The sequence below is a fragment of the Stenella coeruleoalba genome, assembly GCF_951394435.1.
Source record: "Stenella coeruleoalba genome assembly, chromosome: 21".
In the NCBI taxonomy this organism is placed as follows: domain Eukaryota; kingdom Metazoa; phylum Chordata; class Mammalia; order Artiodactyla; family Delphinidae; genus Stenella; species Stenella coeruleoalba.
Genome location: NC_137167.1, coordinates 9,828,618 through 9,900,706, shown reverse-complemented (window position 1 = coordinate 9,900,706; position 72,089 = coordinate 9,828,618).

Below are 72,089 nucleotides of genomic sequence, written 5' to 3'. Positions count from 1 at the left end.
TTGGACAGCCCTCCTCCCATTCATATCCTTCTGTTCACTGAAACTGAACCATGATGGGTTCCTGTTCTTGCTTTTTGGCCCAGGGAAGTAGCAGCCACACCGTTGCTCCAAGACAGCTGCTACCTCTTGAATTTACTTGGTAAGTGGCTGCCAACACAAGGTGCTGGGATGGATTTCAGAGCACCAGCCACCACTTTATTCAATGCACAGCAGGCAGAGCTGAAGCATGTGGAGTCTCTTTAAAATGAGCCTTGTCAAATAATCCCCATGTGTCTTTGGTTCTTGGAAGAGAGCTGATTTTAGGACTGTCTGCTTTTTCCCTTTTGGTCCCTTGCTCTGGGATACTCCCCATGGAGCTGCCTGCAGTGAAAATTCCTAGAACTATTGAAACGACATGCCTCATGTTTGGTAGAATCTGGGGAGTCAATAATGACTCTTTTATTCCCCAGGCATTGATCATTGATCAATCCATTATTGATAAACCCTATCCTCCCTCACACACACACACACTCCCTCAGGAACAGTTATGATGTTCTCTTTCATAAACAGTCACACTCATTGAGCTTTTGCTTAAAGATACTTATTCAGATACCAGTATGAAGCTCCAGGGAGAAGAGATTTTGAAAAAGATTCCATCCTAAAGAATAGTCTGGGGCTTCCCTGGTGGCACAGTGGTTGAGAGTCCGCCTGCCGATGCAGGGGACGCGGGTTCGTGCCCCGGTCCGGGAATATCCCACATGCCGCGGAGCGGCTGGGCCCGTGAGCCATGGCCACTGAGCCTGCGCGTCCGGAGCCTGTGCTCCGCAACGGGAGAGGCCACAACAGTGAGAGGCCCGCGTACCGCAAAAAAACAACAACAAAGAAAAAAAAAAAAGAATAGCCTGGAAGGTAAAATTGGGGTATTAAAATAATTAAAAGATATTTCCAAAAGATTATCACTTCAGATCTCAATTATGTTTGTGTGTATGTGTGTGTGTATACAGATTTTTAAATAACATTTTACAATGGCAATACATATTCAGTACTGTAGAAATTAAGACACTCAAAATGAAGGAAAAAAATTCCTCACTATCTAGAAATAACGACTGGTCATGTATGCGTGAATATGACACACATGAGACTAGACTATTCACAATGTTTTGTCTATATAATTTTGTTTTAACTTCTTTTTCCAATTAAAATACATCATAACATTTTCCCTATCACATGTAATAATCTTGTATAGTATTTGTAATTGCTGCAGAGTTTTTGATAATATATCATAAACCATTGAACTTTTACTGTGAAATATTTAGTAACTTCCAAACTTCCACCATCATAATTTGTACCATGATATATATATGTGTATGTGTGTGTGTGTGCGCACGCACGTGTGTATTTATGTAAGTGATAATTTACACAGAACTAATTTCTGGAAGCAGAATTTCTAAGTAATAGAACTTGCCCATTTTTACAGCTTTTGTTACATTAATTTACAACCTTAACTGCAATATATAACAATACTCACTTCTCAGCACTCTTGGAAACACAGAATATTATGGTATATCATCTTTTTCAAGTTCATAAGGGAAAAGCATAAGTTAATTTTTTGCATCAATGTGCATTTTTTTATTACAAGTGAGATTGTATATATATTTTTTATATTCTTGATGTATGTATTTATGTGTTTATGAAGTTCCATTTTTGCTTGTATCGCATTTCTCTATTTCTGGTTTTATCTTTTTAAAATTATATCTAAAACTTAATACATATTAAGAATTTATGTTTTTCTTTTGCATATGTTGCAAATAATTTTTCCACCTTACCATTTGTCATTCAACATTTTCTTCTATACTTAACAACAGATCCTTTTTAATTAGAAAATTAGATGGTGAAATATATTCACCTTTATCTTTATAGCTTCACCTTTGATGTTATGCTTAGAAAACTCTTCAAAACCATACATTCTACAATCATGTCCCTATATTTTCTGATATATTAATGTGTTTTAAATTTGAGAAGTTAATAAGTGGCTGATGATCTAGTGCGTTAGAATCAGAGAAATGAATGGATTCAGTGCTCAGCCTCGTTATTTGTTAGTTGACATGTATTACAATATAATGTAGAATTATTCTGCTTTTCACCTTTAAAAACTGAGGATAATCACTATTCCACCAGAGCAGAGCAAACATTTTGGCAATATTTTATCATTATGCATCTCATCATGAAACATTTCTTAATAAGGCAAAGTGGCACTCAACCAACCCTAGTCATTGTTCTTAACTCCACATTAAAAACAATATTCCACTATTTGTCTCCTACTTAATATACATGTAATTATATGGGGAAAACATTACTCACCAAAATTTATCTTAGGAGAGCCTAGCCATAGACTAAAGAAATGCCTTCCACCATAAACAAATATAAAACTGGACGAAGTATACGGGGCAACAGTTTTCACGCACTGGATGACAGACAGTGCAGAACTGTGGTCTGCACCCAGGGGAGAGGACGGACTTGTGTCCAAAGGCTGACTCTCCCACTGACAATCAGTGGGCAAGAGCTTTTAAATGGGAGTTTTCAGGGGGTGTATAGCCAGAGGGAGGGGGCTATATGCAGAAACAGCACAGACAGCTCTGGCAATCATCTTGAAATTGGTTATGCAGTGGTCTAATCAGTGTCATCTGGATTGTTTTAAATACAGTTAATCTTCAGTTCCAGGGTCGGTTTGTTCCCATTTTCTTTGAGGCCAATTCTTGGAATTGTGACAGCCTATGTCATGGCTACAGTCTGGCCATGATGTAGTTAACTTCTTCTACCTGGTGAGGGTTTCAGTATCTACAAGACAGCTCACAGGATACAGCTCAGAATACTATCTATAGCCCTTGAGGAGGAACTGAAAGTCCTTGACTTTGCTTAATGACTAAACTTTATTATTTTGTCCTGTTTGACTGCTTTTCTTTGCTTCTGCCTTTTCTCACCTCTCTGATTAAACTTATTCTTTGCCTAAAGTTTTTCTAAAGACCAAAGGCAGGTGGAGGACATGGGGGAAAAGACCATAGGGTCCTGCTCTGTTTCAGTTGGACCTCTCATCAGACAGATCCAAGAAATAATGCATGTAAACACACACACTCATATCCAACTGTCCATCTGAATTCACATTAAAAATCACAGATTCAGTTCCAGATCTCTTAATGATATTAGAGACTTCTTTTTTTAAGTTTTAATTGCTTTCAGTTCCACCAATTATTGGACAGATGGGTGGATCTAGTTCAGATTCTGGCTTTGAGAAGGAAGCCCTGACTCTTTAATTTTGCCCAGTATCCCCTTATTTAGATGCTCATTTGAAATACTGGTCCACTTAGCTAGCTATTCAGGTCTTTACAAGTATTAATAGAATCTTGAACTACACACTACATTAAGGTCAGTAAATTAGTGATGAAAGGGACAATCTTTTTCCATATTTAAGCCATCATCCTATTTGACACCCTAAGGTGTCTGATTTTTATTTCTAATATCTTTCTACTTCTTCTCTCAAGAAAACAGACGGTCTTTTACCTGGCCACCTATTTACGGAAATCTTTGCTCCAAAGTAGGGAGAATTAGACGCTCATCACTTGTCATTTTTCCTTGTTGTCACTTTCTTCCCTTGTCACTGTCTTCATTTCCTCACCTCACATTCTCTCCTCATACAAATGCAATCTGTCTTCCGCTCACAAGCTTTAGCAACATTAGCCAACATCCACCTAGTTGCTCTCAAGAGACTATTTCAATCTTCATCCTTTTTCACTTTGCTGCAGCATCGCTGTTCTTTATCATGCTCTCCTTCAAGACAGTTGCAAATGTAGATCTTGTGCAAAGCTGGTGTTATCTAAGGCAATCCTACCCTCCTTACTGAAATCCTCTTACCCCACACCTCAACTCCATAATATCAAAACAATTCTTTCTTTCAGATTTCCCATCTTTTCAAATTGAAACCAGTTGTGATATAAACTTGAGAAGCCCCCTGAATTGCTGAAGCTCCCTTATTGTTCACATCTACCCCTTTTCTAAGTCTTGCTAATTCTATTTCTGGTTTCACATTCATCTTCTCTTCTGCATCTGCATGGCTACCACCCTGAAGCAGACCTTCATCACCTCTAAACTGGACCACAGGCTTCTCAAAGATCTCACTATCTTTCATTTCCCTCTAAACTCTATCCTTCACCCTGCCATTGTAGGGGTTCAGGACAGACCTCCCCCAAATATGTCACTTTTGCATGAGGATTACTTTGAGCTAAAGGCAATGGAGACCCTGCAGGATTAAGAGAAATTACTGTCCTCCCTTAACTACCTAGAAGAACTTAAATTGGGAATTTGTCCCAGGGAAGAGTTATCACTGGAGATATATTTTGTCTAAGTGGCCTCATCTATATGGCAGAGCAAACAGCTAATTTCTAAACATCTGTTCCCTTTCTCATGGTCCTGTGAATGAACTCCTTGTCCTTAGAAGTGCCAGGCTCCGTCCCATTCCTTAGCTCAGGTGGGCATACAGACCTCGTTTTACCTTTCTGTCTTTGAACCTCTCATCTGTGTGGGGTTCTAAACTTCTCAGGTATGTGGGTTTCCCGTTCATAGAAAATTAAATTTGATTTCCTACTGTCAGTCTGTCTCATGTCATTTTAATTATTTGACCAGCCAAAAAGAACCAAAGAAGAAAAGAGGGAAAGGAAATTTTCCCCTTCCAAACACCATCAGTGTGACTTTTATACCACATGCATCTAATCATTTCATTCTTCTACTCAAAAAATTTCCTTGGCATCTTTGCCTATCAGTTCATACCTATACTATCCTGCAAGCTCTGCAGTATCTTTCAGACTTGGCTATTTCCTGCCAACTCGCTGCAATTGTCTTAGAATCTTCTGCTGTTTCTGATCTTCACTCTGTAAGTTAGTTTTCTCAATACTTTCATCTTTTTCTTGTATAACTCAATCGTTTACCCTTTGGGGCATTTTCCTCTCAGACACATTTGTGCCAATCACTTACCCACGATGAACCTACATTTACAGACATACACCATGTAATTTCCTTACCTGCATATGGTGATCTTTGTATATTATAAAAGGGATAAAAGTAAACAGATAATTAGAGAGGAGGTTCCTTCTGTGAATAAGAAAAACCCTTTCAACAAACAAGGGAATTAAATAGGCAAATGGTTCTCAGTGGCTTGATATGGGTGCCAAAAGAGATTGGGGAGGATATTAAAGACCAAGGGGAAATTCAGGTTGAATTTCAAAAAGCTGATAACATTTCTCTGTTGTGATGTTGTCACATGGAATTCAATTTAAGTTCTAAATAACCTTAAACGAAGTCATAAGAATCCTGAAAGACATTGATCTCAATCAGCACTGGCTCTGTCTTAGGCTTTGCAGCAAATTTCTTCAACATCTTTCCTTCATATCATGGTGAGATCTATGGTTTTGTACAATGCTACCCATTATCAGCTAATAGAAACTTCTTACTTCATGGGCATAGTATCACTGAGCCAGTGGTCATTTATACATCCTTAGGCCACCTCTGCTGATTTAGCACATCTCTTGGTTCTGCAGTCTTCCCCTTGAATATATTTCCTTAGAGTAAGTCTGGTTAAAATAAAACTTAAGGCATCTATCATTTGCAGCAACATGGGTGGACCTGGAGATTATCATACTAAGTGAAATTAGTCAGACAGAGAAAGATAAATACCATATACTATGACTGATATGTGGAATCTAAAAAAAAAAGGATACAAATGACCTTACGTACAAAGCAGAAACAGACTCACAGACTTTAGAGAACGAACTTATGGTTACCGTGGGGGAAGGGTTGGGGGGGATAAATTGGGAGTTTGGGATTGACATGTACACACTGCTATATTTGAAATGGATAACCAACAAGGACCTACTGTATAGCACAGGGATCTCTGCTCAATATTCTGTAATAACCTAAATGGGAAAAGAATTTGAAAAAGAATAGGTACATGTATGTGTATAACTGAATCACTTTGCTGTACACCTGAAACTAACATAACATTGTCAATCAATTATACTCTGATATAAAATTTAAAAAATTTTAAATAAAATAAAATTATACAGCACAAAGTATAACAAAAGAAAAAAAAACTTAAGGCATCTAAATCAAGACTAAAGCAAACAACTGAGATGACGATTGAAAAGGCGAGAGGGAGAAGGAAGGGTTCTATGCCACGTGGCCAGTCTTGGTATGCTCTTAAAGTATGTATAAAAACATTTTAGGAGCTTCCCTGGTGGCGCAGTGGGACACGGGTTCGTGCCCCGGTCCGGGAAGATCCCACATGCCGCGGAGAGGCTGGGCCCGTGAGCCATGGCCGCTGAGCCTGCGCGTCCGGAGCCTGTGCTCCACAACGGGAGAGGCCACAACAGTGAGAGGCCCGCGTACCGCAAAACAAAAACAAAAACAAAAACATTTTAGAATAGTGTCCGTGGCCTATAAACAGGCTTCATCATGACTCCAGCTGCCTGTTTTCCAAAGAGTTCCAGAGCGCATCCCTGAGAGACTGTTTTACAAGTGAGGTGTTTGCACTGGCTGAAAGGAAGTACCCCCACACCTGAGTCAACATCCCACAGTTGTCCAGGCTGTAAAAGGAAAGTAAGAAGTCTTGAGAACTGCAGTTGGGACAGAAGCTGTAACTTGGGGGTTTAAGACTCCCCCAAATTCTTCAGCACACACATCACTGGGCCTGATCCAAGGGAACAGCTGTGCTGTTAGGGTAAGTGCGTGCTGCTGTGATGCTCTTCATTGAAGAAGGCATAATATTAGGCCAGATGAAGCTCTCACCATAATTAGAAGACAGACGATAATGACCAAGGGCCATGGCCAGGAATGGAGAGTGGGAATTCAGCTACTTGGCATTTCTCTCACTATAGTTCATAATGGATTAATTAAAATTGTATAAGGTTAAAAAGATGCCCAAGGTAAACATAAAGCCACATGGAATTGTGCTGAACAGCACTGCAGCTCAGGGCTTGCTACACTCCAAACTGAAAAAGCTGGAATGAAGGCTGTAGGGGGCTCTCTGGGTTCTGCTCTGGCCTTTTACTCAGCCTCTGTCTGGAAGGGGTGCCGCCTCACAGGCTGATCGCTTTGGGCTCCTGCAGAAAGAGGTTGCAGAATGAATTTTTTCTCTTCAAGGCTCACTTCAAACATGGGCTTTTTCTCTCCCCCACTTCCTGTCATTTCATTTCCTGAGTTAGTCCTACCTCCTGAAATAGCTGAATTTTCCACATTGCCACCCCCAAAAGCAAACTGAAGTTTTGCTGAGACTTTTGCACTTTACAGAAGAAAACACAGCCTTTGTCTGCAAGCGTCTCATTTGGCCTCAGCCACAGCAAAACTCATGTGATAGAAAGAGTGTGGATTTGGAGTTAAAGAGCCCTGGGTTCACATTTGAATGCCACCACTTAGCAGTATATGTCACTGATGATTTATCATCTGTTAAAATGAGGCTAAGATCACCCGCTGTGCAGTGTGGTTATGAGTAATAAAGGAAACAACATGATCTAAAATATTCAACACAGAAACACTTAACTCTTGGCCTCATAGCTAACACAAACTCACTTTCCCTTCCTCCTCAGTTTTTGGTATAAGGCGTTAAAAGTGATGATTATGTGTCCACAACTGAAGTCAAAATATAATGTAAATACCTTCTCTTAGCATATCCCCAACTGTGTCTTTCATCACATTTGCCCTCCATGAGCTCAAGAGATAGATTTTAGCAGCTTCTCCTTACTGTTGCCACTGTACTAGGAGAACGAAGAGGGTAAGGGACGCAGAGTGTCTGAAAAGCAAGGAGAGTGAATCGATGGGCAATCGCTAATTATTAACTTCTCAGTGGATGGTGGATGAGCAACAGGCTTGCTTCCACCCTGCACAGATGTGAATGGCTGCCCCCAGAAGCCGTGGATGTTTGCCCCTCTGGCAGTGCTTAAGCAGAAGCCAAATGGGTTCTTGGAGAATGTTGTAAAAAAGGTGTGTCTGTAGGTGGAATGTGATCCAAAATGTGGACCTATAACGTTTCTCGCGACCTGGAAATTTGGTGCTTTTGTAAGTTGAGTTAAGCAATCAGTAGAAGCACATTGGAGGAAATGGAGAATCAGGAGAATTCTCTTTGTTTAGTTGGAGTGTTTTGTATATGAGGCAGAGGGTGGAAGATACAGCACAAGTTGACTTTAAATGGCTATTACCAGGTGTCTAAGTTAAGTTCCTCTTTCTACAGTGGAAAGAAGCCAAGTCAGCAACAGCTCTAAGTTCAAGGCTTCCACCAAGTAGGGAAGGATCCCTTATGGCTTCCTATTGCCTTAGAAAAACGCAAGTCAGCAGTAAGGACTATGACCATAAAGGTAAGTGTAGTTCCCATGCAGCAGAGGTTGTTCTTTACTTATGTTCTTGGTGGTGCTGCCTCTGTCTCTTTACTTAAGCAGAGGAGGTATTGCCTCATGTGGAAATTTGATGAAATATGAAAGAACAAAATTTGGAGCAAGAAATTTGTACCACGTGACTCTTCCGTTTGGATTACTGTGATTTATCTTCAGAAGACCCTAGTTAAATTCAAATATGATAATTGGTAAGAAGAGAAATTAATATCTAGACATCTATTTTCTGATACAGACGTTTTTAAATAAGAGGACACATACTGATGCCAGAAGGATTGTATTGATATTTAATCCACTTAGAGCAGGCTAGAAGAATATAAATTCAAATGCACTGAGATTTAGGTGCATTTCCTTGGAAAAAGTGTAAGTCTAATCATATCACTGATATTTCTTTGGAGGATTTATATTAGATTGGTTTACTCTTATGACTAGTAGGTACTATTTTATTGTTTACTTGTTTATTTGAGGCCTGGGCAGATGGACAAAACAAACAAAATGGAAGGTGAAGGATTTCACCAATTGCTATTTGAAAAGAAGCTAGAAGGGCTAATACAACTCAGATGTGTATCAGGTATCAGTACTTGCTCACAGAAGCAATTTGATGAGGTACCAGGAAACTCTTCTATATCTTCTGGATATGTATCTGTATTCAGTAATAAAATCTTGGATAAAAATTGAAATAAACATCGAAGAGTGTAAGTGTTGAGTCAGCATTCAGTTCTGCTAATTTTGTGTGTGCTAATTTAAAAAATTATCCTAAACCAATAGATAATATGAGTTGCAATGAGGAAATGGGAGTGGAATATATACAGAGAGACTAAATAATTTTAGAATCCAAGAACTTCCAGGATCTGGTATTCAGAGTACGATTTGCTAAATCAGGGTGGGGTTTTAAGAAACCAGAGGCACCATGAGTATTCTAGTCTAGAATATTCCGAGGGTGAAGGAGGAAAGATGAGACATCTAGGTACAGAAGGAGAGACAGCAAAAAAGGTGACCGGAAGGCATAGAAAACACATTTAACTATTTCTAATTTTCCACCTTGACTATAGAAACTGCAGTGAAGATCTCCCCTTCTCGTGGCCTCTGGGTTTTAGGCAGTGGCTCTTTTAATTAGAGATTTTGGAAGGAGCAGGCTGTCCCACAGAGGCATCTGAAGATTCTGTGTCTAGGGAGTCATGCATGGCCCACTGCCCGCCCAGCTCCTACTCCGTACTCATAATGCGCCATCTGAGGCTCGCAGACACAGTTCTTAACATGCAGAGATGCACAACAATTCTTTTTAAAGCTGCTCGACATGCTGTGTTTATACAGGTGGAAAGAGCAGTTAACTCAAATATGCAAGCTTCATAATCCTTAAATTTCCTCCCTCTCCCTCCTTCCCGATGTGCTCCGTGTGTCGTACAGTGACTGCTTTCCATAGAAAATACCTAGGCTGTCCTTTTCAGTGTTTTTATTCCATAATACCCCTAGGCACTAGTCCACCTTCTGGAAGAATAACCTAATAAAACCTCAGGAAGTTATTTAACTGCAGCAGAGGGAAAGAGTGAGATGGGGCCAAGGCTGAAATAGCAGTGAGTCGGGGATGACAAAAAGCTACAGCGAAAGACAAGTAAACTGGCTCATTTAGAAGATGGAATGGGGCAGGAAAACCTCTAGGCTGTAAGGGGAGCAAAGATGATGCAAGAAAGTGAAGAGGAACACTTGTATCAACACTTGGTACAGAAGGTTTCCCAAATGGCGTTGTACCTCTGATTCAAGGCATCTGTTCTTTCTTCTTAAAGAACCCCACCATAATTTATCATGTGTGATTTTCCTTATACCAGGAAAAGAGACATTAGTAATCACTCTCAGATGTATGCTAGAGGGTATTTTTTAAAAGAAAGGCATAAACCCAGTCTAATGAAACCAGAATCTCAGTAATTGCAACCATTGTGTTCCGCGCACGTGCTGCTTCCTGGATTACTCCGCCCAGTTTGTGATACAGCAACGGATAATGTTTATTTAAGCATCACTCATGTGACAGAAATTAATGAGCACCTACTGTGAGTATAAGACATGATTCCTGCCTTTAAGAAACTCACAATCTGTTGTGAGAAGTAAAAATGTGATTCTAATAAGATGGCAGTTGCTACACTGACTATAAGCACAAAGGGTTATGGACAGACAGGAGGGACCACATCCATTAGTTCTGCCTGAAAGCCCGGAGAAGTTTACAAAATCCATACCAGAAGACATGACTCATGAGCTGGGTTTCAAAGGACACAAATGATTTTTCTAGGTAGAAAAAAGTCATCCCAGAGAACAGATATAGCATGAACAGTGACATGGGTGTTTTAGAAGAAATGAGTAGACTGGTGTGACTAAGCATACGATATGATATAAAAAGCAGTAGGGGGCTTCCCTGGTGGCGCAGTGGTTGAGAGTCCGCCTGCCGATGCAGGGGACACGGGGTCGTGCCCCGGTCCGGGAGGATCCCACATGCCGCGGAGCGTCTGGGCCCGTGAGCCATGGCCGCTGAGCCTGCGCGTCTGGAGCCTGTGCTCCGCAACGGGAGAGGCCACAACAGTGAGAGGCCCGCGTACTGCAAAACAAAACAAAACAAAAACAAAACAACAAAAAAAAGCAGTAGGAGTTGTCGGAAATTGTGCTTGAATGGTAGAGCCAAGATTGTAAATAAACCCAAAACCCACGCTAGATGTGGATAGATGTGAACTCTATCCTTCAGAGTTAAACGGGCTGTCAACGAAGGGGTAGAAGTAGGAGAATCACCATCAGAACTGTGTGTTAGAAACTTCACTGGCAGCTGGTCGAAGGTAGTGAGGGATAGTTGTTGAAAGCAGAAAGAACAGTTTAGGCAGTTGTGATGTCTCAGAAAAGAGACTGAACACTGAAACAGGGAAGATGGCAGGAATAAGGTTTGAAAATATGTCTAATTCAATTTACAAGTTTCTAGTCCTGTTGGAATGCTTATATATTTCAAGGTGAAGAAAAATATGGCAAAGAAGTGTCTTATAAAAGAGAAGAGAAACATACGTTTGCTTCAGGTAAAAAAAGAAATCTCATCCCGTGAAAAAGATGATCCTCTTCCTTGAGAATATGCAGCTTTAAGGCCCTGGGGTCTTGACTCAGAATACATGGATTTAAATCCATTTCCACCATTTAATAACTAAGCACTTTGGGCAAGTTACTTAATATTTCTATGCTTTAATCTGTAAAGTGAGAATCACCATAATACCTCTCATAAGAAGTGAGACTGTTGTGAGGATTAAATGAGATGATGCATGTAAAATGCTGAAAAGAGTGTCTGGCGCATCTTAAAGCAAAAAGAATCAGCCATTAGAAGCAGCAGTAGACATTATCAACCTCAAAAGACACACTGATAGCCAGTTCATCCTCTTTACCCTAAAACATTCAGTTTATCTGCTTTGCTCGTTTTTTTTTGTTTTTTTTTAATGCACATGGAATCCCAAGAGGGTCAATTAAACATAGAAGGAGGCCATTTTAAAAAGAAAGTCATTTTTTGTTGTTATATTTGAAAAGTTTATTCAATGAAAGAAACAGAGATCAATGCCTTGATAAAGTTGAGCAGTGGGCATCATCTTGATTTCCAGACCTCAACACTCCCATGACACCCAGGCAAAAACATATCGCATCAGCAAAAAAGCAGTGCCTATTATAGCCAGTAGCATGGTCTCTAATTATAGAGAAGCAAGGAGGGAGACAAAGATAAAGAAGGGAAGGTAGAAGGATAAAGTCTTTGTCAAAATACTCTTATCAGCAAGAAGACCTTGGGAGAAACTAAAAAGAAATTAACATGAGAGCAGAATCTTGATATACAGCCTCAAAAATAGGATACAATCAAGTGCTTCTAACAAGGTTCCAGTAGTCTGATGGTAAGTGTAGAAAGACCAGCTTAATGAAATGTCATGGGGACACTGCTTATAACCATCACATGCCCTGGCTGCCAAATGGAGCTGTACCTGCTGGAGAAACAGTTACAGAGGAAAAGAACAAAAGCCTGCCAGCTCTTAGGAAGTAGAACAGGATGAGGCTCAGGGCCCTAGGGGAAGGTGGAAAATTAACACAGCCTCCGTGTCTTGCTATGTTTTCCTTACCACTGTGCTTTTCTTTTCTGGATTTCAAATTGTGCATTGCCCACTAGGTGGGAGCTCTCTTAGAAAAGTAGCACTGGACCTGGTCTAGACATTGCACATTTGGAGACCAGGTTGGGAAAAAGATTGTATAGTGTCAGGGATGGTGTACCTTGCAAGGTTTTATAACTATTCTTACCATTTGCTTCATTATTTCCCTTGAATTCACAAATTTTATTCCTCTGTGGCCAGTTAACTTCCCTTAGGCTCCGCACATTCAGATCTCAAAGGAAAAGCATGTTTGAGACACTTTCTCTAAACACGTTATCTAAAGTTATTCTCAAGCAAATCTCCCAGGGACTCTCTCCCATTACCCTGCTTCATTTTCTTCACAGCATTTATCAGTTTATAAAATGTTATTTATTCGTTTGTTGATGGTTCACTGCTATATTATTTGTCCTGCCCTCTATGATACAAATTCCATGAGAACAAAACAACATGTGTCTCTGTTCTGTGTACCACTGTATTCTCCATCACCAGGGCAATACCTAGAATGGACTCAATGCTTGAGATATGTGGAGAATGAATTTCTTGACCTATAAATATAAATTATATTTAATGCTGCCCAGCACACCTACTTTATGTCCTACTCTGAGATTATTTATTGCATACCTTCTCCACTCTCCTCATCAAAATTTCTACCTGCCTTCATGTTTTGTTTTCTTAAACTTAACTTTCTCTCCTTTTATGATGACCTTTTTTAAATCTAAACTTTCTACCTCTATCAGTTCAAAGTCTTTCTACAATCCCTTCATTCTCTTGCTCTACCTAGCAAAATTTGTTATAGACTATTCTCACCCCATTGAATTTTCTTTGCACTTTCGTCAAAAATCAACTGGCTGTTTACATGCGAGCTGTTTACATCTATTTTTAGACTCTCTATTTTGATCTCTACATCTATACGTCTGTCCCGTAGCCTAACACCCCAACATCTTGGCAATGCAGCTTTTTGGTAATTCTTTATTTTTTTTAATTTTTATTTTATATTGGAGTATAGTTGATTAACAATGTTGTGTTAGCTTCAGGTGTACAGCAAAGTGTTTCAGTTATACATATACACATATCTATTCGTCTTCAAATCTTTTCACATTAAGTTGTTACATAATATTGAGCAGAGTTCCCTGTGCTATATAGTAGGTCCTTGCTGGATATCTATTTTAAATATAGCAGTGTGTACATGACAATCCCAAACTCCCAGTCTATTCCTCTTCCCCACCCTTCCCCTCTGGTAATCATAAGTTCATTCTCTAAGTCTGTGAGTCTGTTTCTGTTTTGTAAATAAGTTCATTTGTATCATTTTTTTATTCTATGTATAAGCAATATAGTATGATATTTGTCTTTCTCTGTATGACTTACTTCACTTAGTATGATAATCTCCAGGTCCATCCATGTTGCTGCAAATGGCATTATTTCATTCTTTTTAATAGCTGAGTAATATTCCATTGTATATATGCACCACATCTTCTATTCTTTAAATCAAGAAATTTAAGTCTGCTACATTCTTCTTTTCAAAATTTTATTGGTATTCTACATCTTTTGCACTTCAATATAAACATTAATATTGTTAACTGAAATTTCAGAAGCAGAGACTGATTGAAATAAAGGGGTGTTTATCTGGAGTTTGTTAGGACTGCAGCCCAGGAGACACAGATTCAAGAAGCACTTGAATTGTATTCCTCCAGACTACAAAATGGAGGAAACATATAAAGGCCAAAACTTCAAGGTTATACATAAATTGTTTGTCAAGAAGTAGGATTGGAGATGGAAAGAAGTAAGGATGCTCTGAAGTGAGTCTCTTGTAAGCAGCATATAAATGGGTCTTGTTTTTTTAAATCCAATCAGCCACCTTATATCTTTTGATTGGAGCATTTAGACCATTGACATTTAAAGTAATTCTTGATAGGTGTGTACTTATTGCCATTTTATTACTTGGTTTATGGCTGTTTTTATAGTTTTTCTCTGTTCATTTCTTCTTTTTTTCCTCCTCTTGTGGTTTGTTAATTTTCTTTAGTGGTACGCTTATGTTCCTTTTTCTCTAGTTTTTGTGTATCTACTGTAGGTTTTTGATTTGTCATTACCATGAGGGTTATATATGTTGACCTATAACTATACCTACTTCTTTAAACTGGTAGTTGTTTAAGTTCAAACACATATGTTCTAAAATAGCTATATTTTTTACCCCTCTCCCCCATATTTTGTGTTTTTGACGTTATGTTTTACATCGTCATGTTTATCCCTTCAATGTTTATTTTAGTTATAGTTGCTTTCACAATTTTTTGTCTTTTCACCTTTGTACTTTTTTAATTTTTTTTTTTTTTTTTTTTGCCTCTTTGAGCATTACAAACACACTGCTAATTTCATTATATTCCTCATTTCTGAGTCTGTGTCTATAGACGGCTTTTTCTGTTGATTATTGCATGCCTTTTTTACAGACTGGATTTTGCGATTTTGAATGTTTTTTTTTCAGTCAAGTAGTTAAAGACTTGAAGATTTCTTTGATTTTTCTGAGGTTTGATTTTAAATTTTTTAGGGAAGTTCTCTAGCACCTTTATTGAAGGACTAATTTAATCCCATTTTTACATCTTGGCCTTCTGGGTCATATACTGATTGCTTATTCAAGATATATCCATTGTATCTGGAGGAAAGTTAAATATTTCCCAGTTCTGTGTGAGCTCTGGACATTTTTCTTCTTATTGCTCTTTGGTTACTATTCTTTCTTCAGTAGTTTTTTTAATTTTTTTTTTCCTTGCCCAGAATAGTGATGCTTTACTTGTGAGCAGATTAGTAGTCAAGCAGAACTTTATGCAGACTTACGGACCTCTTACTCAGCTTTGTTCTCTCCTCTCTGGAAGTCTTCTCTGAGCACTCTAGCTAACCTGACTTTCCTGAACTCTGATCTCTCTCTACTCATCTCAGTGAGATCACTGGGCAATGTGTGATTTACTATCACACCTCTGCAGCCTGGAAATCACCTCTAGGCAGTAACCCAGGGCCATCAAGAGATCACCTCATTTTATTCCTTTTCTTTCTTTTTCAGGAATTATCAAATTATATTGACATTTTCTAATGTCTGAAAGAGTTATTTTGTATACATAATCTGATTCTCCATCTGTTTATGAAGGGAGAGAAAGTTCTATTGTAGTTCATACTTCATGAATGAAAGTAGAAGCCCACTCGTTTTTTGAAACACTTTTTTCCCAACTTGGCCTTAGTGACACTGTACCTTTTTATTTTACCTATTACCATGTTGGTTGCCCTTTCTCCATCTCCTTGTGGTATCTACCTCTCATTCCAAACTTCCAAATCTTGGATTAGACCCCTTAATTTTTCACACCTCTGTCCTCATTCTCTGGTTTGTCTCACACAGTCTCATAGTTTAAACACAAATTTCCATTTGGGTGTCTAATAAGAATTTCTATCTTAACCTGTCAAAAACTGAACCCATGATTTGTCATCAAAACCAGCTCTAGCTCAATGAGTTCCATCACAGTAAATGACACCATCATTCTCTAGTTGGAATCAACTCTTTCTTTTACACACCACAGCTAAGTCATCAGGAAGTCTTGTGTATTCTACTTTTCAAATACATCCTAGATCTGGCTATTTCTCACCACCTTTACCGTTACAACCCTAGTCTCAGTCACATCATTATCCACTTAGAATTCTGAAATAGTCTTTTAACTTGTCTCCCTGCTTTGACATTCCTCCCAACTTTATTCTTATATAGAATTCAGAATTATCCCTTTATCACATGACTGATGATGCCACTCAGTTGTTTAAATCTTAAATGGTTTCTATTCATACTTTGAAGAAAATAAAAAGTCCTGCAAAGCTCTAAAATAGCTGGTCCCTTGTATTATTTTTAAGATTATCTCTAACCACTTTCCCCCTTACTCATGTCACCTTAGTCACCCTATCTCTTTGCTATTTCTTATGTAGTCTTGCATCCTCTGGCCTTAGAACAACTGTTATTTCTGTTCCCTCTGCATGGAACATTATTTTCACAGTTCTCATAATGGCTCTTATTGTATTCAAGTTTCTGCTTAAGTGTCACTTCTTCACAGAGGCATTCCAAACCCCCCTTACCTACAATAAGAACTTCTGCCACTCTCGATTTACTTATTCTTCATTTTTCATATTTTATATAACTGTTTTTATTTTACTGCCTGATATTATATTATCTATTTGCTTTTGTCCCTTAGTAGAATGTAAGTTCCAAGAGGGCAGAAATTTTTTGTGTGTTTTTCTTAACAGTTGTAATCCTATTGCCAAGTATATAGAGAGTATTCAGTAAGTGTATCTTGAAGGAAGAAATGAATGTGACTGCAGTTTTGTGTATGTGTCACCAGGTAGATTGTGACACCTGTTAGGATAGATCATTTTGAGTACACCAGGTTTGGATAACTCATATCTCCTAGTCAATGATGCCTTTTCCACTGAAACAGAAACATTCAAAAGGGACTTTTTGTTTGGATTAAATCCCATTCTTTATTTTAAGCATTAAAGAAATAAAATATCTGTCCATATCTTTCTTTAATTTTTTTCAGCTCTTTTCTCTTTTATCCCCAGGTGGATTCACTGATATTCTTCATCTGTAAGATTTATCTGTTCTTGCTTTTCACTCAACTAGCTTGTCACCCTTTATTACAATCTCCATTCCTGCAACTTAGTTGTGCGATACCTTGGAATGAGGTAATTAACCTAGTCCTGAAGTTAAGCTGACCTGTAACAAGTGTCAGATTCTAGCGTTGTGTCCTTTGCTGCCTTTCAGACATTGAAGGTGACAGGCAAACAGCCTGTGAAGCCATGGAGCCCATACTTCTTCTTTGCCCCTACATCCAGTCAATTTCGCTGCTTAGAAACTTGGTCCCTTCCTCTGGGACTGGGTCCCAACTTGCTATCAGAGAAAGATCATGCCTCTTACCCTTCCCACGGTCCATGCTTGATAGGATACTTCCTGTATGGACATATTCACTGAATGAACAGTGCCTTCTGATACCAAGAATTGCCTAATCTTTAGAATTCCTGGAGACTTGCTGTTGTGGTATTTGTGTCTAAATTTAAAACAAGAACCTTAGGTGTGCTTAACTTGTTAGCCTGTACTACATGGATGTTATTTTCCTTATCCTTCAACCTTCTCAACCCAAGGCGATTCTTCCATAGTCCATTAACCTCTACTGCCAAGATTCCAATGTTTTACTCCTTATTTTTTTTCATTGCTGGAGTTCACCTTAGTGGCACAGATCTCAATTGTTTTCGATAGTGCTTAATTCAGTGCTAAGTACTTTTTGTTTCTGTTGTTTTGGTGGTTGAGTTTTTTGTTTTGCTTTGTTTTTACCATTTAAATTATAGTTGAAATAGATAGGGACAACTCTGCTTGCCACTTCTTAACTGCTTCGACAGCTAAAGTCAATTCTGGTTGCTTTTAGAAGCATAGCTGTTGCCTGATGCCCTCTACTTATGTTTTACTTCACTCTTTCAAATCTCATTTTAAAAAGAATCATTAATTGCATTTTAGTATTAGGTCTAATTATCAACTCAATAGCTATGAAGTTAAAACTTTTTGCTGGCTTTCTGCTTGTAAGTTGAGTTTTCAAAATGTTCCTTCAAAAGAGAATATTCTTTGAGGTTAGAAACAGAACATGAGATAGAATTTTCTTTTTCCATATCTCTTCATCTCATCCCAGTCCACATATATTTATCTACAATCTCACGACTTAATTCTCCAAAGAGAATTTGTTGGTTGGATGACAGCTTTCAGGCATCCAACATTCTCCTTTGAATCTAACAAAGAGGATAACAATTGGTATATACTGGATAATAAAGGTTGCCCTCTAAGCTCTTCAGTATCTGGCTTATATACTATTCCTTATGTTGACATAAAATAACAGAATTATTTTGGGGAGGAAATTATCAAATTGCTGTCTTTTGACTATTGAACATGAAAAATACATTAAAAATAATAAAATAATTTTAAAAACTTAAAAAGTAGATTCCTCACATTTTCATGGTTAGACAGCCCTCCGAATTATGAAGTTGGTGAATTTTTTCTTTGGAGCCTCTCTTCTTGGGCCATCATGCTGCTGCCTACCTGCTAATGCTGCATGCCACTCCTGCTGATGATTCAGCCACCTTGGCCTCTTCTTATCATCTCAGCAACCAGCTTTCACATATTTTTTTCTTAAACTGATCTTCTTTCCAATGAACCTAGATATTCCCTACTGAAGTTTTACAGACATGTCAGCTATAAGTTCTACTGATAATATTTACAGTTAAATAAGGACATTTCCATAGGCATTCTACACTAGACACAAGATCATATCCTGGTCTTCTCATATCAGGTCATATCTGCTGATTTTTTTCTGTATGAGCTGGGACTGGTCAATTAATTGACCTGGTCTCGGTTTTTACCTTCACAAACACAAGGTTGAAAGCTCCTTCATGATATTTTTGTGAGCATGAGATAAATTTATGAATATAAAATGATTAACACATATCTGGAAGAGCGTAGATGCTCATTATCTGTGAGTTTCTTTGTTCTCTGCAAGGATTGTGACGATTTCACCAACCTTCAAATTTAATCACGGCTCACTCACATTATTTACCTTCATGAACCATCTTGTCCATAGTCAATTACAGGAAGGATTTATATGTGTGTCTTGCTTTTTTGTGTCAACATTAGCTATTTATTAAACTGCCAGACTTCCCCCTTATTTGAAATATTAGGTGGAAGAGGCACATATTAAATGTAAAGAATAAGACACTTGCTTTTTCTTTAAAGGCTTAGGGAAACCAAAATACTTTTGATTGTCAGCTTAGAAAACCCTGAATGACGGAGGCTACAAGTGGGTTAAGAACTTTGAGATCATAGTTGCATGACCCAAGTTTCCCGATACCTGGAAGGTATAAGTGCCTATGTCTTCAGGACACGTGCTCTTCTTGGACCACCTAAATTGGCTTATAATGAAGGTCTCTGCCCTTGTTCCAAGTGTATTTTTTTCCTAGTCTATCTTTCGACTGAACTCTCCCAGTGCTGTATAAGCCCATATATTTGCACACCCTCTGATAACTATACTCACTGCTGACAAATATGCTAGGAAATTCCATACAGCAGGTAAAAAATGTCACATTCAGGAAACGGTAATTTTACCCATAAACTGTATTATCTTTTAATCTTATCCTCAAATCGAATTATTTAAGTATAGCTCCCTAAGGCCAGGAAACTAATGGTGAATATATTTTACTCAAAGCTTATGTCAACCAACCAAAACATGATAATCATAATAAAATGACTTAAAAACTTTCTTATTAAATATGCAGGACAGGAATATAGATGTAGAGAATGGACTTGAGGACACAGGGAGGGGGAAGGGTAAGCTGGGACAAAGTGAGAGAGTAGCATTGACATATATACACTACCAAATGTAAAATAGATAGCTAGTGGGAAGCAGCTGCATTGCACAGGGAGATCAGCTCGGTGCTTTGTGTCCACCTAGAGGAGTGGGATAAGGTGGGTGAGAGGGAGACACAAGAGGGAGGGGATATGGGGATGTATGTATACATATAGCTGATTCACTTTGTTATACAGCAGAAACTAACACAACATTGTGAAGCAATTATACTCCAATAAAGATGTTAAAAAAATGCAGTATGTAAATTCTTATCTATTGAACAAGAAAGTAGGCCACTCCACTTTCTGGGTTAAGATGAAAAGATAATGAAAATAAAAGAGAAAGAGAGATAAAATTTGAATAAGAAAATCTAAAAGCCCTGGTATGGTAAATGCAATTTCAAACTAGAAGTTATTTCTATAATAAGATTCATGTAAATATAAACAGAGCTGGTTGTGCAAATCACGACATGTAGAGAGCACTGACTGAAAGAATTTTAAAGCATGATGTGCACAGATCAATGTATATATTTTCAATATGGGAATCTGCTTTTTCTAAAGAAAAAAAATGAAGCAGACAGCTCATACCTCTTTTCACAAATTAGGTTTAGAAAACTATGACCCGTACCACTATTATCCTCATGCAATACTAGGGGAGATTATTTTCTTATACCAGGTATTATAATACACTGTTGGGCAGTGAATGTCAGAGAACTCACTGGGCATATTCTTTTAGATCTCATCCTTTGGAAAAGAGAAGGATACCTTCTGTGGAATTCCAGAAGAAAGAAAATGACCAATAGATGGAAATTACAGTGATGAAGTTATGAGCTCAAGAAAAGGAAGAATTTTCTTGCAATTAATCCCACTGTCAATGTTGTAGAACTTAAAATAGAATCTAATAGATTCTCTTGTAAGCAAATCTAATAGACTCTGGAAACCAGGTATCAAGTAGTAGCTGATGTGCTTTCTGGGTGGTCAGAAATTGGAATAAATCATTTCTGGGCTTTTTCCCATGCCAAACTTACATAATGCTAAGTGTAGCATTGATGTCTCAGGCTTATATTTGAACAAATTAGAAATAAATTTGGGGGAAGAGAACTAATTTGGATTTGTGTCTTCTGTAGACCCCACATTATCTGAAAGCTGATTCCATGCAGTCATATTCTCAGCCCATGTTGAACACAGGATTCTAAATGGCAATGGTGCTTTATAGTGATCTGATGTAAGATCATTTAAAAAGGAAGAAGCAATAGAAGGAGAGGTGGGTAAAGAGAGGAGAAAAAGCATGATATAGACACTCAGTTTCTTCTTTGGAATCCATAATTACATGATCAATACTTAGATATTAATTAGTGTTAGGAATAAATTATTGGGTTGAGAGATTAACCATGAAAATATGAGAAAAAGAACAGATTCGCATAGGGGACGAAGTTTTAAAATGTAATATGTATGGACTAAAACAAAACTAAATCATATCTTTTTTTTGCAAAATTTAGATTACAAAACACTGTAAGATTTGTACATACTTGGAACAAAATCAGCTAGCACTAGGTTTACCATTAAGGAGGGACAGTTCTGTTACAGAGACACAACCACTATCTATGTCATAACACTGTAGTAACAAAGTGGTGGGTTTATGGAGCTGAACTTGGTATAGGAGTAAGGGAGCAGTATGGGATTAACCAAAGATTGCTAGAGAAGACCCAATGTGAGGTACTGGGTAGAAAACCAAGAAGTTAGAAGAAGGAACCAAAAAAGGAAGAGAGGCATGGGTGTATGTCTTATAAAAACCCAAACTAGAAGAACTGAGAATATTGGAGTGCTGTAGTCCTTATATATTTTTTAAATTATTTGTTTGTTTGTTTTTGGCTGTGTTGGGTCTTCGTTGCTGCACGCAGGCTTTCTCTAGTTGTGGCTAGCGGGAGCTACTCTTCGTTGCTGTGCACGGGCTTCTCATTGCGGTGGCTTCTCTTGTTGTGGAGCATAGGCTCTAGGCATGCAGGCTTCAGTAGCTGTGGCACGTGGGCTCAGTAGTTGTGGCTCACGGGCTCCAGAGCACAGGCTCGATAGTTGTGGCACATGGGCTTAGTTGCTCCACGGTATGTGAGATCTTCCTGGACCAGGGCTCAAACCTGTGTCCCCTGCATTGGCAGGTGGATTCTTAAACACTGCACCACCAGGGAAGTTCTGTAGTCCTTACATTCATCCCACTGACTTGGGAGCAGTCCATATACATCAAGAAATGTTGACAATGCGCAGAGATTTGCCTCCTCTACCTCCCTAGTATTCCTTATCAATATAAGCACCAATTTTAGACTGAGAAAGAAGAACTTTCATGCATCCCTAAGGCAGCACCTGTGAGTTCAATTTAGACTGTATTATTCAATACAGCCTGCTGCCACGGTTGAACCATTCACGCTGCTGACAAAAAGTGATACCACCTACTTGGCTAAAACAGAAGAGCTGTGAACCATTCACTGCATACCTCTTGTGTCTGTGATATGCCTGGCATCATACAAAACTTCCTTAAGTAATCCCAACTGGTTTCCCTCCTTCCAGTTCTCCTCTACATAGCACATGGGTTTTGACAGTCACCTGTCAAAATCTGGTCTTATTCTTTATTAGCTATAGAGAGCATAGCAGGCTGCCTGTCATTACTACACAAAACATTTACAAAACTAATACGGACTGTGTGGGGTCAGTGTACTAGCAAGAAAATTTCATTTACTGTAGAACCAATTTGGTTTATTTTTGTTCAGGACAGAAGCCCATTTGTGTGTTATAACTTGAGGGATAATGCTGCTTTAACGATTTTTTAAGAGATACTCTTAAATTATCCAGTATCACTAAAGCAAATATGAACAATAATAACGTTTGAAGATGATATTAAATATCCGGAGGGTTTAGCTGCTATAGGATTCTTATCAGATACAATCCTTAAGACGTAGGCATTTTCTCGCTCCCCATTCACAAGCTTCTTGTCTTGACTCTAACACTAAAATATGAAGCACAGGAGGAAGAAATTTTAGGCCAAAACATCTGGGAAGATTATCAATACCCAAAGAACCAGATGATGATCTTTCAGAAAGAATCAAGTAGAGGATTTAACAGGAAATAAATAGCCTGATAAGGGAAATTGAATTTCATCATACTAGTTATAAAATCTTGGCAAGTCCTGTAACCTCCTACCTTGAACCTTTTAATTTTTAAATTGATGAAATTGTGCTAAATGTCCTTAAAATTACCTGTCTACCTTTAACTGTTTTTGCCCATTTGGACACCCCCATACCTATTACAAAATTACAGAAAAGGGGTGATATGAGACTGAATTTAAGTTGACATTACAATAATTTTAAGTCAAGTTGTGACATTGTTTCCCCCAAAGCAAAATATAAGTTATGGTGGATCAATACACATATGGTGTCCTGTATAAGAAAGGAGAATGTTCTCTATTTGTTACCTGTTTGTCCTTATCATTTCTTGGGCACATACTTTACAAGGTATATCAGAGCATTAGAATATATCCCTGAAGGGTGAGGGGACTTAATTATATATATATATATATATATATATATATATATATATATATATATATATATATATAAAGAATAATTAGAAACTGGAAAATTTTGCCTGGAGAAAAGAAGACTTAATTATAGATGATTTGAAATATTCTAGAAGTCGTCATATGAAAGATGCATTAAAAGTATTTCATGTGACTGCAAGAGCAAAAATTAATGACAATAATTGGAAAGTAGAGGGAATCAGATTTTGGCTTCAACCATGGTCAATCAGTAGAGCCTTCAGCACAGTAAGACTGCAGAAGAGCCTGAGATCACTGGATCTCATTCAAACAAGACTGAATGTTTTTCTAGCAGAACGCTACATGCAGAATTAATGCAACAGAAGGGGAGAGGATTCAATAAACTTTGGGGGATATCACAGTACTTAGATTCCATTTATTTATTGCCATTTTAATGTATTTCCCAGGGAAGTTTTGAGAAAAGAGAACATTTGAATAATTGTGGACAGAAGTTTTTCTCCCAGCCAGCTGCTTTGGGGAAGGGAAGATTTTTAGTTCTGTATTGAAAGTGCTTTTTTATTTTCTTTGCAAGATTTGTCTGTTTTCAGTGACACAGTGGCATGTATACTCTCTTTCAGTTCTCGTTATCTTCTAAAACATCTCTACGTTGTGTTTATCTGACTATACTATGTCCTACTTGAGTGCTGCAACCATCTCTATGTCTTTGTACAGACCACATAAAATCTAGTAAATTAGGTTCACAATAGGTACTTGGTAATTGCTCAATTAATTATAGATCTAAAGGATTTTTGGATAAAATTATGAGAGTCTCAGATTCTCACTAGAATGACCTGTATATAAAAGTGGGAGATTCTAGAAGAGCTGAAAACTAATCAGTGATGACATCCATTTGACAAAACTTTGTACAGTTTTTGCTAAAGGTAGCAATGATGGGAACAGACTGAACTATGATAACATAGGTCAATGTACATTTTCCCTCTTGAGAAAAGCAGCATATTCAGGAATTATATTAAGAAGGTATTGACACCATGTAGACTCAGATTCACCAAGCAAAATTACACTCAGTTGAATGTTATTAAAATTAGTTCACTTAATTGGTAAAAAGTTAAGTAGACACAATTCTTCTATAATTGCAAGCATGATCTAATTAGAGAGGGATTGACTGGGTCTAATGTCAAGTTCATTGGCACTATTAGATTTCATTTCACCAGCAGCATCTGAAAAGTATGACATTGGAAGAAAACATTGGTAATGAAGACGTGTCCACCTTCCTAATACCTTCTCCAGCCTTTCTTCTCTCTTAAACTGGGCTAAACCTATGGCCCACCAGGACTCTGAGGAGGAGATAAGCAATGCATCAGGAAAATCCATTCCCAACTTCGTAAGGGAACTAATCACTGTAAATAAGGGTAACCTCCTGGAACCACTGATGGGAATTTGAGATTTTGCTTGTAGAGGGCTCTGAACTATATATGAATAACTCCAAATCAATGACTTCCAGGTCTACTGAAACAGACACCATTCAAAAATATTTTTTCGGGCTTCCCTGGTGGCGCAGTGGTTGAGAGTCCGCCTGCCGATGCAGGGGACACAGGTTTGTGTCCCGGTCCGGGAAGATCCCACATGCCGCAGAGCGCCTGGGCCCGTGAGCCATGGCCGCTGAGCCTGCGCGTCCGGAGCCTGTGCTCTGCAACGGGAGAGGCCACAACAGTGAGAGGGCTGCATACCGCAAAAAAAAAAAAAAAAAATATATATATATATATATATATATATATATATTTTTTTTTTTTTTCCTTCTAGAATTGGATATTCCTACTCAGGGAATTACCTCTCATTATTCCAACATTTCAGTAGTATTTAATTTGATGTAATATCATCCTCATCCTTCTCAGCTTACGTACAGTCTGCTTTATCTTTGCTGTTTGTTTGCTAGTCAGAAGCACAAAAATTCCATGGATATGGTCTCTCAGACAAAGGTAACATCTCTACAGTTTCTTTCTTGAGCCTAAATAAGGAATAAAATTTTGGACAGCTGACCTATTGCAGTAGACTACTCTGGGCATCAACAATTTGAAACTGCAATCTTGGCAGTGCCCAGCAGCTCAGGAATGGAATATTTAAGAGTAGCAAATATCATTCTGTGTATCAATACCTGAAAGGCCTGATTATGGAAAGACCATCTTGCCTTATAATGAATATTCGCTTCAGCCTTCTTTGCTTATTAAGACTCTTGTGCATATGTGGACGGCTGGCAATCACTAAGGTTTTTTGCAAGGCTCATGGACATATTCCAAGGCCAACACATTTGAATTCAAAATCAAGCTGCAGCAACGTACACCTAAAGTACCCACTGTCTGGCTCTACTGTTTGGCTCTACTCCTTTGTTGACATCCTCACCTTTGCTGAAATAGTTTGGCCAAACTCGGTTGTACTCCACACTATCCAGCATCTGGAAAAGTCATGTGCAAATTAACATCTGGTCAAGGTCCCCAGAGTCTGTGCCATTACTGAGGAAAGCCCTTTTTGGGGAGGACCTCAAAGTATAGCTCAGAAACTACATATTCTCACTTTTCCTGAAGCTGAAAGACTCTACCTTTTTTTTTTTTTTTTTTGCTCACGGGCCCAGCCGCTCCGCAGCATGTGGGATGTTCCCGGACCAGGGCACGAACCCATGTCCCCTGCATCGGCAGGCGGACTCTCAACCACTGCGCCACCAGGGAAGCCCAGACTCTACCTTTCTTGAGGCACTTTCTTTTGCTTAAAGAGGGAAAAGTCTGTAGGCAGGTAACTTAAGGTCCATGGTCAGTTGCCTTGCCTTTATAAAAAGTAGTCACACACCTGGGATGAAGCCAACAGGAATACCAATGACCCACCAAAAAAAAAAAAAAAAATCCTACATAGGCAAACACTAAAGCTAATGTAATGTGACCAGTTTGCAACAGTTAAAGACCAAATGTCTGGCTGTAAGAAAAGGATATGTGACTCAATATAATGTCTATAAATTGATAAAATATAAAACACATTCATCCCTTTATTTGGAAAAAAATATATATTTTCTTCAGTGATTTGAAATGTCACTCTCATAGTGCACTAAACTAAATGCTTCTTTGTACTTCAGTCTACTCTGGATTTTCTATTTTGCTGCATTTGTCTGTTTCTTCATACACTAATGTCACTTGTTTTTAGCTACAGTATAGTATAGCATGGTACAGTATAGTATATTTTATAGTTGGTACATTCACATCTTCATTGCTACTTTTTCTTCTGCAGGGCTTTGTTAACCATTACTGCTTATTTATTTTTCCATCTGAATTTTAGAATCAGATTGCTAGCTTCAGAACAAAAAGTACTTGTGGAGATTTTTTTTGCTATTGTAACAAATTTATACATTAACTTTGGAAGAAGTGACATTTTTACGATGCTCAGTTTTCTTATACAAAACAAAAATATCTTTCTATTTGCTCAAAACTACTTGTGTGACTTTCAGGAGTTTTTTCAAGTCCTTCACATGTAAGTTTTGTCCATTGCTCATTTCGTTTACTTCTAAGTATTTCACCTTTTTGTTATTGTAAATGAAGATGTCATCTCTTTCATTATATTTCTTAACTGCTAGTGTTTGTACAGGAAAATACTATTGATTTTTGTATATTAATTTTATATCCTTCTACATGACTAAATTTTCTTATCACTTGTATTAGTTTCAGTATTAAACCTCCTGGGCTTTTCAGATGCAATATTATGTCACTTTCAATGAGATACTTTAAGAACTTTTCCTTTTCAATTTCAATGTCTTGAGTTGCATTCTTATTTCTGACTGTGAATTCTGCTATCTTTAATTCAACATTAAAAAGAAGTAGAGATAGGAGTTCTTGTCTTGTTCCTGATTTTAGCAAGCAGACTTCTAGTACTCCTCCATTAAGTAGGATACCAACATTTGGAATGAGGTATACGTTTTATCATTTTAAGCAAGTATAGGGAGCCTGAACCAAGATGGCGGAGTAGAAGGACGTGCTCTCACTCCCTCTTGTGAGAACACCAGAATCACAACTAGCTGCTGGCCAATCATCAACAGGAAGACACTGGAAATCACCAAAAAATATACCCCACATCCAAAGACAAAGGAGAAGCCAAAATGAGATGGTAGGAGGGGCGCAATCACAGCAAAATCAAATCCCATAACTGCGGAGTCGATGACTCACAGACTGGAGAACACTTATACCACAGAAGTCCACCCAGTGGAGTGAAGGTTCTGAGCGCCACATCAGGCTTCCCAACCTGGGGTTCTGGCAACGGGAGGAGGAATTCCTAGAGAATCAGACTTTGAAGGCTAGTGGGATTTGATTGTAGGACTTTGACAGGACTGGGGGAAACAGAGACTACACTCTTGGAGGGCACACACAAACTAGTGTGCGCATCGGGACACAGGGGAAGGAGCAGTAAACCCAGGGGAGACTGAACCAGACCTACCTGCTAGTGTTGGAGGGTCTCCTGTGGGGGCGGGGGGATGACTGTGGCTCACTGTGGGAACAAGAACACTGGCATCAGAAGTTCTGGGAAGCACTCCGTGGCCTGCGTCCTCCCAGAGTCTGCCATTAGCCCTACCAAAGGGTCCAGGTCAGCTCCAGTGTTGGGTTGCCTCAGGCCAAAAAACGAACAGGGAGGGAACCCAGTTCCACCCATCAGCAGTCAAGCAGATTAAAGTTTTACTGAGCTCTGCCCACCAGAGCAACACCCAGCTCTACCCACCACCAGTCCCTCCCATCAGGAAACCTACACAAGGCTCTTAGATAGCCTCATCCACCAGAGGGCAGACAGCAGAAGCAAGAAGAACTACAATCCTGCAGCCTGTGGAACAAAAACCACATGCACAGAAGACAGACAAGATGAAAAGGCAGAGGGCTACGTACCAGATGAAGGAACAAGATAAAACCCCAGAAAAACAGCTAAATGAAGTGGAGATGGGGAACCTTCCAGAAAAAGAATTCAGAATAATGAGAGTGAAGATGATCCAGGACCTCGGAAAAGCAATGGCGGTAAAGATAGAGAAGATGCAAGAAATGTTTAACAAAGTCCTAAAAGAATTACAGAACAAACAAACAGAGATGAACAATACAATAACTGAAATGAAAATTACACTAGAAGGAATCAATAGCAGAATAACTGAGGCAGAAGAACGGAAAAGTGATCTGGAAGACAGAATGGTGGAATTCACTGCCACAGAACAGAATAAAGAAAAAAAAAGAATGAAAAGAAATGAAGACAGCCTAAGAGACCTCTGGGACAACATTAAACGCAATGACATTCACATTATAGGGGTCCCAGAAGGAGAAGAGAGAGAAAAAGGACCTGAGAAAATATTTGAAGAGATTACAGTTGAAAACTTCCCTAACATGGGAAAGGAAATAGCCAACCAAGTCCGGGAAGCGCAGTGAGTCCCATACAGGATAAACCCAAGGAGAAACATACCGATACACATAGTAATCAAATTGGCAAAAATTAAAGATTAAGAACAATTATTGAAAGCATCAAGGAAAAAATGACAAATAACACACAAGAGAACTCCCATTAGGTTAACAGCTGATTTCTCAGCAGAAACGCTACAAGCCAGAAGGGAGTGGCATGATATACTTAAAGTGATGAAAGAGAAGAACCTACAGCCAAGATTACTCTACCCAGTCAGGATCTCATTCCGATTCGATGGAGAAATCAAAAGCTTTACAGACAAGCAAAAGCTAAGAGAATTCAGCACCACCAAACCAGCTCTACAACAAATGTTAAAGGAACTTCCCTAAGTGGGAAACACAGGAGAAGAAAAGGACCTACAAAAACAAACCCAAAACAATAAAGAAAATGGTCATAGGAACATACATATCGATAATTACCTTAAATGTGAATGGATTAAATGCTCCAGCCAAAAGACACAGGCTCGCTGAATGGATACAAAAACAAGACCCATATATATGCTGTCTCCAAGAGACCCACTTCATACCTAGGGACACATACAGACTGAAAGTAAGGGGATGGAAAAAGGTATTCCATGCAAATGGAAAGCAAAAGAAAGCTGGAGTAGCAATTCTCATATCAGACAAAATAGACTTTAAAAGAAAGAATGTTACAAGAGACAAGGAAGGACACTACATAATGATCAAGGGATCAATCCAAGAAGATATAACAATTATAAATATATAGGCACCCAACATAGGAGCACCTCAATACATAAGGCAACTGCTAACAGCTATAAAAGAGGAAATCGACAGTAACACAGTAGTAGTGGGGGACTTGAACACCTCACTTACACCAATGGACAGATCATCCAAACAGAAAATTACTAAGGAAACACAAGCTTTAAATGACACAACGGACCAGAGAGATTTAACAGATATTTATAGGACACTCCATCCAAAAACAGCAGATTACACTTTCTTCTCAAGTGCGCACGGAATATTCTCCAGGATAGATCACATCTTGGGTCACAAATCAAGCCTCAGTAAATTTAAGAAAACTGAAATCATATCAAGCATCTTTTCTGGCCACAACGCTATGAGATTAGAAATGAATTACAAGGGAAAAAATGTAAAAAACACAAACATATGGAGGCTAAACACTATGTTACTAAATAACCAAGAGATCACTGAAGAAATCAGAGAGGAAATCAAAAAATACCTAGAGACAAATGACAATGAAAACACGAAAATCCAAAACCTATGGGATGCAGCAAAAGCAGTTCTAAGAGGGAAGTTTATAGCTATACAAGCCTACCTCAAGAAACAAGAAAAATCTCAAATAAATAATCTAACCTTACACCTAAAGGAACTAGAGAAAGAAGAACAAACAAAACCCAAAGTCAGCAGAAGGAAAGAAATCATAAAGATCAGAGCAGAAATAAATGAAAAAGAAACAAAACAATAGCAAAGATCAATAAAACTAAAAGCTGGTTCTTTGAGAAGATAAACAAAATTGATAAAGCATTAGCCAGACTCATCAAGAGGGAGAGGACTCAAATCAATAAAATTAGAAATGAAAAAGGAGAAGTTACAACAGACACTGCAGAAATACAAAGCATCCTAAGAGACTACTACAAGCAACTCTATGCCAACAAAATGGACAACCTGGAAGAAATGGACAAATTCTTAGAAAGGTATAACCTTCCAAGACTGAACCAGGAAGAAATAGAAAATATGAACAGACCAATCACAAGTAATGAAATTGAAACTGTGATTTAAAATCTTCCAGCAAACAACAGTCCAGGACCAGATGGCTTCACAGGTGAATTCTATCAAACATTTAGAGAAGAGCTAACACCCATCCTTCTCAAACTCTTCCAAAAAATTGCAGAGAAAGGAACACTCCCAAACTCATTCTATGAGGCCACCATCACCCTGATACCAAAACCAGACAAAGACACTACAAAAAAAGAAAATTACAGACCAATATCACTGATAAATATAGAGGCAAAAATCCTCAACAAAATACTAGCAAACAGAATCCAACACCACATTAGAAGGATCATACATCATGATCAAGTGGGATTTATCCCAGGGATGCAAGGATTCTTCAATATACGCCAATCAATCAATGTGATACACCATATTAACAAATTGAAGAATAAAAACCATATGATCATCTCAAAAAATGGAGAAAAAGCTTTTGACAAAATTCAACACCCATTTATGATAAAAACTCTCCAGAAAGTGTGCATAGAGGGAACCTACCTCAACATAATAAAGGCCATATATGACAAACCCACAGCAAACATCATTCTCAATGGTGAAAAACAGAAAGCATTTCCTCTAAGATCAGGAACAAGAGAAGGATGTCCACTCTCACCTCGATTATTCAACATAGTTTTGGAAGTCCTAGCCTCTGCTATCAGAGAAGAAAGAGAAATAAAAGGAATACAAATTGGGAAAGAAGTAAAACTGTCACTGTCTGCGGATGACATGACACTATACATAGAGAATCCTAAAGATGCCACCAGAAAACTACTAGAGCTAATCAATGAATTTGGTAAAGTTGCAGGATACAAAATTAATGCACAGAAATCTCTTGCATTCCTATACACTAATGATAAAAAATCTGAAAGAGAAATTAAGGAAACACTCCCATTTACCATTGCAACACGAAGAATAAAATACCAGGAATAAACCTACCTAGGGAGACAAAAGACCTGTATGCAGAAAACTGTAAGACACTGATGAGAGAAATTAAAGATAGTACCAACAGATGGAGAGATATACCATGTTCTTGGATTGGAAGAATCAATATTGTGAAAATGACTATACTACCCAAAGCAACCTACAGATTCAATGCAATCCCTATAAAATTACCAATGGCATTTTTTATGGAACTAGAACAAAAAAATCTTAAAATTTTTATGGAGACACAAAAGACCCCGAATAGCCAAAGCAGTCTTGAGGGCAAAAAACGGAGCTGGAGGAATCAGACTCCCTGATTTCAGACCAAAGTGAAAAATATCTTCCATCAGGCATTCTTGCCTATAGGACTTTAAATCCAGGTGCAAATCAGACTGGCTCAAATTCATTTGGATGCATTTTCTGTAATATAATAGGAAGAACTTTTCCCTTAGTTAATAAATCTACTCTCATGCAGAAACCAACCAAACAAGAAGGTTTATAGTTTCCAGAACACTCAGTACATACACTGCCTTTTCTTTGCTCAAGTTATTCCTGCTACGTGAAATGTTCCTCTTCACTCGTTTTGCCTTGCCCATCCAGGAACCAGCAGAAGTTTCTCAACGAGTGAAGAATTACCTGCCAAGGAAGATATTGTCCTAAAATTCTGGTAGCTTTGGCTGTGATTCTCCCATGAGTGATTGCCACAGGCTTCATTCAGTACTCCATCCCATATGCCACAGACAATTCAAGTACTATTTGATGTATTGGTTGCTTGCTCTGCAACTTAATCAAGAGGCCCACTCAAAGTTGGAGTAGGGATCCTACCAGAGCTGGTGCTTTAAAATTTACTTGGCAAAAGGATCAATGTGATATATTTGCCTTCAAGGTCCACAGACCCCCAATGAAGTTTGTGCCTTCTTTCATGGTGATAAGTGTAACAAGGTATAGCAGTAGTGCTGATATACCAAAATGTTATAAATCACTAGTTTTCTCCATCTTCAAGAATACCATAGGCATGTCAGAATCCTGAATACTTTGACAGTTTTTCTCCCACCTTCTGTCAAGCTTAGAGGTATCTGCTTCTTCCTTACCAGTGACATAATCAATAGAGTAGACCAGAGGGACTTCCCTCGTGGCGTAGTGGTTAAGAATCCGCCTGCCAATGCAGGAGACACAGGCTCGAGCCCTCATCCAGGAAGATCCCACATGCCGCGGAGCAACAAAGCCCGTGTGCCACAACTACTGAGTCTGCGCTCTAGAGCCCGCGAGCCACAACTACTGAAGCCCGCGTGCCTAGAGCCTGTGCTCTGCAACGAGAGAAACCACCGCAATGAGAAGCCGGCGCACCGCAAGGAAGAGCAGCCCCCGCTCACAGTAACTAGAGAAAGCCTACACGCAGCAATGAAGACCCAACACAGCCAAAAATAAATAAAGAATATATAGTAGACCAGAGAGATGTCCTGTGATATGGGGAGATAATCTAAATTCTTGGAGATTAAATCATGAAAGAGAGACAGGGGTTTGGCATAGTCTTGAGATAAGACGGCTCTCTGCTGAATGGAAACTTATCCTGCTCTTCTCTGATAATTGCACAGATGCTGGGAGAAGTCAGCTTGATATCTGCATTCCAGAGGTAGAGCATGTGTTGTTAACTCCAATAAAAAGATAACAAATGGAACAGCAATTGCAATTTGTTCACCACCTGATAAAATTTGTGAGATCCACTGTCATCTTTCATTTTACCAATCTATCTTACACATAACCCAAAAGGGAGAATTAAATGGAATTGTGATAAGAATCACTAACCCGAATCTTTCAATTATTGAATGATGGCCCTAATCTTTGTTATTTCACTGGAACATGCTATTGATTTTTGTGTGCTATTTTGGTGGGTAGCATGATTTCTAGGGGCTTCTACTTGCTCCTTGATACAATATTATCACTCATACCACAGTTTAGGGGCCAGTGTGGGACGTCTGCCAGTAGCTTATTTCAACTATGCACTCAGCAATCAAAGAAGTAACAAGAGCTTAGTTTTGCAGACTTCTTGGACCCACAGTTGATTTGACTTGGGACAATAAGTTATTTGTCACCTGAAACTCACAACCTTGACTCTGATAAGTGGACCAAAGTAATGTCCTTGATCCATCGAGATTAGCACTTGCTCAGAGCTGCAAAAGGTTGAGGATTTACTTTCAGTCTATACACAGATTCCCTGGTAAATATTTACAGGTCTCTTTGGAGATGGCTATGAGGACGATTTGTAGTCATATGTTCTGTGCTATCAAAGGATAGCTGCTGAAAGCTTCACAGGCTCTCCTTCATACAAAAGGCTCTTAGTCTGTGAAATAAGTCAAATCTGGGGCCTGGGTAGCTCAAGTTAAGCCTATGTTTGTTTGAACTCTGGTGGTTAAGAAGTGCTGCCAGATAGCTTCTGGCACTTACAGATCTGATCATCTCCACCATAATGAGGAAATACCATTGAGTGGAGTAGCTCCTAACTTTACCCTTTTTCTAGAAGACAGTCACTATAGTTTTATTTATTTATGTATTTGTTTGTTTGTTTTTTTTATTTATTTAAAGAATGCTGGCTGTCTCTTCACTCATGTATTTCTTAAGCCTTAGTGAAGGAGTGTCATCTAGATCCTCCAAGGGTTGGTGTATATGTACTTAATGTGGAGGTTACACATAATAAGGGCGCCTTGCTTTCTCCTTATTTGTATTCCTTTCTTTATATTGTACCCGGAAGTTTCTGACGACTCGACTTCATTTAACATAGTCTGCCTCTGAGTTTAGATTTCAGTTCACCAGCTGAGCAGCAAGTGTAACCACTCTCAGCTATGTAAATTAATCCTCTGAATACAGAATCTCTGATAAGGTGTTCCTAAACTTGGTTCAATATAAAATTATGTTTCTTCCACCCTGCTATAAAGCCAAAAAGAAATCAACTTCCACACATATTCCCTAGGTTTCTGCTGATATAAATTATCAAAGTCTTGCAATTTTTTGATATATAACTGTTCTTGAAGGTCAAACTTTATTCTTGTTCTCCTGGGGGACACCGAGCTAGGGTCTGAGAGGTGGCAACATAGGTGAGAACAAATGGCTTCCTTTTCTATGATAAGTCTTCAGATGAAGTCATTTGAGGCTGCAAGCCTAAATAACTTGACCTGGCCTCACCAGAAGGGAAGAGGAGCTCTTTCCGTCGGCAGTGCCAGATCAGCAGTATTTCAGGACCAGGGTACTCCAAATCATCTGAATCTATTTGAAAGCTCTTAGTTAAATTCTTGGAGTCCGTCTCTTTCTCAAATATTTCCAACTTTCACTTAGAAGAACTGGTCAGTCTATGAATTCAAATTTGTTGTCATTTACTAGCCCTCAGAATCAGACTCAGGTTCTGATTCAAATATATGTCTGCCCTGAAGTGAGAAGAGATAAGAAATTATTTGGGGATAGTCATTGACACTTCCATGATCTCCTGTCCATGGCTTCAGATGAGAATTTAAAACCATGAGCTTGGGCTTCCCTGGTGGCACAGTGGTTGCGAGTCCACCTGCCGATGCAGGGGACACGGGTTCGTGCCCCGGTCTGGGAAGATCCCACATGCCGCGGACCAGCTGGGCCCGTGAGCCATGGCTGCTGAGCCTGCGCGTCTGGAGCCTGTGCTCCGCAACGGGAGAGGCCACAACAGCGAGAGGCCCGCGTACCCCAAAAAAGTAAATAAATAAATAAAATTAAAAAAAAAATAAAACCATGAGCTTATCATTTGCTTCCTTTGAACTCATCATGTTCACATTGCTTGTTTTCTCTATTTGTGCAATAATGATCCTCGGGGCAGATATCCACATGTTCACTAAATTTTTGCCTTCAATCACCCTTTTGTATAATTAAATACAATGTCTGCCATTGGTCCCTGGGATTGCTATCCTAACAGGATCATCTTTGCATTCATAACTAACTGATTTGGACAACCGAAATCAAATTCCCATGCTCTTTAGTATTCTAGCTGCAACCCCTGCTGCCTCCAGTTATAGTGTCAGTGAGGGTTTAGTTTTAGAAAATAGTTTGAGCAATGCACGTTTTCTTACATTTTAGGAAACGGCTTCTAGAATCGTTGGTAGGGTTGAAGAAACAGATTCTAACTGAACGTTCAGGACTGGCACCAAAAGACATACTGCAGAACCTGACCAACAATTCACACTACTATTGCCACTATCAGGAAGCTATTAAAGTCTAGAAAATGCTCTGATCAGGAAGTAACCACAACCACAAAACTTATGAGAAAACTCACGAAGCATGCTGCACTTTCTATGAGTCATACTCGCAGAAATTACACTCCACCCTCCCTCTAGACACCTAAGAAGCTAGTGACTCGATGGATACCAATATCTCTGCTAACACTGATACAGGTAAACCTAATAGCCTCTTGACAGCCCTACTGGCAGAAACTCAGAAGCAGTGAAAATGAAGCCTCTGCTTCCATCTTCCAAAAGTCATAAAAATCACCAAATTGGCCAAACATAAATCATATTTTGCTAACCAACTTCAGGGAAACTTGGGAAATGAAGTTTTTTGTTTTCTCTCTCTCAAAGTGAAGAAAAGCACGAGTTGTGTCCTAATTCACCATATTCACCACTTCAAGGGAAGAAGAGCTGATGTCATCATGGGGAACACTAAGAGCTCTTCCCAGCACCAAGGATCACAGTTGTAGGAAAGCTCTTAAGCTCTCTGTGCCTCACATTTCTTTTATATAAAATAAAATAAAATTATGTAGCTCATAAGGACATTTTGCTAAGTCAATGAGACTATGGTGGATGTCGTGCTTGAGGTATAATGGGTGAGTACAAATAAAACTGCCAACGGAGAGCTGAAGTATTACTTTTCTCCATTCAGGTGCTGCTTGTGTTTCCCTCTCTTTCCACTCCTCAAACCCACCAAACAGGAAACTCAGTGTATAATCACTTCTAATTATCACATTAGCTAATATTCAAAACATTTTCCTTTATTAGGTATGAAATCAGACAATGAATGAATCAGAACTAAAATGGAATCACTTGCCTTCCTTCCACTCTCCACCTTCTGATGTAGCTGGCCTGATGTTCAACCCCTGCAGGCTAGTAACAAGAGATGTTTACAGCTATCAACCATTCCCACTGATCAGTACTTTTGCCCTGTGTATTGTTAAATATGTTGAATACCCCTCAGGGGTAAATATTCGTAAAGAATATAAATAGTCATGTAGAAAAGAAACAAATCAGAGAACAAGGCGAGTAGTCAGCTCCTGAATATTAAGAGGTGCCTTAGGAGAAACAGATATCATCCAGCTCCTGAATGAAATTTTTCCCCATTAAATAAAACTGTCTGCTTTCAAATTTAAACTGACTTCCTATGTTGCTCTATAGTTTATGAAGCATCTTCCTATATGCTATTTTATTCAACTTTCACAGCCACCCTGTGAACTGTGAACTGTGAAGTAGAAGTTGTCCCTTGTTAAAATAGCAGTGAAGTACCTCCTCTTTGTTTTTTCATGCTTTTTATGCGTTGGACCTATACTGGGAAAAGACTGCAGTGTGTATACAAGTGGTAGGACCATATTGTGTGTGTGTGTGTGTGTGTGTGTGTGTGTGTGTGTGTGTGTTTAAAGAAGTAGACCTTCTCTCAGTTGTGATCCCAGTAAAGTCCTAAGTAAGGGGAAGATTAAGACCTTATTTTTGTGGTTGAACAAGAGCCAGGATATCTAAGAAACAGTTTTTGTGTTGTGGATGCTATCGTACCTCCTGAAATATGTGGAAAGCCCAGGAGCAAACAAGTAAGAAAAACAAAAACTTGTATCTCTTCTTGAGATGTGTGTGTGTGTGTGTGTGTGTGAGTGTGTGTGTGTGAGTGTGTGTACCCCCTCTCCATCATCCACTTTAAGAATAGGTTCTTCCATCCCAGGGGATAATTCACCAAAGACAGTATCAGAAACAAATGTGTATATATATCATAAGGTTTTATATTGTTAGTATTTTTGTTTTCATTATCATTTTTATTCTCCCTTGATACTTTGAAAAGTTCTTTGGAAAACTTCAGCCTTTCTTTGTTATGTAAGTAGAAACAGGGGAAGAGATCTGTGTGTACAGAAACTGTATAATTAAGGAAAGAGGAGGTGGCAAGTACATTTTCTCCCAAAAAAATGTAACTCAGTCCAATAAATGTAGTGTCACAGGATCAGCTCTTCTACATCACTTGAAGACCAAGCTTTTTACTTTTTGTGTAATAAGACTCATCAAAAAGTATATACCCATTGCACACCCTTAGTGTTTCCTGGTGTTGGTTAATACTTAACACGTATTTTTTATATGCTAATTTCTCTATTTTATAAATAAATAGATCAAAACTCAGTGAGGAAAATTTATTTTACCAAGATCCCACAGCTAGTAAATGTCAGAATCAGAACTGAAACCTTCTAGTTCTAATGTTCATACTCCTTCTTCTGCTGAAAATAAATTATCTTTCTTGACCTTAAGATTCCAGGGAAGAGAACTGTGCATTCTGGGTCTCTGAAGTAGCCATGACTATAACCAGAATTGAAGTGGCTCAGGGACTAAAGTGATCACAGGGACAGCAGCTGTGCAATGACAAAACATCTCCTTAGGAAGACCATTTGATTCAGTAACCATGAAGCTGATAGATGTTCGAACATTAAGAGTTGTTCATCTTTCTAGAGTTCTGTATTATAACACAGATGGACACAAATTGATATCTCAATTTTCACACTGCTCATCCACAGGTTTGTGCTACAGTGGGTTCTGCTTATGAAAAGTTCTCAATATCAAAAGAAAATGGTCTGTTTGAGTTTTTTAAAATATACTTCACGGGACTTCCCTGGTGGCGTAGTGGTTAAGAATACGCCTGCCAATGCAGGGGACACGTGTTCAATCCCTGGTCCTGGAAGATCCCACATGCCACGGAGCAACTAAGCCCGTGTGCCACAACTACTGAGCCTGTGCTCTAGAGCCCATGAGCCACAACTACTGAAGCCCACATGCCTAGAGCCCCTGCTCCGCAACAAGAAGCCACCTCAATGAGAAGTCCGCGCAGTGCAACACAACCAAGAGTAACCCCCGCTCGCCGCAACCAGAGAAAGCCCACACACAGCAATGAAGACCCAACGCAACCAAAAATAAATAACCAAATAAATAAAAATATATACTTCACATGTTTAAGGAACACAGAAAATATATAAAGCAAGAGAAAGCGAGAAGGAGAGGAGAAAGGAAGAAAGAAAAGAAAAAGAACAAAAGACAGAGAAAGAAAAGCAATAAAAAGAAAGGTCCTCATAAACGTGATCACCCTGGGGTGCAGAGACTTGGAATCCACCTCACTTCTTGATCCAAGTCCATTTTCTTCTTCCCATGCCATGAATGGATGAAGACACAATATTTTTTCTAATAGAGATGATGACAGTGACCTTTACTCATTTTGATTTAAAAATTAAGAAGAGTGTTTTGCACTGTTGAAAACTGTTATTCAAACATTTGTTACAGATATGATAAGAGCTCATACTGTAACTGAGGTGAAGACAGTCAAATAAACACTCATGAGATAAAACAGTCAGTGTTTTGAGAAAATATTCACTTCACGTTCTTAACTTCTAGAACAATATCAAGGCTTTTTTTCTTTCCTCCACTCTCTCCTCTTGACCTCTGCATAATGGTCAAGGACACAGGGTTGGGCCAAAGGCATAGGGAACCAATAAAAAAAAAAAAACACTCCTTGCCCTCCCCTTATCTTTTGGAGATTTCTTCCCCTTCTGAATTTCTTTGTCTGCCCTTCTCTTCCCCTTCTGCTTTGGTGATCCAAGCACACAGCTATTTTTGCACTTGGGAAGAGGTGTCATTCCTCATATTTCTCCTAGTTTGAGGAAGAGAATTATGAGAAAATTGTATGCAGTGAAATCAAAGAATAATAGACTTTTAAGACTGAAGGCATGGCAAATGCTATAGAGAAGCTCAAAGGTCGAGGATAGAATAGGATCATAGGATTTCACTGTAAGGATGTGACTGACAATTAGGAGGTCACAAGTGACCTTCAGAAGATGAGCATTAGCGGTGAGATGTATCATAAGATTAATTGTAGTGGAGTGAATAAAATGAAAGAGAATGATAATAGATTTGCTCTTTATTTTTAGGAAGATTTAGATCAAATATAACTTTCTTTATAAAGACTTTTGTGTGATCAAACAAACTCCTATCAATTAAAATACCCATTTCAGTTATTCATTCTCACATACTACTTCGTGGCTTAAAAAGTTATTATCTCCTACAGTGGAGTTTGTTGACTGGGCTCAACAGTGCTCTCTGTTAAGAACCCTCAAGGCTTGCAGTCAGACATCAGCTAGGGCTGCATTCATTTGAAGAGACTTTGCTGGACATCCGAGATGGCTCACTCCCAATAATGCCAGTTGGTGTTGACTGCTGGCCACAGGATGGACTGATACCATAGACTAGAACCTTATTCAGAGCATTGCTCCATAGCTATGTAACAGCATAGTGGATTTCTACAGGATCATCCCAAGAGTGAGTGTTCCAAAACATCCAGATGGAGTTTCAACACTTTTTGTGCTGTATTCTCAGAAGCCATGCGATATCCCTTTCGTCACCTTCTCTTGGTCAAAGCGAGACAGGATCGGCTGCACGTTTAGCACATAAAAACACTGGATAAACTTTGAGTGTAAACTCTACCATTAGCAAATCCCTTCTGCCTCTACGTTGGTTTTCAGATACTATTGTTTTGAAGGACACAGGGCATTAGGTTATAATCAAAACGTATGATTTAATAAGAATTCTTAAAAATTTCCCGATGTACATGGTCAAGATGCTCCTTTAGAGCTCTACATTATATTCTGCAGAGTGGAAGGGGTAGGATACGGGAAACTAACACCCTTCTCCCATGTATCCACTTGGGTTCTATTCCCAAACCTGACTGACATCACTGATGATATGATCATGTCCAAGGAAGTTATCAAGAGCCATAAAATGAAAAGGAGTGTTGAATTCAATGCCTTTGGCCAGAGAACCAAAGTATCACCAAAGTGATCAAAGGAATGAGATAGTCTTTTGTCAATTTCAAGAGGGGACAGACTAATATTAAAATAAACAAAATAACTAGTACATCATGTGAGGCTAAGTGTCTGTTGCAATGCAGTGTTAAAAGGAGTGCTTTAAAGCAAAGGACTTTTTAGCCATTTGGCCTATAGAACATTCTAGGGGTTTAAAACACTATATTGACCTCTTGTTTTGAATACATAAATGGCTGAGAAAGAGCACGATGAATTTTTTTTACACATGCACTCCAGTGCTCAGATTTGCCGAAGCACTGTGCTCCCAGTCAATAGTACCCTCGTAGCTTGTTTGTTTAATTGATTGCAATGCTATGTCAACCTTCACAACCAAAGTGCCAAATATTTGCAGACTGAAAAACGCAGTGTTTGGCACTACTTGGTCCTCCCCTCAATGCCACTGCAGATGCTGCTGTTTACATATTATATTCAGCCAAACAGAAATCCAAATTTACTAAATTAAAGAGTTATGTCCATAGACGGCCTCTAGTCCATCAACATTACTGACAATTGTGATTTCAAAGAAGACAAACAAAAACACTAGAGTTTCCAACTCAGTTATATTACTGAGTAGTTGGTTTTGATTAATTACTCTCTGTATTAAAAGATTCAATGAAAGGAGGATATTCAGAAGAGACAAATATTTGTTCTCTGGGTTTGACAATCTCTTCTTAGTACCTCGTTGCACCTCTAAATATTCATCTGCAATGGATTTTGCTCCATTTGAACAAAAAATATGCCATGAAAAAATGCTGTAAATATGCCACTGATTTTGCAGCTTTTGTCTGAGAATACCACATGGGTCCACAGGCTTAACAGTTTTCACGTTGACTTGAACAATGACAACATCTCAATGTTTCGTTAAATGTCTTGGCATGTGGGATTAGTCAGAGGGCCACCTGATAAAGCCAGCCTAGCCAGACAAGGGAGCCAGCAGGCAGCCCACAGTGCAGCCAGCCAGCAGGGCGTACAGATACTACACATGGTTGTGTTCTCCTTATTTCCCCTGTTCTCCATATTGCGAACACAGAGCCGGCAAATATGAAATGGGCCTCGAGGAGCAGGAAGGAAAATGGCTGATAAAACTTTCGTAGTGAATCTTCAGGACTTGCGGAGTAGAAGAACAAAATTTTGCTGAGGCTGTAGCAATCCCATCCTAGTTGAAGAAATCTGTTCAAGTAGGTGAATTAATTTTCCCAAGACCCCTGAGAGTTGTGAAACCCAGCTGTGTCAGACTTCGAAGTTCATAACTTTTCCATGCCAAAAATTCCACCTTCCTAGAACTAATAATGATATTTTGATAAGAAATACCTACTAAAAATGACAATTGGGGATTTCATATGGTTGATAAAGAACTTTTTTTTCCGTTGGCATAATGTCATCTGCTTTGTGAAACTGACCAATACCCAGGAATATGTTATAAGCTTGGAGGGGAGGAAGTCTTTGTCTTGATTTACTATATCTAGGAGTCATGAACCCAGTCCAACATGGGTGGTGCTATAGAAATACCTGTTTCTCGATTGTGTAAAGTGAATAATGTGATGATAATATCAAATGCCATTTTCAACTGCATTACGTGTGTTAGATTCTGTGTTTAGAGTTTAACTAAACCATCTCTTTTACTCTTGATAATGCAGTAGTGTTATTTTTTGTTGTTGTTGTACAGATATGGAAATAAGTTCAGTTTCATTAAAAGTAGTGGAGACTGGATTCAAAGCTGTGTCTAACTTACTCCCAAACCTGTATGTGTACTCTTTGCCACTATTCTATACAGCCTTCCCCATTTTTACTCTGTGAAAGTTAGAGAGGAGTACTCTGCTGTCATCAACGTTATGATGGAATTTCATCTTTGAAGATCACAGTCCTGCCAACTCTGATTCTCATGATGATATGAGGGAGCCCTAATAAGTTGGGCAATGCTTCACTCTGATATAACAAGACTTCCAGGGGTGAGGGAAGAGACTATGGTGTTGCTGGGTTTACCAAAGAGCCCTGGAGCCACAACTCCACGAGATTTCTTGATAGTGTAGATCATTAACCTCAGTGCTCTGAGGACTAAGCAACTCAAATTTGGTAAGTATCTACTAAAATTGTCAAGTTGAGACATGCTCGTGTTACAGGTAGGGAATTGATTGATTGTACGGAAGTTGGTGGTACTGGGGAGAATGCATAGGATCCCTCGGCAGCACACAGGATACTCTGTCATATTGAAGCTATTTTCTTGTCTTTTAAAAACTAAAACTCCCTAACTAACTAGGACGTGCACTATGGCAGAGCAAGAAAAGCATCAAGTGGTTCAAGGCAACAAAAGTCTAATCCTGGGTCTTAAGTCAATTTCTTCCCATCTTTGCAATTTTATCTTTCTGGGCTTTAGATCTCTGTCTGTAACTCAGTAAACCAGATCTTTTAAAAGTCTTTTCAGTTCCAAAATCTTCAATTAAAAAATAAAATTATAATACTTGGAAAAAATCTGCAATCTGTAATGATGACACGAGTTGGAATTGAGTACATCATTTTAGGGAAGAAAAGAACCAGCACACCTTTCCCCTAGTCCTCTGAGCAGGTAGTATGGTCTGACAGACTCTGCCCAGGAACTTGAGCCTTTGGAAGGACATGGCTTCCTGTCTAAGGAACTGACAGTGATCTTTTACAAACAATTCTCCAATTTTGAAATCACACAATGCACACAAGGTTTATAATTGTGATAGTCACGCTTCTGTATCTTCAGAGATGCCATGCTGAATATTCATGGCACTGTAGGTTTTCCTTATGAAATTAGAATATTTCCACTCACCATCAAAGCACATCTGAGATACATTTCTGAAGCCTATACTTAAGAGGTCCTAACCAATTTGGGCAAATGTGAATGAGAACCTATCAATTGATTCCCTTAGAGGAGATGATACTGAATTTGGGTCTATATTGTTAATAATGTGACATTGTTAAAATGCTCTTTGTAGACTGCAATATGCAAACCCCAATTCAAAAGTGAGACCAAGCCCAAATAATCTTTCTTAATGTCCCCCCCACCTCTCTCTCTTTCTTTGAAATAAACACACACACACACAAATTTCCCTTTGCAACTGGCAAACATCAAGGACTCAGCACTCAGTGACAACAACAGTATGAAATCTCCTGTCTTTTAGAATTTTCTATAGAGCTTTGAATAACTCCAGTGATAGTCAGTTTCTTTTTTCTTGCTTTTTTTTTTTTTTTTCGTGGCAGCTAAAAAGGCTGCCCTTAGCCTGAACCAATTTATCAGTTTCAAAGGAAAGGATAATAAAACTGTCATTTCCGGCCGTAGCACCAAGGGTGCTACTGGTACCCTGATATTAAAGCTTATTAAAAGCAGAGCTGTCTCTTAGTCTTTCGTATCAAAATTGCTTCCAAGCCTTGTTAAGACTCTGCGTTATTCTGGATAGAAGGGGAAAAAAAAAAAATGAAAGTGACCCCCAATGGGGCACTGAAGTGACTGAGCTATTAAACACCTAGCTATGGGAATGATTTTTGTGTTCTTCAATTTATCACGGACACAACCTGCCAGGAGAAAATTAATTTAAAACTCACTTCTCTCGCAGACCTGCTCAAGATACTCAAAATGTGAGAAAGGTTTACAGAAAGAGAGTCAAAATAATTGCTGAATCCTCAGAAACTTTTCTGGTTTCTACCCTTCCAGTAACTTCCAATAACTTGTACCTTCTGACATTTTATCAACAGGATTTCTGAATGAAGGCAGCAAGTAAATTTATTATTTATTCCTAATGTGGAATTGTCCACAGGGATTGGTTTTGACCTAGGTAGAGAAGAGTGAGAGCAAAGACTTTCTTCCATCAGCTGACTAAGGTTGAAGAGTCTGGCTTTCCTAATGGGAGGCGGTTGTGTGTCTTTGGAAAGAGCTCTGGAGTCAAATAAACCTTTTGTTCAAATTCTGGCTCTTCTACTCAATAGCTGCGTAAACTTGTGCAAATTATTCAACACCATGAGCTTTCTCCTCCAACAGTGAAATGGAAATATGATGGACCTAGAGATGATCTTACTAAGGGAAGTAAATCAGACAAAGACAAATACATCACTCATATGTGGAATCTAATTTTTAAAAATGCCACCAATGAAATTATTTACAAAACAGAAACAGGCTTACAGGTATTGAAAAGAAACTTATGGTTACCAAAGGGGAAATATGCGGGGAGTAATAAATCAAGAGCTTGGGATTAACATACACACACTACTATATATAAGATAGATGAACAACAAGGACCAACTATATAGCACAGGGAACTCTACTCAATATTCTGTGATACCTTATATGAGAAAAGAATCTGAAAAAGAATGTATATATATGTATAACTGAATCACTTTGCTGTACACCTGAAACTAACACAACACTGTAAATCAACTATTCTCCCATAAAATTTTTTTTAAAATGGAACTATTAATGCCCACATGTAGGGTTGAAGAAAAAAAGCTCAAAAGTTTGCCACAAGAATCCCTTTTATTGACATTACCATTTAAAAACCATGTTCTAGCTATATGATCATCTTTACTAAGACTTTAAAGTTGGGCGTAACTTATAAAGATATTTGAATTATGTTTAAGGAAGATATTTCTGGGGACTTAAGGCATTTGTTTAAATTGCTTGTGCAACAGCTAAGAAAGTGTGCCAATCCCCTTTTCCTACTCTACTGCATTCATTGTGTCAGTTCTTCTGTGGCAGAGTAAAATTTGATTCCCTAAACCAACATGTTATATTTTCCCCCTCCAACTGCCCATGTTCCGGCTGCACAACATGGGCTGATGTTAACCTGAGAAAAAATTGTCAGATCAATGCTGGACAATGAAGCTACTAAACTCAAGGTTTCTAAATCTAAGAGGTACAGGTTAAGGCATGCGAGAGAAAGAAAAGCTTCAGCTGTTACAGCAAATCATTTCTTTCTCCTTCCCTTCCACCAATCCCCTAGACATTAGAAGAATTCTTCAAGCAAGGGAAAGAGAGAGCTATACTGGATGGATTTGAAACTCTTAGCAAAAGGTCTGTCTTTGTGGTCTCCAAACTTCCCCAACAATGTCTAAGCTGGGAGATGAGGATGGAGTGTTGATAAAACCTTTCCTTTGAAGTTGGGAGATATGAGAAAAGAGAAAAACTGGGCTATACTGATTATTTCTAGAAATCTAATAAATAGCCATGAGAGGTATTAGAAGCAGAGGGCTCCCACTCAGAGCCCTGAGTTACCTGCAGCACCCAAGTATCACGGGGTAGCATTCAGAATTTCCCATCAGCTCAGAGGGGAGTGCAGATGACCGCTGGGAGGGAGAGGAGGGGAAGAGAAGAAACACAGAGATAGAGATGGAGATAGAGACAGAGCGGAGAGATGATGAAGGGAGGGGCAAGGAGAGTTTTAGAGTTTTATTACGGGGATAAGGGGACATGCTTCAGGATCGTGTGGGCTGCCTATTCCTCCCTGGGGATTGTAAGCATCCTGTCTCCCTGGCTCCATCTCAGAAGATCGTTGGCATTAGGGAGCTCTCCAGTTGCCATTAAAAGATACCTGTACACTACTGGACCAACTACCAGATACACTGAGGTTTATCTTGAGTGGAAATCTTGGAAATAAGCAGCAATTTTTTTTAATGTAGTGATTGGCTACTTTCCCTAATACACTGCTCCAGCAGTTTCTTAAGTCTTACGACTTCCTCCTCTACTCACAAGTCCTATGACCATCAAAGAGGATAGGGACAGAGAAAAAAAAAAAATAGCAGAATAGAGGCACTAAGTTAAGATTATTTTTAAAAATACAAGGGACTTCCTTAGCAGTCCAGTGTTTAAGACTCCACACTTCCACTGCAGGGGGCACAGATTCCATCCCTGGCCAGGGAACTAAGATACTACATGCCTCGTGGCCAATAAATAAATAAATAAATAAATAAATATATATATATATATATGTGTGTATATATATATGTATATTTATTTATATATATATATACACACACACACACACACACACACACACACACACACACGACTTGAGTTCTGAAAAGAAAACTTCACTAGAAAGTACCACAAAATAATCATAATAACTACAACCACAGCCAGGACCACAAGAGCAAACACTGATACAATGTTTTGTTATGTGCCAGACACCGCTCTAAGTCCTTTGTATAGATTAATACATTTAATATTCACAACAGCCTTATCACTTAGTTACTTTTATTATCCTCACTTTACTAATGGGGAAACTGGAACACAGAGGAGTTAATGTAACTTGCTTAGGGTGGCACAGGTATAAGTGGTAGAGTACAAAGTCTGAGACTTAGTCTATTCCCCTAAAACACTATACAACTGCTTTATATATAAAGTAAATATTATTACATCTGCTACTCAATTCTGTGACTTTCAGATTCATATGTACTTGCCCAGAATTGTACCCATGAATACAGTGACAAAATCCAAATTTAGGTCCCTGCCAAAAGTTGAGACTTAACATGATATGAAAAAAATCATGTTAACAGACCTTCCTAATTGAATACTAGAAGAAAGCAACATATGAATAAGTGTGACAATGGTATCTACTCCTAGGTCCCATTTTTTCACCTGGTCCTTAAAGCTGGATAAATGATTTGCTATAGTGAAGTGTTGCTATCAAGCTTTCTAAGGTAAAATTTTGTCTCCTGTAGTGTGAGCTCTTGGGAATACGGCTATTGCCAGGTAAGCTTGTACAGTTATTATTCCTAGAGAAAAATGTTATGAGGTATAGAACGCATATACACCTCAGGAAATTAAAATATAAAAAATACAAACACATTGATAGACAGATAATTAGTGTTGCCCTCCATCCGGTTTCTCCCTTTTCTAATCACACCACATTTAAAAGTAAATTTCAGGGGTTTCCCTGGTGGCGCAGTAGATGGGAATCTACCTGCCAATGCAGGGGACACAGGTTCACTCCCTGGTCTGGGAGGATCCTACATGCCGTGGTGCAACTAAGCCCATGCGCCACAGCTACTGGGCCTGAACTCTAGAGCCCACGAGTCACAACTACTGAGCCCATGAGCCACAACTACTGAGCCCATGTGCCACAACTACTGAAGCCCGCGTGCCTAGAGCCTGTGCTCTGCAACAAGAGAAGCCACCACAGTGAGAAGCCCGTGCACCTCAACGAAGAGTAGCCCCCGCTCGCCACAACTAGAGAAAGCCAGTGCAGCAATGAAGACAGAATGCAGCCAAAAATAAATAAATAAAATAAAAAATAAAAAATCTTATCTGTAAGAAAGTAAAAAAAAAAGTTACAATGCTTTATAAATAAATAAATTTTTTCCAGACCTCTCTCCCGGGAAAAAAGTTTTGCCCTTGTTTTTTGGTTTTTTCACAGTTGTGTAAGCTGGAGGGGAGGATTTGGTTAAGAAAAGAGTGTTAGAATCTTGCTGCATGTTCCACTGTGGAGTAAACAGCCCCAGTCGTTTATTCAAGGCAGATCAACTCATGGCCACATTATTAGTTATTGTTTAGCTGCCTGGGTTTAGGAAGAAATTACTGGGCTACACCAGGATCCAGGATTTTAGCTTCAGATCCCGCTGTGCTCATAACACAAGGCACAATGCTTAGTGGCACTGTCAGCCATTTAACATAAAAAGAACATGCTGTAATCAAGTGGGGACTGTTCAACTGGGTCACTCTTGGGTCCCATTTCAGGGACCCTAGGGAACCTGCCACTGATTTTTAAAGGGAGAAGAAAAGAAATCACAAAAAAGGCTCCAACTGGGGCAAGGGTAAGTTTTCTCTACAGCATTTTTTTTTTCCTAAAAAAAAAATTTTTTTTTCTTGGTTTCTACTTGTCAACATGTCCTCATTTTGAGAAAGCTGTACTAATGGCATTTAATGTAAGTTACTATCAGATTCCTAGTTTTTCATCCATGTATCAGCAGCCAGGGAAAGTCAGGAACCCCCAAAATGCACTATTTAAGCTATCTTGGTGGCTACAACCCTTGAGAATTGGATCTAGTTCTTCGCAAGAATAATGTTACCTGCCACCTAAATGAATGCTAAGGTTTAGTGTGTGGAAATAATAAAGCCAGAGAGATGAAGTGGATTCTAGATATATTAAACCTGGAATAGCTTCAAATAACAGCCTTCAGCAATAAAGTGAAAACTCCATCCTGTATTCATAATGTCAATGTTGCTGTGGAAATTTAGTTTTAAAATATAAGCACCCAGGGTTATCTTCTCAAAAGAATCTCTTCAGACATTATTTTAAGTCCCTTTTAACATGGAAACCTGATGTTACCAATTGGGGGCCGTTGAGTGTGGACAGGAAGAATTCTTGCTCACATCCTAGTGTTATACAAGTTCCTCCTGAATTATTTGGAACTGAAGGCATTTCCACGTGGCCAAGTACTCATTCCAAGAGGAAGGAATTATTGTGGGAAAATCGGGCCCAGATAGAAAGGTGACGTGGAGAGCTGTCCCATATTTGAAATCGTGGGACAGAAGGCTGAGGGGTGGTGTTGGAGGGAAACAGGTGCATTGTTGGACATTGAATCAAAAACTGTCATGTTCAAGTGCAAAATCCACTACAGGCTGGAAGTGAGATTAAAAGACAAATAACCACCTAGTGTGCTTCCCTCTTCAATCCTGGGAAGAATTAGAAATTCTATTTGATGTATTTGGAAATGTCAAATTGGAATCAGAAGTCCTTGGGAATTCCCTGGCGGTCCAGGGAATTGTTAAGACTTGGAGCTTTCACTGCCGTGGGCCCGGGTTTGATACCTGGTTGGGGAACTAAGATCCCACAAACCGCTCGGCCAAAAAGAAAAGAAAAAGAAAAGAAGTCCTCTTAACTAGCACTTATCAGTTAACCTCACTGAGCCTCAGTTTTCTTACCTATACACTGCAGCTAGTGAAGTATTGTCTGATTTATAACGTTCTTATGATGATCAAAAGGGAATAATGGGGGCTTCCTTGGTGGCGCAGTGGTTGGGAGTCCGCCTGCCGATGCAGGGGACACGGGTTTGTGCCCCGGTCCGGGAAGATCCCACATGCCGTGGAGCGGCTGGGCCCATGAGCCATGGCCACTGGGCCTGCGCGTCCGGAGCCTATGCTCCGCAACAGGAGAGGCCACAACAGTGAGAGGCCCGCATACTGCTAAAAAATAAAAAAGGGAATAATGCATGTGAAACTGTACTGCAAACTGTAAAGAGTTATGTAAACGGTATACGAAATTAGGAAGTTAAAACGTTGTTTAGGGCTTTATTTTGTTCATTGGGCTTTATTTTGTTCATTGATGTATCCTCAGTATCTAGAAAACAGTCAGGCACAGGGTAAGTGCTCAATAAACAACTCTTGAGTGAAAAAATAAATAATTGTCTCACTTCTCTCTGGAACGTCTAGAAACATTCTCCTTTAGTTTTTGAAATTCTTGTCTGAAATCACAGTGCCTTTGCCAGCAGTGGACAACAATTGTAAATCTCTCTTTTTCTTCAGTAAAATGAGAGTGTTATCTTATTTCCCATCTCTAGGGGAGAAAATACATTATCTTACCTGATCTCTTTTAGTGATGAAAGTTGCAAACACTGTGTGTAAATGTGTGTGCTTGTGTGTATTCATACACACATCAAGACATCAAACTAGGCCAACTGAAATGTTAGTAAAAATTCAAACTTTGAATCTCTTATACCAACACTCCCCTTACTTACGAAGTTTAGCTCACTAACAAAATGCAAAATTGACAATGGTTTTGTTATTTTTTTTAACTTTTTATTTTATATTGGAGTATAACTGATTAACAATGTTGTGATAGTTTCGGGTGCACAGCAAAGTAACTCAGCCATACATATACATGTATCCATTCTCCCCCAGACTCCTCTCTCATCCAGGCTGGACAGTGGCCTTGTTATTTATAAGAGGAACCAAGAAAACAGTTGGCCTGTCCACACAAATACACACAACACACACACACAAAACAGTTCGGGTCTTTATTTTAAAACGTGACCTTATAATGACTGTTAGGGAAAAAAAAAGTCTCAGTTTTAGGGTTGGAAATGTCAAACCACTCCATCATATTTTGGATGGTTTTCTCATTTCTTACTGTCTTTCAAAAGTAAAAATTCACTGCTGTGGAGAAATACATCTACACGTGGAACAACTCCTACAGAACACCTACTGAACGCTGGCAGAAGACCTCAGACCTCTCAAAAGGCAAGAAACCCCCCACATACCTGGGTAGGGCAAAAATAAAAACAAAAACCAGAGACAAAAGAATGGGGACGGGACCGGCACCAGTGGGAGGGAGCTGTGAAGGAGGAAAAGTTTGCACACACTAGAAGCCCCTTCGCGGGCGGAGACTGCGGATGGCGGAGTGGGGGAGCTTCGAAGCCGCGGAGGAGAGCACAGCCACAGGGGTGCGGAGGGCAAAGCGGAGAGATTCCCGCACAGAGGATCGGTGCCGACCGGCACTCACCAGCCCGAGAGGCTTGTCTGCTCACCCGCCGCGGCGGGAGGGGCTGGGAGCTGAGGCTCGGGCTTCAGTCGAAGCACAGGGAGAGGACTGGGGTCGGCAGCATGAACACAGCCTGCAGGGCGTTAGTGCGCCGCAGCGAGCCGGGAGGGAGTCCAGGGAAAAGTCTGGAGCTGCCGAAGAGGCAACAGACTTTTTCTTACCTCCTTATTTCCTGGTGCGCGAGGAGAGGGGGTTAACAGCGCTGCTTAAAGGAGTCCAGAGACGGGCGCGGGCCGCGGCTAAAAGCGCGGACCCCAGAGATGGGCATGAGACGCTAAGGCTGCTACTGCCGCCACCGAGAAGCCTGTGTGCGAGCACAGGTCACTATCCACACCCCGCTTCCGGGGAGCCTGTGCAGCCCGTCACTACCAGGGTCCCGGGATCCAGGGACAACTTCCACAGGAGAACGCACGGCGCGCCTCAGGCTGGTGCAACGTCACGCCGGCCCCTGCCGCCGCAGGCCCGCCCCGCACTCCGTGCCCCTCCCTCCCCCCGGCCTGAGTGAGCCAGAGCCCGCGAATCAGCGGCTCCTTTAACCCCGTCCTGTCTGAGCGAAGAACAGACGCCCTCCAGCGACCTACACGCAGAGGTGGGGCCAAATCCAAAGCTCAGCCCCTAGGAGCTGTGAGAACAAAGAAGAGAAAGGGAAATCTCTCCCAGCTGCCTCAGGAGCAGCGGATTAAAGCTCCACAATCAACTTGATGTACCCTGCATCTGTGGAATACCTGAATAGAAAACGAATCTTCCCAAATTGAGGAGGTGGGCTTTGACAGCAAGATTTATGATTTTTTTCCCCTTTTCCTCTTTTTGTGAGTGTGTATGTGTATGCTTCCGTGTGAGATTTTGTCTGTATAACTTTGCTTCCACCATTTGTCCTAGGGTTCTATCTATCCGTTTTTTTAAATTTTTTTTCTTAATAATTATTTTTTATTTTAATAAATTTATATTTTATCTTACTTTATTTTATTTTATTTATCTTCTATCTTTCTTTTTTCTTTCCTTCCTTCCTCCCTCCCTCCCTCCTTTCTTTCTTTCTTTCTACTTCTACTACTTCTTTCTTTCTACTTTTTCTCCCTTTTATTCTGAGCCGTGTGGATGAAAGGCTCTTGGTGCTGCAGCCAGGAGTCAGTGCTGTGCCTCTGAGGTGGGAGAGCCAACTTCAGGACACTGTCCACAAGAGACCTCCCAGCTCCACATAATATCAAACAGCTAAAATCTCCCAGAGACCTCCATCTCAACACTAGCACCCAGCTTCACTCAACGACCAGCAAGCTACAGTGCTGGACATCCTATGCCAAACAACTAGCAAGACAGGAACACAACCCCACCCATTAGCAGAAAGGCTGCCTAAAATCATATTAAGTCCACAGACACCCCAAAACACACCACCAAACGTGGACCTGCCCACCAGAAAGACAAGATCCAGCCTCATCCACCAGAACACAGGCAATAGTCCCCTCCACCAGGAAGCCTACACAACCCACTGAACCAACCTTAGCCACTGGGGACAGACACCAAAAACAATGGGAACTACGAACGTGCAGCCTGCAAAAAGGAGACCCCAAACACAGTAAGATAAGCAAAATGAGAAAACAGAAAAACACACAGCAGATGAAGGAGCAAGATAAAAACCCACCAGACCTAACAAATGAAGAGGAAATAGGCAGTCTACCTGAAAAAGAATTCAGAATAATGATACTAAAGATGATCCAAAATCTTGGAAATACAATAGACAAAATGCAAGAAACATTTAACAAGGACCTAGAAGAACTAAAGACGAAACAAACAATGATGAACAACACAATAAATGAAATGAAAAATACTCTAGATGGGATCAATAGCAGAATAACTGAGGCAGAAGAATGGATAAGTGACCTGGAAGATAAAAGAGTGGAAATAACTACTGCAGAGCAGAATAAAGAAAACAGAATGAAAAGAACTGAGGACAGTCTCAGAGACCTCTGGGACAACATTAAACGCACCAACATTCAAATTATAGGGGTTCCAGAAGAAGAAGAGAAAAAGAAAGGGACTGAGAAAATATTTGAAGAGATTATAGTTGAAAACTTCCCTAATATGGGAAAGAAAATAGTCAATCAAGTCCAGGAAGCACAGAGAGTCCCATACAGGATAAATCCAAGGAGAAATATGCCAAGACATATTAATCAAACTGTCACAAATTAAATACAAAGAAAACATATTAAAAGCAGCAAGGGAAAAACAACAAATAACACACAAGGGAATCCCCATAAGTTTAACAGCTGATCTTTCAGCAGAAACTCTGCAAGCCAGAAGGGAGTGGCAGGACATATTTAAAGTGATGAAGGAGAAAAACTTACAACCAAGATTAGCCAGCAAGGATCTCATTCAGATTTGATGGAGAAATTAAAACGTTTACAGACAAACAAAAGCTAAGAGAATTCAACATCACCAAACCAGCTTCCCAACAAATGCTAAAGGAAGTTCTCTAGGCAGGAAACACAAAAGAAGGAAAAGACCTACAATAACAAACCCAAAACAATTGAGAAAATGGGAATAGGAACACGCATATCGATAATTACCTTAAATATAAATGGACTAAATGCTCCCACCAAAAGGCACAGATTAACTGAATGGATAAAAAAACAAGACCCATATATTTGCTATCTACAAGAGACCCACTTCAGACCTCGAGACACATACAGACTGAAAGTAAGGGGATGGAAAAAGGTATTTCATGCAAATGGAAAGCAAAAGAAAGCTGGAGTAGCAATTCTCATATCAGACAAAATAGACTTTAAAATAAAGAATATTAGAAGAGACAAAGAAGGACACTACATAATGATCAAGGGATCGATCCAAGAAGAAGATATAACAATTGTAAATATTTATGCACCCAACATAGGAACACCTCAATACATAACGCAAATACTAACAGCCATAAAAGGGGAAATTGACAGTAACACATTCATAGTAGGGGACTTTAACACCCCACTTTCACCAATGGACAGATCATCCAAAATGAGAATAAATAAGGAAACACAAGCTTTAAATGATACATTAAACAAGATGGACTTAATTGATATTTATAGGACATTCCATCCAAAAACAACAGAATACACATTTTTCTCAAGTCCTCATGGAACATTCTCCAGGATAGATCATATCCTGGGTCACAAATCAAGCCTTGGTAAATTTAAGAAAATTGAAATTGTATCAAGTATCTTTCTGACCACAACACTATGAGACTAGATATGAATTACAGGAAAAGATCTGTAAAAAATACAAACACACTGAGGCTAAACAATACACTACTTAATAATGAAGTGATCACTGAAGAAATCAAAGAGGAAATTAAAAAATACCTAGAAACAAATGACAATAGAGACACGACGACCCAAAATCTATGGGATGCAGCAAAAGCAGTTCTAAGAGGAAAGTTTATAGCAATACAATCCTACCTTGAGAAACAGGAAACATCTCGAATAAACAACCTAACCTTGCACCTAAAGCAATTAGAGAAAGAAGAACAAAAAAACCCCAAAGTTAGCAGAAGGAAAGAAATCATAAAAATCAGATCAGAAATAAATGAAAAAGAAATGAAGGAAATGATAGCAAAGATCAATAAAACTAAAAGCTGGTTCTTTGAGAAGATAAACAAAATTGATAAAGCATTAGCCAGAGTCATCAAGAAAAAAAGGGAGAAGACTCAAATCTATAGAATTAGAAATGAAAAAGGAGAAGTAACAACTGACACTGCAGAGATACAAAAGATCATGAGAGATTACTACAAGCAACTCCATGCCAATAAAATGGACAACCTGGAAGAAATGGACAAATCTTAGAAATGTACAACCTGCCAAGACTGAACCAGGAAGAAATAGAAAATATGAACAGACCAATCACAAGCACTGAAATTGAAACTGTGATTAAAAATCTTCCAACAAACAAAAGCCCAGGACCAGATGGCTTCACAGGCGAATTCTATCAAACATTTAGAGAAGAGCTAATACCTATCCTTCTCAAACTCTTCCAAAATATAGCAGAGGGAGGAACACTCCCAAACTCATTCTACAAGGCCACCATCACCTTGATACCAAAACCAGACAAGGATGTCACAAAGAAAGAAAACTACAGGCCAATATCACTGATGAACATAGATGCAAAAATCCTCAACAAAATACTAGCAAACAGAATCCAACAGCACATTAAAAGGATCATACACCATGATCAAGTGGGGTTTATTCCAGGAATGCAAGGATTCTTTAATATACACAAATCAATCTATGTGATACACCATATTAACAAATTGAAGGAGAAAAACCATATGATCATCTTAATAGATGCAGAGAAAGCTTTCAACAGAATTCAACACTCATTTATGATAAAAACCCTGCAGAAAGTAGGCATACAGGGAACTTTCTTCAACATAATAAAGGCCATATATGACAAACCCACAGCCAACATCGTCCTCAATGGTGAAAAATTGAAAACATTTCCACTAAGATCAGGAAGAAGAAAAGGTGGCCCACTCTCACCACTCTTATTCAACATAGTTTTGGAAGTTTTAGCCACAGCAATCAGAGAAGAAAAGGAAATAAAAGGAATCCAAATCGGAAAAGAAGTAAAGCTGTCACTGTTTGCAGATGACATGATACTATAGATAGAGAATCCTAAAGATGCTACCAGAAAACTACTAGAGCTAAGCAATGAATTTGGTAAAGTAGCAGGATACAGAATTAATGCACAGAAATCTCTGGCATTCCTATACACTAATGATGAAAAATCTGAAAGTGAAATCAAGAAAACACTCCCATTTACCATTGCAACAAAAAGAATAAAATATCTAGGAATAAACCTACCTAAGGAAACAAAAGACCTATATGCAGAAAATTATAAGACACTGATAAAAGAAATTAAAGATGATACAAATAGATGGAAAGGAAGAATCAACATTGTGAAAATGACTCTACTACCCAAAGCAATCTACAGATTCAATGCAATCAAACTACCACTGGTATTTTTCACAGAACTAGAACAAAAAATTTCCCAATTTGTATGGAAACACAAAAGACCCCGAATAGCCAAAGCAATCTTGAGAACAAAAAACGGAGCTGGAGGAATCAGGCTCCCTGACTTCAGACTATACTACAAACCTACAGTAATCAAGACAGTATGGTACTGGCACAAAAACAGAAAGATAGATCAATGGAACAGGATAGAAAGCCCAGAGATAAACCCACGCACATATGGTCACCTTATCTTTGATAAAGGAGGCAGGAAAGTACAGTGGAGAAAGGACAGCCTCTTCAATAAGTGATGCTGGGAAAACTGGACAGGTACATGTAAAAGTATGAGATTAGATCACTCCCTAACACCATACACAAAAATAAGCTCAAAATGGATGAAAGACCTAGATGTAAGGACAGAAACTATCAAACTCTTAGAGGAAAACATAGGCAGAACACTCTATGACATAAATCACAGCAAGATCCTTTTTGACCCACCTTCTAGAGAAAGGGAAATAAAAACAAAAATAAACAAATAGGACCTAATGAAACTTCAAAGCTTTTGCACAGCAAAGGAAACCATAAACAAGTCCAAAAGACACCCTCAGAATGGGAGAAAATATTTGCAAATGAAGCAACTGACAAAGGATTAATCTCCAAAATTTATAAGCAGCTCATGCAGCTCAATAACAGAAAAACAAACAACCCAATCCAAAAGTGGGCAGAAGACCTAAATAGACATTTCTCCAAAGAAGATATACAGACTGCCAACAAACACATGAAAGAATGCTCAACATCATTAATCATTAGAGAAATGCAAATCAAAACTACAATGCGATATCATCTCACACCAGTCAGAATGGCCATCATCAAAAAATCTAGAAACAGTAAATGCTGGAGAGGGTGTGGAGAAAAGGGAACACTCTTGCACTGTTGGTGGGAATGTAAATTCATACAGCCACTGTGGAGAACAGTATGGAGGTTCCTTAAGAAACTAAAAATAGAACTTCCATATGACCCAGGAATCCCACTACTTGACATATACCCTGAGAAAACCATAATTCAAAAAGAGTCATGTACCAAAATGTTCATTGCAGCTCTATTTACAATAGCCCAGAGATGGAAACAACCTAAGTGTCCATCATCGGATGAATGGATAAAGAAGATGTTGCACATATATACAATGGAATATTACTCAGTCATAAAAAGAAACGAAATTGAGCTATTTGTAATGAGGTGGATAGACCTAGAGTCTGTCATACAGAGTGAAGTAAGTCAGAAAGAGAAAGACAAATACCGTATGCTAACACATATATATGGAATTTAAGGGAAAAAAATGTCATGAAGAACCTAGGGGTAAGACAGGAATGAAGACACAGACCTACTAGAGAATGGACTTGAGGGTATGGGGAGGGGGAAGGGTAAGCTGTGACAAAGCGAGAGAAAGGCATGGACATATATACACTACCAAACGTAAGGTAGATAGGTAGTGGGAAGCAGCCGCATAGCACAGGGAGATCAGCTCGGTGCTTTGTGACCGCCTGGAGGGGTGGGATAGGGAGGGTGGGAGGGAGGGAGACGCAAGAGGGAAGAGATATGGGAACATATGTATATGTATAAATGATTCATTTTGTTATAAAGCAGAAACTAACACACCATTGTAAAGCAATTATACTCTAATAAAGATGTAAAAAAAAAAAAATTCACTGCTGTGAAAGAAGCTGTTTCTTCATAATGGCAACTAAGCTTGCAGAGTACTGGTTATCCAGCAACACAGTCTACCAGACAGCATCACATAAAAATTTGTGATAATTTTGATTAGAACTGGACCAAATTTTATCTGTATGGTAACAATAGAGGAAGGGTTTCCTAAATAATTCATGGTATAAGTAAGTGTGCTGGAAAGATATTTAAAATACTTAAAAGAAACAATTGTTTTCAAGAGCCCTCTAGCACTTGAGCAGTGCCATTTATAAACAATTAATTGACATATTACTTATAAATCATCGTTACGTGTGTGTTAAAAAAAAAGGTGTCTAAAGACCTCTATTAGAAAACAATTTGCCACTCCATTTCCATCTACTGTATATATTTGAAAGCTACAAAACTGCTTTGAAAGTATCCTACGATGCAGGGTTTTTTTAATGTTCTGCATATTCAAATTGGAATCTGCCCCCTTCATACACATCAACCCACATATACTCTGAGACAGTGAGGTTTTACTATGTTCTCTTCCCATTCAGAGAAGAAAACTATATGTTGATTATGACTTCTTCGTCTATGAGAATAGAGGGTAGGGACCCCCACTGCCTGCATCAGGACATTGTTCCTGGTCGTCCTTATACAACTTCCCCAAGATAAGCACTGTAGAAACCTCTCCCACAGGTCCTGCCTTGTATCCTTGGAAGAACAATTCTTAACTGTCCCTCACTGGGGTTTTGGCAAAAAGCAGAGATCACTGAGCCCAGACTTCCTTGGGGAATAGGCTGAATTACTTGTCCACTTGAGTGATGGTCCTGGTGAAATGTCTAATTGATTAAACTGCCTGGTGTTTATTATTCTAATAGTCCTGAAGAAAGTCTGGATGATTCTCCATTAACCCACAATGAAACTCTGGGGGAGTATTTCCACAGCACTTCAGAGCTTGTTAACCTAAAAGTAATTGGGCATATAAATTTGGAGGGTCTTATTTGTTCTGCCAGCCCTAAGTGGAGGAAAAGAATGGCCATATTTACATTATGTAAACATTCCATTCAAAAAATATGCAGAACTGATGCTATCTCACAGTCCTAAGAGAGATCTTGGAAAGACACCATGGCACACACATGGGCTATTATACTGCTCACGTTTGATCACAGACAGCCACATATGGCTGCTCTAGCATGTATGCCTTTATTTGCAGTGGTAGATGAAGCGGAAAATACATCCAGTCATGAAAATAATATGCTGGTTCATTTTTAGTATGGTTTTCCACACTCTACCTTCAGCTGGTTAATATATATATATATATATATATATATATATATATATATATATATATTTGTGTGTGTGTGTGTGTGTGTGTGTGTGGTACGCGGGCCTCTCACTGCTGTGGCCTCTCCCGTTGCAGAGCACAGGCTCCGGACGCGCAGGCCCAGCGGCCATGGCTCACGGGCCCAGCCACTCCGTGGCATGCGGGATCTTCCCGGACCGGGGCACGAACCCGCGTCCCCTGCATCGGCAGGCAGACTCTCAACCACTGCGCCACCAGGGAAGCCCCAGCTGGTTAATATTAATAATACAGTGCAAACTGGGGTTGAAGAGTGGGTAAGGAACATGGCAGAAGTGAGCATGGGAATGTTGTCAATATGCGAGAACATTCTAAAAATGTGGTGGAATGGATGATTAACGGTGTTAGCAAGATGAGCAGAAGGGAATGCCTTTGAAAGGGTAACCACAAAGCTGAAGGAAGAGAACGAGGATTGCGATCAGGAGAGAAACTAGGCATTGGAAACAATTTGCTGTTGTTTGATCCAGATTAACTCTGCTTTATAGCCATGGTGTGATGGTCGTTGCATTTTTATTTGATCCAGAGCTTGCATTTGGCTCTCACCTGGGAGTGCTTTAAATACTTGTGACCTTTGATAATACACTTCTTCGTATATCCTTTCCCCTCCCTCCCTGAGATAACGCAGTATCAGACGTATAGCTACACTGCAGGGAGAGTTATATAGGCACAGAGTGTCTCAATTCTTTGAGCCATGGAAACTGATTAACAAGTGTCTGAATTGGTCTCATTCTCCAGATGTAATTGTGAGTGAATCAGAGTAAACTGGCCATTTCACATGATGAAACTCGCTGGTGATAGCTGACACTACTTACACTTCACTTTAAATCTTGTTCTCACATACCTTTGAGTCATTTGATCATCTTTTCCAGCTCCAGATACCACTGTCATGATCACCTTTATGTAGACTGCAAATAATATCATGTGGGCACAATACAACAGCACTTTGCTGCATACCTGTCATCTACCCCCTCACTTCCTACCCAGGGGCCTCGCTGTTGATACCGAAGCACATGATGTCACAGGCTGCTCTGCACCCTTGCGTGTGCCACTAGGAAGTATAGGGGAATTACTATCCCATGGAACAAGCTTTTGACCAATGGGAAACAGGATACAGCTTACAAATTTGTCTCCCATTCTCCTTCAGTGGACGGTTCAATGACTTAAGTACTTGGAGGATAGCTACAGATGGTGAGAAATACTAGGAATAAAACCTGTATTTACTGGAAAAAAAAATTGAAATTTGAGGTATTAGAATGGATTGGATTATTGTAGCAGAACACTGCAGGGGATTGCAAGGTGATCCAATCTTCCTGTTATGAAGCATAACATTTTAAAGATGATCTTAAGCTTTATAAAATATATGTTTTTGTTCTTAGAGTTTAGCTAATTAGCAATATATATCTGGTTTCTGGTTTAGAGAACTTCAGAAGGGATCTACAATAAACAGGAGAACATAAAATTCAAAGTCTCAAATAATCAAATCTAATTTCATGTGAAACCTGAAGATTCCTTGCAGAAAGATGATGGTTCTCTCAGCTCTGGTACATACTAAGAATAAAATATCTCATTTTGTTTGAGAAAATTGATGAGGTCCAGGATGGCATCATGACCCTGAGGTGGGAAAAGAGTTGTAATCAATTCTATGGAAATATTTCTCAGGATACTTGGGGCTTGCTTGAGCTTTTTAGTTCTTCAGAGTCAATTTAGTTTATAAATTGATAACTGTATATTGTGTTATTTTGTGGTCATTCCAAAAATGTCATTTGACCTCATTAAAATATTATGCATTTATTGATGTCTTATTTGGAATGCCTCATGACACCTTTGGAAAATATGGACTCCAGGATCCTAAAACTGTATACTGGGAAGAATATTCATTTTGAAGATAATCTTGAAGGGAAATTCATACAAGTCTGACTCTGGATTGACAATAAAGCCAGTTGAAAGTGTTACATGAATGGTTTATGTACTGACAGTCAGAGTCCTTTGTACAGAGCCAATGATTTCAAGGTAGAGAATCATTCCCTGTGTCAATGGTTCTATGACTTTTGGGGTATATTTTCAGAAAGAATGTCAACATTTCTGTTTGAACATTTAGGTTGTTCTAGAGCCAAATCCTATTTATAAAGATGATTTGCTGGTGTAAGCAACTCAGCTATTTAGAAATATGCTAAGTAGGAAGATGTGGTTACTCATTAATCTTGCCTCCAGTTAATAGGCCTTATCTAGGAAATGATTTCAGACTTCAGATGCTACCCTAATGGTCAGATATTTATTTTTTCTTCTCCAAGATTCATCAGGAATTATTCTTTCAAAAGTAGATTTTGGAAGACAATGTCAGGGCCTTGTTATGAAAGAATGGTGTTGAAGACTATTTTGGAAAAGTTAACCTTGTGAGATCAGGTATCATTTTTTTTTTTCTATTGTAAAAGAATGAATGCTCAGCTACCTATCTCATTTCACTGCCTCCAGATATATATATATATATATATATATATATTTTTTTTTTTTTTTTTTTTTTTTTTGAGATCAGGTATTCTTGATTGGACATATCAGGATAAGAATTGCCATAAAGTGATACTTGAGGTTTCCTTAACTATTGGGGATTTAATGAATGTCTGAATATTCTTCAGGAAACTTTTTTCAAGGGAAAGGGGGCTAAAGAGAAGTGGGACATAAAATTCTGAATTTCACTAAGAAATACTAATATTACTTTAGCGAATATTATCTGTTTCACATAAAGATGATGTCATCTACACATAGAGAGAGTTTTACCTCTTCCCTTCCAATTTAGATGCCTTTATTTCTTTTTCTTATCTGACTGCTGTGGCTAGGACTAAAAGTATTATGTTAAATGATAAGGGGAAAACATCAAAATTTATGTGATGCAGCCAAAGAAAGACTAAGAGAAATTTATGGCTTAAAGTGTGTACATTAGAAAAGGTAAATCTAAAATCAATAACCTGAGGTTCCAACTTAAGAAGCAAAAAAAAAAAAAAAAAAAAGGAACAAAGTAAAACCAAAGTAAATAGGATGAAAGAAATAGTAAAAACAAGAGGGAAATAAATAAAAGAGAAAAATTAATACAATTAGTAAAGAAAATTAGCAGTGTCCAAAGCTAGTTCTTTGATGAGATCAATAAAATGCCTAACTAGATTTTCTGAAACTAAAGAGAAAGAATACAAATTACTATTGACAAGAGTGATAACAAAGTTATCACTACAGATCTTACAGGTATTAAAAGAACAATAAGAGAACACGATGAACAACTTTATGCAAACAAACATAACAACTTAGATAAAATGGACAAATTCTGGGAAAATACAAGTTGTCAAAATTAGTATCAGTCAGAAGTGACAAAAAAGTTGGCTGCAGATACCTAAATCAACCCAATTCACATGAACTATTTCATTTCCTTCCTTTTTCAGAGCTGAGGATAGCTGTGAAACAAGATCTCACTGTTACATCTGAGGCTCCAGCAGGAGCAAGAGAGGCTGTTGAATCTCAGCATAAGTAGCTGTCTGATGTTAATGATAATGGGGAACATGAAAGGAAAGAGGCAATGGCTCGTACTTGTTCAGAAATTGTTTCCAAACACCTGTGAGATCAACTGTCTATCGTTTTGGTTCGTGTAGCATCTGCATTTGAGGTTTCAGGACAATTTGTAAGGAGAGTAAAATCCCGTCCCTCCTGTTTTCATGGCAATCTGCTGTCCTAGTTCAGAAGTTGGATCAACTGTGATATAAAACAAGAGTACATCTTAACAGTTGTTGGAAATTTCTCTGGACCTCACTATGCGGATTCTTCCTATTGTTAGTTTATAATTCTGTTCAGTTTCCTTTTCATCTATGTTCTTGAGTATTTTTATAGAACATTTGGAGGTTGAACATAAGATAAAGTGAGTGGGCTATTTATTAGCTCAAAATTCTGCCTTTGTTGTTTTCCTCAATATCTCCTAGGATTGTTGTAATGATATACAAGTGGAAAGTGAGTCTTTCCAAATATTATGGCAAAGATCTCAAAACAAGAAGGAGAAAAGTTACAACTAGAGCTGAGATTTTAAATTATGAGTCATATTTATGTTATATTATAGTGTTTCCTTTAACATGGTGGTAGAAGAGCTGCTTTAAATATACTTAACATTTCAAGCAGCCTTTCAAAATTACATTCATTTAATAAGTAGAACTCTACCAGTAGAAGGAATAATGCAAGTCTTTCTGGGGTTTAGGTGGTCTCATGCCTTTAAATTACTTCTTTGTTCAAAGGCTAGGAAGTTCCGAATCCCCTAGACAGAGCCTGAAAAGAGAAAATCAACCCAGCATGAAATAATGCTCCTTACTGGCGCATTAGGCTAACAAATGAGGTGAATGTAAAATACCCATCTTACAAATTGCCACTCTTCTACTGTGCTATGTGTGCATGGTAACTGCATTAGATTGTCAGGTAAAGGCATATAAACAGCATTTGTTTTACAATCTGGAAATAGAGAAAAGAAGACCATTTCCTGTTGTTTAAGGGGCTACATATCACACAGTGGATACCTGGAAAACAGAGTTGGAGGAAACAGAGTTCCTCAATATTTGAGAAATACAGAGAACACTCTGTGAATGTTTACTGAACTGCATCAGGTGCCTTGGAGTTCACATACATCACATCCCTTTTTAACTACCTATGGTTATTTCCCAAAGAAAATATATTCCTGTGGAAGGGCCAAAGAGTTCGGATTTTATTCTCGTCTCTACCACAGACTTGGTTGACCTTACACAAATGAGAAAATTCTGAGGTTGTTTTTTCATTTTTTTGTTTTGTCAAATAGGAAGAATACTCTCTGCCTTTACAGAACTATATGAAAGAGAAATTTGGATATAAAATTCCCTTGGTAATGATGATGGCATGACACCTATGTAAATAACTGCATTTCACTATTGAAACTGCATGTTTTCTGTGGTCTGATCTGATGTATTCTAAAAGGTATGATTCCAAATAGTCAAAACCACAAAATGAATGGAAGTTTGTTCATTCAGTGCCAAAAATATTCATTAGTATCCAATAAAGATGAGAGTAAATATCAAGTAAGACAGTTACTTATGAATTAGTTAAAAAATAGGGTGTCACTGTCTAAATGACTCTTCTAATTATGAAACATCAATACTGAAAATTATTAGGCCTCCACATCCAGGTGGAACAGGAAAAAAATTCTTCTTTTAGCTTTAAAAAACTTACATAAAACAGACATTTAAGTTAATAAAGTGCTTTCCTTACACACTAAGAGTGGGAAAATCAGAGCTCAACATGCCAAGGAGGCCAATTGGAAAAGCCAAAAGTATTTTTTTAAAAAAGCTTTAATCTTTTTTTATTATGAGCTGTAAATATGTGGGTCACTAAAAACTAGTGAAAGGGCTTTTGATGCCAGGCAACTCCAATATCAAAGCTAGAACTGAGTCTTCTGGAAATTTAAAAAAAAAAAGAAGAATAAAAAATAAAAATCATTTCCTTCTATCTTAAAAATAATACAGTAAGTGATGCTGAAAGTTGAAGCTTAGCAGGGAAAGGACAAATTGTATGCAGGTGCTTCTGTTTCACATCTTGAATATATTTTCCACTTGTAAAATTACCTAAAATGCTACTAATAAATACAACTTTAAGCTTTAACTTCAATATGGATCTATCTTTATACAAAACTATAATATAACAGGCATGTAATGTATTCTCTTCGACTATATTATTCACATTGGATGTGTAACAGTTTTTGTAATATAGTCACAATTGTAAACTTTCTATCTAAAAATTGTTATTCAAATAGTAAACATGGAGCCTATAAAATAATTTTTTAGAAGAAAACATAACAGATGTCATAAAGGCCAATATACTAGCATGTAGCCAAGCATGGCACCTACCCACATATCTTACAAATTCAAGTTCACCTGCACAGCTTTTAAGTAGGAAATCCTTAGTAAGGCCATATTTTGTTGATATAACAAACTCAGCCATTCAGCCCCAGCTCCATTCCTTGTCACCCTAATTACTGACCTTTCATCTATCTTGACCTGAATTTAAATGCGTTCCTGGAAAGACCACAAAGAATGGATTGAAGTACCACTACTTCTGCAAAGTTCCCAGTTGGTTTTTAATCCTATAAGCAGAATTAATTCTATGAGGAAATTTTATTAGATGGCAAAACTAGAAAACCATCTATAAATACAGAAAGTACACATGGCGGCTGTCCGATTCAGAGTAACAGGTGTATTTGTCTCAGAGGACATTAGACTGCCTGATGTAAATGAACAACTTGGCACACAGAAATGCACATCTTATCAATGTTAACTTTTAAGAGTATCTCGTCTCATCCCTGAAGAAAGGGAAAGTGGTAATCACGTCAGCAGCAGAAACTACATGCTTCCTTTTTTTCCCCTGTACCTTTGTCCTCAGTCTTGACATTGAAACACTGCAGAACATGAATTTTTCAACAGGGGCAACCTTGCTCCCAAAGGGGTAAAAACTGGATCTTTAGAGGGGAAGGAGCTTACATATTGCTCCAAGGACCGACCATACCTAAACAGATATACAGTACAACTGTGTATTAATATGATATAGTTGGGGCATAATAAGGCAAAAAATGTCTATAAGTTTCTGTTTTTCCCTCAATAATAAATAAAAGGTTGAGAAACACTGCTGTAGTATAACAGGGAAAATATGACCAAACAAAATATTCATCTTGTTCAAGTTTTAAAATTAAATAAAATGCAATTAAAAACTATAAATGGTGAATGCAGCCTCAAGGTCACTTAGGTAGGCAATAAATGGGAAAAAAAGTATGTGCTGGAGGGGAAATAATTTCCATTTGTTAACATTGATGAAAAGCTGCCTATTCATGGGAGCCTGCATATTGTTAAAAATCGGATGCTTTCAGAATTGGATTATGCAGAGGACTATGGGAGCTTTTTCCCAGAACACTGATGGCAGAATGTCCTGGTGCACAACGTTTTCAGTGAATAAGCTGGTATTTGACTCTTAGGGGCTGAATCAGAGCCATAGACATCCCTGGTCAGTGTTGACTGGGGCAGACATGAGCAAGAGGCAGACATGTGCCTTTGAGTCATGAGATCTAAGTGTATACTCCATTCTTCTTAGAGAGGAAGTCATGACATTCTACCAGAATGTCCTCTGGCCTCCTTTTATTCTTGCCATTGATTTGGAGACATTGAATGAAGAGATAAATGTTGAAATCTACTTGGCTTGAGTTTCCTACTCAGCAAGTCACAGCATGAGTCTTGGTGAGTCTTAACTTTTGCAAGTGAAATTTATTGATGATCAGGATTGAAAGATAAAATCCTTATACTAATGTTTGGACCGTGATATAGAACTAAAATTTTAGAAGCTAATACAACACAGACTACTAACAGCTTTAAAAATCCATTGTAGGGCTTCCCTGGTAGTGCAGTGGTTGAGAGTCTGCCTGCCAATACAGGGGACACAGGTTCGTGCCCCAGTCCGGGAAGATCCCACATGCCGTGGAGCAGCTGGGCCCGTGAGCCATGGCCGCTGGGCCTGCGCGTCCGGAGCCTGTGCTCCGCAATGGGAGAGGCCACAACAGTGAGAGGCCCGTGTACCAAAAGAAAAAAGAAAAAAATCTATTGTAGTAAAGCTGCCATTTCAGGAAAGTGTAGGCATTTCTGTGCTTTAAGAGCTTCATCATCTCTTACCACCATAAACATTGCTGTCCTTCCATGAGCCAAGAGCCATTTAGAACCACAGAAAGTTGGAGGAACCTAAGGCTTCCGATCCTACCTCATGTTTTCCTTTCCTTTTGAAAAGGACTATGAATAAAAATGTGAAAACAAGAAAACTCTGATGTCAAACTGCCTACTTGACATCTCTGATGGGATGTGTAAAGAGCATCTAATAAACATACTAAAAACTGAAATCTTTACTTTCTGCCTCCTAAACTTACTCTTTTGGCCATGTTCCACATACCTGTCAATGATAACTATTCTTCTAGCTGATGCAGCCAAAATCCTTGTTTTTCATCTTGATTTTTCTTCCCTATTCTTTAGTGAGTTTATTATAAAAGTCATACACTAACAACAAAATATCAGAAAGAGAAGTTAAGGAAGCACTCCCATTTACTAGTGCAACAAAAAGAATAAAATACCTAGGAAAAAACTTACCTAAGGAGGCAAAAGACCTCTATGCAGAAAACTAAAAGACACTGATGAAAGAAATAAAAGACAATACAAACAGATGGAGAGATATACCATGTTCTTGGATTGGAAGAATCAACATTGTGAAAATGACTATACTACCCAAAGTAATCTACAGATTCAGTGTAATTCCTATCAAATTATCAATGGCATTTTTCACAGAACTAGAGCAAGAAATTTTACAATTTGTCTGGAAACAAAAGACCCTGAATAGCCAAAGCAATCTTCAGAAAGAAAAACAGAGCTGGAGGAATCAGGCTCCCTGACTTCAGACTATATGACAAAGGTACAGTAATCAAGACAGTATGGTACTGGCACAAAAACAGAAATATAGATCAATGGGACAGGATAGGAAACCCAGAGATAAACCCACGCACATATGGTCACATTATCTTTGACGAAGGAGACAAGAATATACAATGGATAACAGACACCCTCTTCAATAAGTGGTGCTGGGAAAACTGGACAGCTACATGTAAAACAATAAAATTAGAATACTTCCTAACACCATACACAAAAATAAACTCAAAATGGATTAAAGACCTAAATGTAAGCCAGACAATCTAAAACTCTTAGAGGAAAACATAGGCAGAACACTCTATGACATAAATCACAGCAAGATCCTTTTTGACCCACCTCCTAGAGAAATGGAAATAAAAACAAAAATAAACGAATGGGACCTAATGAAACTTAAAAGCTTTTGCACAGCAAAGGAAACCATAAACAAGATGAAAAGACAACCCTCAGAATGGGAGAAAATATTTGCAAATGAAGCAACTGACAAAGGATTATCTCCAAAATATACAGGCAGCTCATGCAGCTCAATATCAAGAAAACAAACAACCCAATCCAAAAATGGGCAGAAGACCTAAACAGACATTTCTCCAAAGAAGATATACAGACTGCCAACAAACACATGAAAGAATGCTCAACATCAAGGGGAAGCTGGGACGAAGTGAGAGCATGGCATGGACATATATACACTACCAAATGTAAAATAGATAGCTAGTGGGAAGCTGCTGCATAGCACAGGGAGATCAGCTCAGTGCTTTGTGACCACCTAGAGGAGTGGGATAGGGAGGCTGGGAGGAAGTCTCAAGGGGGAGGGGATGTGGAGATATATGTATACATATAGCTGATTCACTTTGTTTTACAGCAGAAGCTAACGCAACATTGTAAAGCAATTATACTCCAATAAAGTTGTAAAAAAAAAAGTCTTAGATTTTACCTTCAAAATAGATCTTGAATTTAATAAGCCCCCTGCCCCTCCTTCCAAAACACCATCAATTCCCACCTGGATTGCTACATTAGTCTCCTACCTGGCCTCCTAGCTTCTTCCTTTACTCCCTAAAATCTGTTTTCAACAGAGCAGCCAGATGATCTGTTCAATCAGTCATATCAGATCTGGTCTCTCCTCTGCTCAAAACTCACAGATAGCTTCCATCTCCAAGTAAAAGTCAAAGTTCTTATTGTGCCCATAAATCTCACCCCCCAGACACACACATATACCTCTTACCTCATTTCACTCCGGTTCTACCATCTTCCTTGATATTTTTCAAATTTTCCAGAGCACGTCCTGTCTCAGGCCTTTGAAATTTGCTCTTTCCTGTTCCTAGGATGACAGACCCTCAGATACCTTCTTGGCTAGTTACCCCTTCCTTCACACCTTAACTCAAAATTCTACCCTACTTGAAATTTTATACCACCCTCCTGCACGATCCAACTCATGGAATTTTATGCCCTCTTCTATACATTAATTTCTTTCTCACTGGTATATATTTACCTATTTATCTTGTTTACAGCTGTTTTTCCAGTACTGGACTGTAAGCCACACAAAAGCAGGAAAACTTGTCTATTTTATTCACTACTATATCCCCAGCACCTAGAACTGCATCTGTCACATAGGAGATACTATCTAGATACTGTCACATAGCAGATACTATCTAGATAATTGTCAAATAAATGAAGACATTTCCAAGGGTTTTCTTTCGTAGCCCCGATTTCAAAGTTTGTTGAGTTGATATAGCAGAAGAGAGTCAGCATTGGGAGACGACTTAAAAAATGATCTTAGACTTTAATGTACACTAACTCAGGGCTTCTGCCAGGCAAAGACAACTATCGTGATCATATTGGGCTCAGGTTCCTTATGGGTCTCCTTGCCCTGCTCAGTCAGGTTCTATTTCACCTGCTTAGAATCAGGGAAACTGGAGTCACTTCAGTTCCTCTCATCAAATTCCTCCACCCCCGACCCCACCCCTCCAAAAAAAATTCCACCCGAAGCCTCAGGAGGCCCTGTAAGAGGTCGGATTTGATGAATTGCACTGCTCCACTTTCCCAGGCTACACAACTTAATTAACAAATCCCTTTAATTCCAAATGTTCTTCTTCTTCTGTCCAGGGAGAAATTATGCGTGTGGGTTATGAAACTAACTAATGTCACCAAAATCTTTTACCTAGTCCCTCAACTACTGCACGTTTAACACAGAAATTGTCAGGCGAGCGAGATCTATCGGTGAAGAACGCCCTGTGTCTGTGTTTGGAGCATCCAGGGACCACATCTGAATGTTAGAATAAACAGGAGGAAAGAGAAAGAAGGGCGTGGATGCCGTGGAGAGGTCTCACTTGGTGAAGACTGAGTGAAGCTGGCAGATGGGCTGGGCTGAAAGGGGGAAGGAAGCTCTGCTCAACTAAGCTTCAGAGACTGAATCACATTAGATAGAATATTTATCCAGAATTATCGGAGATTACATAGCCAGGGAGTAAAGTCTGAACTGTGATCACAGAGAATAGCTGTGATAATAGGCAGGAAAATGATGAGATGTTCCAAGTGCTTGGAGTGAAGGTATAAATGGAAAAACAAGGAGAGAGAGTTCCAATGGATAATGAGACACAGAAAATTTAGGGCAGGCAATTCCTACCTGGAACAGGAATGATGAGAGGGTACCCAGGACCTGCTTTTATGAATTCCAGCATTAGGACAGCTTGTGTGTCCTTTAATAATGAGAGAGCTACACAGTCCCATTTTGGAATTAAGTGGGAAGAATGACACCATTCCTGAAAAAAGCCTCACACCAACAACTGAAACCCAGTAGCACAGTGGTTGACCTCCAATGTACACAGAGAGTGCAAATCCACTGTAATTTTGGTAGAAAGCCTTCTGGAGGAGGCTGAAAGACTGCATATGAGAGAAGACATATTTTGTCTCATACATCAGGCAGGTTACCAAAAACTTCCCTAATTCTACCACCTAAAACCTGAAATGTTTGATTGACAAAAATATTTTGCACAAGGAACCCTAGGAACATTCTGTCCAAAGCCTTAGCGGTGCTGGTGGAGTTTAAGTCAGTGCCTAGAGCTGCAAGATTAAATTTTCACCCTGTGCCCACAATTAGCTGTGTGATCCATGCTTCCAGTTTGCCGAAGTGCACCTTTTCCTAGTACTTTGGCAGTGGCTTTAAGCTCCTTTTAGGTGGGCTTGACATTCAAAGTCCTTTGGGTTTGTCAAAAACGTCATCCAGGAGCCAAAGCAGACCAACCATAGGGGAATGCTTATGCCCTGAGTAAATGTAGATAATATGGGATAACATAAGCAGCATTTAAGTGATAAAGGATAATGGTCGACACAGCAGACCTGGTTAAGACTGGGTGTGGCTCTGTCATCTAGCCACTACTTGGCTTTTATCAGGTCACTGTTGTCATCATTAAGCTGTGAAAGGAATCCAAGCATCCGGTGTGAATTTGACATGAAAGATAGGAAAATGAGGTTGTCCAGGGTAGCGGGAGGTGTTTAAGGCATGACACGATACTAAACACTACACTTGGCTAAAAGCATAAGATTCAGGGCTGACATTTAATTTATACATGCTGCTAGTTCTATGTACGAGATGTGGTAGCCTAATGGGTCCAGAAAGAAGTGGACCTAGAGTATAGTTAAGTATACACAACTAATAATATGTACTAACATTTATGGAACACTTGCATATGTGCCAGGATCTATGCTAAGTTAATTACACTGATTCTATGAGGTACATAGTATTAGTCTCATTTTATGAATGATTGATGTGTAAAATGTTAAATAACATGCCCAAGTTCTACAGCTAGTTGTGAAAAAGCTGGGGAAAGACATAGGCCTGTCTGATTCAAAAGTCCGTGTTCATATTCATTAAACATTCCACATCGCAATGTAGCACAGAAGGAAAGGCAAGCTACGATTGTTTCAAATTTGATCAGAAATGTTTTAGAGCTGAAAGAAGGTGATTGACACATGGGCTTTATGTTCCAAATATCTATCACTCTCCTCCCATAAGCCAATCAGAAATGAGAGTCTTATTTGTCAAATAATTAATAAGAGTAAGCTCATTCCATCTTCTATGTTTCTCATTAGAGAAGCATACTTGTAACACAGATGTTCATTTTCTAACAATTATCATCTCTTCTAATATTTTAACAAATACTTTGGCATTACAACATAGAAACAGGACATAAGCAGGAATATAAGAGGCTAAAACTTAACAGCTCTGGACGTTGATGAATGTCACCATTCTAAAGGGATAGAATCACAGTGAAGATAGCCCAGAAAAAGTAACAAAACCAAAATTCCAGAAAAAATAATCCTGGCGAGA